The sequence below is a fragment of the Lithobates pipiens genome, unplaced genomic scaffold (genome assembly GCF_037356315.1).
Source record: "Lithobates pipiens isolate NorthernLeopardFrog02 unplaced genomic scaffold, aLitPip1_a1.2 Scaffold_109, whole genome shotgun sequence".
Taxonomy (NCBI): domain Eukaryota; kingdom Metazoa; phylum Chordata; class Amphibia; order Anura; family Ranidae; genus Lithobates; species Lithobates pipiens.
In genome coordinates, this window is record NW_027507695.1 from 1 (window position 1) to 72,089 (window position 72,089).

The 72,089-nt window shown below is 44.1% G+C and overlaps 1 long non-coding RNA gene across 1 annotated transcript; it reads right to left on the bottom strand.

Annotated features, from left to right (window-relative positions):
• Nucleotides 1-9,426: 9,426 nt before the first annotated feature.
• On the bottom strand, nucleotides 9,427-35,228 carry LOC143959076 (uncharacterized). The gene is made up of 2 exons (XR_013270169.1): nucleotides 35,153-35,228; nucleotides 9,427-9,911 (listed from the first exon to the last, which is right to left on the bottom strand). It is a non-coding gene; the product is annotated as an uncharacterized LOC143959076 (long non-coding RNA).
• Nucleotides 35,229-72,089: the final 36,861 nt, after the last annotated feature.

Here is a 72,089-nt window from a genome sequence, read left to right on the forward strand (position 1 = left end):
GTGTTTTCCATTACATAGTTGGCACACGCTAATCTTAGAAAAACCAGAGGATATCCCACCCATGCCAGATGTGACATTAAATCCAATGTTCCTGAACTATCTGCATAAATATCAGCTTAATCCCATTTAATTAAAAATCCCATAAAAGGTAAAGCTCCCTGCTAATGAAATAGCCCAAGAGGTTGGCTAGCTGACTTCCTTCACACTGTAATCCATAAAGGCTGGAAAAATATATGACATGTCAATTTCAGGATAAATTCCTTTTAACAGAACATAGTAAAAAAGTGACCATCTAGCTGTCACCCTAGGATGACAATGACAGAGTACAGCTCCTACCTCTCAATGACAAAAGAATCTAGAAGAGTGACAATCAACTACATATCACTACATTTATAACTACAAATTTGGCAGTTGACAGAAGACTAACATTCTAAAGCTACTAATATTGTAGCAACTCACTTAAACTAGGTTAGGTTGAAAAAAAAAAAAAAAAGACACAAGTCGATTTAGTTCAACCAATGGGGGGTGAAACACACCACACACAATCCCAAAGTCTCTAAAAAAATACACCATTAAGCCCCGTACACACGAGAGGACTTATGTCCGACAGACTTCCGAAGGAGTTCCGTCGGAGTTCTGCCGGAGTTCCGACGGAGTTCTGACGGACTTTTCGGCGGAGCGGACTTGGCCACACACAATCACACTAAACTCCGACGGATTCGAACGTGATGACGTACGACTGGATTCGAATACGGAAGTTCATAGCCAGTAGCCAATAGCTGCCCTAGCGTCGGTTTTAGTCCGTCGGAATAGCACACACACGAGCAGAGTTTTCGAAGGGACCCGGGGCCGGCGGAGTTCCGTCGGGAAAATTTGAAGCATGTTCCATATTCTAAAGTCCTTCGGACTTTGGCGAGTCAAAAGTCCGTTGCAGCCCACACACGATCGAATAGTCTGACGGACTCAGTCCGTCGGACTTTGGACGTTGAAAAGTCCGCTCGTGTGTACGCGGCTTTACAGAGACTTTCTTCTTATATTGAAGAGTAAACTCCTTGAAAACCCACCTGGAAGGTAGAGGAAACTCCAGCTCTTCCATCCCTCCCATCAATGTTTCTTTGCAGAGAGCGGTGATCCTCCTGAGGCCCATGCTTTTCTGCTGAGACCTGTGTTTCTCTATTAAGACCCATGTTACCCTTTTGTTACCCACATACCTATGCCAAGGCCCTTGTTCCTCTGTTGATACCTATTTTCCTCTGTTTCGAGACCCATATTCGTCTGTAGAGAGACCTGTGAATTAGTGCTGAAACCCATCTTGAGATTTGTGTTCATCTGTTGGGACATATTTTCTTCTGCTGAAACCAATGTAACATTGCTGAGACTTGCATTTGTTGAGACCAGCTGAGACCCTGATTCTCTGTTGAGACGAATGTTCCTCTTTTGAGATGAATGTTCCCTCTGTTGACCTATTATAAGGTCAATCTACCTAAAACTATGATTTTAGTTTTTCATAGATACGTGAGAGTTACATCACCCACTGGTCTTATTTCAACTCTTGTAGACTTCAGTAATGTGGTTTCTGTTCCTAAGTATGTAATTGTAACATTAGAAGGCGAAGATATTAGATTTCCTGCTGGATTACCATTTTACTTTCAGTATTTTATGCTACCTTAAAAGGTATGTGTACAACACTGTTATAAGAGTAAGCATTTTGCATACTACACAAGCACTATTAGGGTATATTGATGATAACTGCTCACGCAGGGAGGTACAATACATTGTTTTGTCTGTAGGTCAAACAAAAAAATCATCCATCCTTGTGTAGCCTTGAATACCTTGCCCAATACCACACAAGCAAACTCCAATGGTGCATGAAATCTGTGATTGTGCCCCAAGATCCTGAAAACAGAGGACTACAGAAGGCAATCCAATTCAAGAATTCTCCATACACCTAAAGTGTAAAACCACAGAAACCCCATGTAGTAGTTGGTCATGCACAGGGGCGTACTGACCATTTGGCCACTCGGGCACTGCGCGAGGGCCCCGGGCCACTAGTGGGCCCCATCAGGGTTGCCAGCCTCAGTAAAACCAGGGACAGTATGTAAAAATCTCGTGTTTTTTTTACATTTATCTCTGAAATATCCCTTATCGACATCCTTTTGGTCTAAAAATCCTGAGATTATAGCTGCCCCACCTCTCCAGTACCTTCTCAGCCAATAGAAACATGTCTGTGTATACATATATATACTCCAGAATGTTATGAAGAGTGATCAGATGAACTACAATTAATTGCAAAGTCCCTCTCTGCCAAAAAAATTAACTTAATCCCATAAAAATAGTTTTCACTGCATTTGTGAAGAAGACTTCAGGGCGCCCAAGAAAGTCCAGTAAATGCCAGGACCGTCTCCTACAGTTGATCCAGCTGCGGGATCGGGGAACAAGCAGTGCAGAGCTTGCTCAGGAATGGCAGCAGGCAGGTGTGAGTGCATCTGTACGCACAGTGAGGTGAAGACTTTTGGAAGATGGCCTGGTATCAAGAAGGGCAGCAAAGAAGCCACTTCTCTCCAGGAGAAACATTAGGGACAGACTGATAGTCTGCAAAAGGTGCAGTGATTGGACTGCTGAGGACTGGGGTAAAGTCATTTTCTCAGATAAATCCCCTTTCCGATTGTTTGAGGCATCCAGAAAAAACCTTGTCTGGAGAGGAAAAGGTGAGCGCTACCATCAGTCCTGTGTCATGCCAACAGTAAAGCATTCTGAGACCATTCATGTGTGGGGTTGCTTCTCAGCCAAGGGAATGGGCTCACTCACAATTTTGCCTAAGAGCACGGGTATGAATAAAGAATGGTACAAAAACATCTTCCCAAGAGCAACTTCTCCCAACCATCCAAGAACACTTTTCCAGCATGATGGAGCACCTTGCCATAAGGCAAAAGTAATAACGAAGTGGTTTGGGGAACAAAATATTAACATGGCCAGGAAACTCCCAGACCTTAAAGAGGAAGTAAACCCTGATGAGTTTACTTCCTCTTTCATTCCCTGCAAAGGTAAAGCATAATGGACTACTTACCTGACACAGGAGCCAGCGAAGTCACCGCTGTCCCCTGTAGTCCGGCGCATCCATCTTCTCGGTGGGTCTCGCTGCTCCGCCGCTGTCATTCAGCGAAGCCGCGATGATGTCACTCCCGCGCATGGGAGCCGCCCCTCGCGGCATATTGCCGTTGACCGTGGCGCGCTTAGTGCGCCTGCGCGCCGCTGTCTACGGCGCATGCGCCGTAGACAGCGGTGCCTGTCTTTCGGCAAATATCTCCTAAACCGTGTAGGTTTAGGAGATATTTCTTGGACCTACAGGTAAGCCTTAATCTAGGCTTACCTGTAAGTCAAAGTGTGTTGTAAGGGTTTACAACCACTTTAATCCCACTGAGAACTTGTGTTCAATCCTCAAGAGCCGGGTGAACAAAAAAAAACCCAAAACAAATTCTGACAAACTCCAAGCATTGATTATGCAAGAATGGGTTGCCATGAGTCAGGATGCGACCCAGAAGTTGACAGCAGGCCAGGGAGAATTGCAGAGGACTTGAAAAAGGGTGAAATATTGACTCTAAACTTAATGTGATTGTCAATAAAAGCCTTTGACACTTATGAAATGCTTTAAATTATACTTCATCATACCATAGTAACATCTGACAAAAAGATCTAAAAACACTGAAGCAGCAGACTTTGTGAAAATTAATATATTTTGTGTCATTCTAAAAACTTTGGGCCACGGTTGTAGATTTGGTGAGAATTCTCCAGTGTCCGTGGGCAAAATTAAAATCGGCACGCTACGAAGAATCCCACAGGTGGCTCTGAAGCGATCATTTCAGCAGCAGTGACATTCAAACCTCTCTCACAATTATAAATCACAGACACACTCGATTAAGGTAGCAGCAAGTAATAAACTACAAATGACAGCTTGGCATAGTGCCCTGCCTACATCAAGATCACATATCCATGTGGCATATGGGTAAACACAATTTAACAATAAATATGTATATAAAACTTCACCTAATTTTGTATATTGTACACCATACCAAAGTTATTGCATACCATGTGGCTGAAAAATACTGAAAGAAACAGGGGACATTGCATATATATAGTAACTCATCAAATTCCAACTGTAATTTTTATAGTACAGGTAGGAAAATGAGCTTGGAAGTAATTTCCAGCTATAAATGTGTGTACTCACACTTTAATATACTATAGGTCAGCCAGTCACAATATTAAACATAGCATTGTGAGCAAGCTTGACGTTTTACCTCTTTACGTGCTACCTATTCTAGCTCTAACTCTGTTGATATAGAAGTGGGCAAAATGTACACCCTATAAACAGGGCTCAAAATTTCAAGTCCTGAGCTACTAGCCAGGCCTCAAGGGTTGCTTGCCACCAGTTGCCCCACCCAACCCCTACCCTCAGGGACGGACTGACAACTCATGGGGCCCCCGGCCAATAGGAGATTATGGGGCCCCCAGGCAATCAGACATTATGGGGCCACACAGTATACAAAAACACAGGTTACACAGACATGTTTCTATTGGCTGAGAAGGTACTGGAGAGGTGGGGCAGCTATAATCTCAGGATTTTTAGACCAAAAGGATGTCGGTAAGGCACATTTCAGAGACAGATGTAAAAAAATAAAAAACACAGTTTTTTACATACTTTCCCTTGTTTTACTGAGGCTGGCAACCCTGATGGGGCCCCCTAGTGGCATGGGGCCCTCGCGCAGTGCCCGAGTGGCCCAATGGTCAGTCCGCACCTGCCTAACCTGCCCCTAAACACGCCCTCATAAATTATCTCAGGAAATTACACTTAAATGTTTTATGCAGAATTAAGTTACAAAAATAAATATTAACAACAACTTTATCAGTGCCCCCTCAGCACAGCCTCACCTGTGCTCATCAATGCAGCCTCACCTGTGCCCACCATTGCAGCCTCACCTGTGCCCACCATTGCAGCCTTGTCTGGGCAGAGGATGAGAGAGGGCAGTCGGATCATGACTGGAGGAAGAGGAGAGCCAGGGGATCACATGAGCGCAGATAGCATGGCGTTACAGCTTACATTACAATTGCCTCCGCTCTGCTCACCGTCACACACAGCCCCGCCTCCTCCTGACCCAGAGCCTGTGATAGACAGAATGCGGGTGCAATGCTGGGATGCATTCTATCACAGGCTCTGGGTCAGGAGGAGGCGGGGCTGTGTGCGATATCAAGCAGAGCGGAGGCAATTATAATGTAAGCTGTAACAGTGTGCTATCCACGCTCTGTGATCCTGTTGCTCTCCTCTTCCTTCATGCTCTCTTCCCCCAGGGCAATCGCTGGGAGAACGGCTCCCGATCAACCCTGCCCGCCGGCAGTGCTTGCCCTCCCACTCCCAGGCAGCCCAGCTCCTCACCAGCCCTCATTTTCCACTCGCAAAATGTGAGTGGAAAATGTGAGGGCTGCCCTATAAGGTAGCTGCTAATTTATGCTGAGAGTAGAAGACCATGATGTCATTCATAATAAATTGGACCCATAATTCAAAAAATAAAGGTTGACTATGCTACAGGGAAGATCGCAAAATGTTAACTGTGCCAAAGCAGCCCCTTGACAAATTTACCTTTTGCCTGAAATTCCTTATGAAAAATATCAGTAGCTGAATATCTGTAGTAAGCATTTCTATGCCACTATTACCTCGAACTGCTGGTCTCACGAAATTTGGAGTAAGACTTGGTGATGTCACTACTGCACTGCTCACCGTTCTCCTTGCAGGAGAGAAAAATCTGTGTTACAGGGGTCATCCTGTCTTTGCTTTATTCATTCAGTAGATCTGAATGTTCTACCTATTCCTGCAGATCAGATCAGTCATCAACTCACCATTTCCTAAATGTACATAATATACAGTGGTGTGAAAAAGTGTTTGCCCCCTTCCTCATTTCCTGTTCCTTTGCATGTTTGTCACACTTAAGTGTTTCGGAACATCAAACCAATTTAAACAATAGTCAAGGACAACACAAGTAAACACAAAATGCAATTTGTAAATGAAGGTGTTTATTATTAAAGGTGAAAAAAAATCCAAACCATCATGGCCCTGTGTGAAAAAGTGATTGCCCCCTAAACCTAATAACTGGTTGGGCCACCCTTAGCAGCAACAACTGCAACCAAGCGTTTGCGATAACGTGCAATGAGGCTTTTACAGCGTCCTGGAGAAATTTTGGCCCACTCATCTTTGCAGAATTGTCCTAATTCAGTTACATTAGAGGGTTTTCGAGCATGAACGGCCTTTTTAAGGTCATACCACAACATCTCAATAGGATTCAGGTCAGGACTTTGGCTAGGCCACTCCAAAGTCTTCATTTTGTTTTTCTTCAGCCATTCGGTGGTGGACTTGCTGGTGTGTTTAGGATCATTGTCCTGCTGCAGAACCCAAGTTCGTTTCAGCTTGAGTACACGAACAGATGGTCGGACATTCTCCTTCAGGATCTCTTGGTAGACAGCAGAATTCATAGTTCCTTTTATCACGGCAAGTCTTCCAGGTCCTGAAGCAGCAAAACAGCCCCAGACCATCACACTACCACCACCATATTTTACTGTTGGTATAATTTTCTTTTTATGAAATGCAGTGTTCCTTCTACGCCAGATATACTTGGACACACACCTTCCAAAGAGTTCCACTTTTGTCTCATCGGTCCACAGAATGTTGTCCCAAAAGTCTTGGGGATCATCAAGATGTGTTGTGGAGAAATTGAGACGAGCTTTGATGTTCTTTTTGCTCAGCAGTGGTTTTCTCCTTGGAACTCTGCCATGCAGGCCATTTTTGCCCAGTCTTTTCCTGATGGTGGAGGCATGAATGCTGACCTTAACTGAGGCAAGTGAGGCCTGCAGTTCCTTGGGCGTTGTTGTGGGGTCTTTTGTGACCTCTTGGATGAGTCGTCGCTGCGCTCTTGGGGTAATTTTGGGCAGCCGGCCACTCCTGGGAAGGTTCACCACTGTTCCATGTCTTCGCCATTTGTGGATAATGGCTCTCACTGTGGTTCGCTGGATTCCCAAAGCTTTGGAAATGGCTTTATAACCCTTTCCAGACTGATAGATCTCAATTACTTTCTTTCTCAATTGTTCCTGAATTTCTTTGGGTCTCGGCATGATGTGTAGATTTTAAGGATCTTCTGGTGGACCTTACTGTGTCAAGCAGCTCCTATTTAAGTGATGCCTTGATTGTGAACAGGTGTGGCAATAATCAGGCCTGGGTGTGGCTAGAGAAATTGAACTCAGGTGTGGACAACCACAGTTATAGTATGTTTTAACAAGGGGGGCAATCACTTTTTCACACAGGGCCATGATGGTTTGGATTTTTTTTCACCTTTTAATAATAAACACCTTCATTTACAAATTGCATTTTGTGTTTACTTGTGTTGTCCTTGACTATTGTTTAAATTGGTTTGATGTTCCGAAACACTTAAGTGTGACAAACATGCAAAGGAACAGGAAATGAGGAAGGGGGCAAACACTTTTTCACACCACTGTAACTGGATACTAACATTTATAGGTAAAGTTGATCCAGGGGGAATATCAGATTGCCTCTCGGGGGATTGGGAAGGATTTTTTTCCTCTGCTGGAGCAAATCAGATCAAGCTTTGTTGTTTGTTTTTTTGCCTTCCACTGGATCAAATGTGGGTATGGGATTGTGCATATAGGATTGTAAAAAAAATAAAATAAATAGTTTATTTTCTATTTTTATTGGTTGAACTGGATGGAATGGTGTCTTTTTTCAACCACACAAAGTATGTAACATTTACTCAAACTCTTGGCCACGGCATGGTTGGCATTAAGAAGTTAAAGTAATAGTAAAGCTTTGGATTTTTTCACATTAAAGCCATTGCACAGAGCAGGTAAGTATAACATGCTTATTTTAATGTGAAAAAATCCATCAGTGGGAGTCAATGGTTTTGCACAGAGCAGCCCTGATCCTCCTCTTCTTGGGTCCCCTTCCAGGAAGTCCAGGACCCTGTCGAGTGTCCCCAGAGAAAGCAGCTATGGGGGCACCCAGGCAGGCTTGCACCTGTACATTTACACACAAAGGTGTGGCTCGGTCCCAGCTCGGTCCCGCCCCTCTCTCTTTATTTATTGGCTCACTGGCTGTGATTGACAGCAGCGGGAGCCAATGGTGCCCACTGCTGTATCAGCCAATGAGGAAGCAGATTCCCAGACAAGGCTATCATGCATAGTGCTGTAGGAAGATCAGTTAAGTGTTAGGGTGGGCTTGTGCACAGAGAGGGGTTTTAACATTCATGCATTGAAGCCTTTAGAACCACTTTAAAGTAATTCTAAAGGAAAGAATAAATAAACGATATGTTATACTTACCTACTCTGGGCAATGGTTTTGTACAGAGCTGCTCCGATCCTCTTATTTTTGGGTCCCCCATCAGCAGTCCTGGCTCCTCCACCCCTGCCAAGTGCCCCCCCTCATTGGCTTGCTGGCTGTGATTGACAATAGAAGGACCCAATGGCTCCCACTGCTGTGTGAGCCAATAAGGAGAGAGAGAGACCCAGGAGAGCTGCTTCTCTCATGCACATCGCTGGATCAAGATGGGGTTTAGGTAAGTATAAGGGGGCTGGGTGAGAGCTGCACCCCAATAGTTTTTTACTTTAGAGCATTAAGGTAAAAAAAAAACTTTTGCTTTTAGAACCACTTTAAGCCATAGTGAGAACACCAATATGGGCCACTTTTTAAAAAGTTTTAAAGGATGAAAAATCAAACCGTTAAAACTGACAAATAATCTTTCTGCCTGTGCTTTTCTTTAAAAATGATGTACCTTGCATAGTAAAAACTGTGTGCAGGTATATCTCCAACGTTCTGTACAAAATTAGATTTTACATCCCATCCTACACAGTGTATCGTGCTTTTATCTGCAAATCTTTTCTTCCCTCTACCAGCAGATAATGACAAACTGTCCCTCCCACTCCTGGGTGAGCATCTCCATGAGTTTAACCAGGGTAATTTCAAGTAAGGTGTCAAAACAAATGCTGCATATTAGATGCCTAACCTATAATTTTACACTCCACAGCAGCAGCCCCTCCCTTCGTTTTTCCCACTATCTTCTTCGTCTAGTAAACTCAGCGGGTTTGATTTGCATCTTCGCCCACAGATAACAAGTCCTTTCTGCATATGCTTTGCGCTTCTCAACCATTTTGCTGCTGAAAGCACCTCTCAGTGGGGCTGATGTAAAGGAAACCCGAGCATGGGAAAGTGTCAGGGGCAGCTACAGTAAGGAATCCAATCTTCCCTGTAAAGTTCTAACCTGTATAAGGAATATGGCAGTTAGAAACTGACTTGTTGTTAGCGGCAACACAGACACTTTCCTTTTCTTTCTAGGTTATATAAGAGTCACAACCATTGTCCTTAAGGTCCCTCACCTTTCGAAGAATTTTCCGCTTTGAATGGATCTCCTCTTCTTCACTGAAGACCTGGTCACTCTCTGGTGAAGAGTAGTTAACAGATGAACAGGTAGAAGTGCTGGAGACGGATCTGTCTGACTGCCTCGCTGACTTTTTCACCTCTTCCACTGGCATGATATCTACCGAGTTGTCTTCATCTATGGACTTCCTGTTCTCTTTGTCGTGATTTTTTGGCTGAGGTGTTATGTTGCTCTCTCGAGTTTCCTTCTTTTTCTCTGTCTCACAAGGTAATACTGTTAACTTCTGCAAGTTTTCCTCCACAGAGATCTGATCTGGTTGCTCCATGGTTTTTATTTTCGACTAAAAAACTTCACTTGGTCTTTGAACAGTTGTACTTCACTGATTGCGCCTGACTGATCAGCCACGACCTCTGGTTATTTGCTCTTCCATTGGCATGCCCTGAAAATTCGTTCTCAGGTTCACGCTTCTTGTCCATGTGACATCTGTCAAGAGAGTGCAAATCAACAAAAATTGGAACAGTAGATCTTTACATCTTCATGGCTTTTACTTTCAATGACTGATAAGCATACTATTATGGAACACTTTGCAAGTGAATTGTGTAGTACAACGGGTGCATGATATCCTGTCACATCTTTAAATTTGTAAAGTTTTATGCATTATCTGTATGCAGAAAGATAAAACCTGTTCTTATCCAAAGTGAATCCTAAAAAGGTGTAAAAATTGAATTTCTGGCATTCATACAGTGCCTTGCAAAAGTATTCACCCCCTTAGCTTTTTACTCATTTTGTTACATTACAGCCTATAGTTGAATGTTTTTTTAATCTGAGTTATATGTGATGGATCAGAACACAATAGTCTCAGTTGGTGAAGTAAAATTAGAAAAATAGTTTTATCCATATATTTTTCAGAAATAAAAAAACTGATAATTCGCATGTGCGTATTTGTTATGAAGCCCATGAAAAGATCTGGTGCAACTAATTACCTTAAGAAATGTCACATAATTAGTCAAATGATATCCACCTGTGTGCAATCTTATGCCGCGTACACACGATCGGACATTCCGACAACAAAATCTTGGAATTATTTCCTACGGATGTTGGCTAAAATTTTTCTTGGATACACACAAATGTTTTTGGAAATTCAGAACGTCAAAAACGTGGTGATGTATAACACGTACGACGAGCCAAGAAAAAGTTCAATAGCCAGTGCGGTTCTTCTGCTCCATTCTGAGCATGCGTGGAATTTTGTGCGACGGAATTGTGTACATGCAATCAGAATTTCCGACAACGAATTTTGTTGTCAGAGAAATTTTGAGAATCAGCTCTCAAATTTTTGTTTTCGCAAATTCCAACAAAATGTCCAATGGAGCCTACACACGGTCGGATTTACCGACAAGCTGACATCGAACATTTGTTGTCGGAAATTCCAACGGTGTGTACGCGACATAAGTCTCACACGATCTGTCAATACATACACACACACACACACACCTTTTTGAAAGGCCCCAGAGGCTGCAACACCTAAGCAAGAAGCACCACTAACCAAACACTGCCATGAAGACCAAAGAACTCTCCAAACAAGTAAGGGACAATGTTGCAGAGAAGTATAAGTCAGGATTCGGTTATAAAAAAAATATACAAATCTTTGATGATCCCTAGGAGCACCATCAAAGCTATCATAACCAAATGGAAAGAACATGGCACAACAGCAAACCTGCCAAGAGACGGCCACACACCAAAACTCACAGACCGGGCAAGGAGGGCATTATTCAGAAAGCAGCATAGAGACCTAAGGTAACCCTGGAGGAGCTGCAGAGTTCCACAGCAGAGACTGGAGTAGCTGTACATAGGACGATAATGAGCTGTATACTCCACTGAGTTGGGCTTTATGGCAGAGTGGCCAGAAGAAAGCCATTGCTTTCAGCAGAAAACAAAATGGCACGTTCTGAGTTTGCGAAAAGGCACGTGGGAGACTCCAAAAATGTATGGAGGAAGGTGCTCTGGTCCGATGAACCTAGAATTTAACTTTTTGGCCAAAGAAAATGCTATGTCTGGCGCAAACCCAACACTTCACATCACCCAAAGAACACCATGCGCAGTCGGGACTGGGAGACTGGTCAGAGGGAAAGATGCATGGTGCTAAATACCGGGATATTCTTGAGCAAAACTTGTACCACTCTGTGTGTGATTTGAGGTTAGGATGGAGGTTCACCTTCCAGCAGGACAATGACCCCCCAAACACAATGCTAAAGCAACACTTGAGTGGTTTAAGGGGAAATGTGTAAATGTGTTGGAATGGCCTAGTCAAAGCCCAGACCTCAATCTAAGCCCTTGTACACACGGTCGGAGATTCCGACGGAATGTGTCCTATCGGACCGTTTTGTCGGATAATCCGACTGTGTGTGGTCTCCATCGGACTGTTTCTGTCGGAATATCCGACGGACCAAGATTTCCAACTTGTCCGTAAAATTTTCTGAAAAAATGCTCTGAACGAACATACTCCGATCATGTGTAGCCTACTCTGACGGACAAAGTGCCATGCATGCTCAGATCAAATTCCTAGACCAAAGCTATTGGCTACTAGCCTGAAGGTAGTCCTGTCGTAACGAAATAACGTAATCACGTTATGTACAATCGGACAAAATCCGTCGGACAAAATCCAACGGATTTGGTTGTCAGAATGTCTGACCGTGTGTGTACAAGGACTAATAGAAAATCAGACTTAAAGATTGCTGTTCACAAGCACAAACCATCCAACTTGAAGGAGCTGGAGCAGTTTTGCAAGGAGGAATGGGCAAAAATCCCAGTGGTAGGAAATGGCAAGCTCAGAGACTTATACAAAGCGACTTGGAGCTGCAATAGCCACAAAGTATTGACTTTGGGGGGGGGGGGGGGGGGGGGTGAATAGTTATGCACATTGACTTTTTCTGTTATTTTGTCATATTTTTTGTTTGTTTCACAATAAAAAAAAAAAAAAAAAACAACACACAACAAAAAGTTGTGGGCATGTTCTGTAAATTAAATGATGCGAATCCTCAAACAATTAATGTTAAATCCAGGTTGTGAGGCAACAAAACACGAAAAATGGCAAGGGGGTGAATACTTTTGCAAGGCACTATAAATACTAATCACCTAATAAATATATATGAAAGTTGGGTGTTTGTTTAGCTTAGTGTAGAGCCTACCAGTGAGCGGGGTCCACATCAGCTATGCTGTTTAACGGCTTGAATTCCCACGCAGGGGTTTCAACTTCACAGCAGTAATTTAGTAATAAACAAAAATACCAAGCCACCTGGCTCTCTGGTCAGCTCTGCTGCTCAGGTTTTGCTTCAGACCTTTTGGCTTTTCCTGTACAAACCCTGTACCTCAGCACTCTTTTCCAGCTTCCTTGCTGTTCCAGCCCACAGGCTTGGACCCTCTGTCTACTACTATATATACATTTTTTTTTTCATCTAATGTATTACGTTTTTGTAAACCTAAAAATGAAAATATATTGTAGGCATTGGTAGTTTGAATTTTTACAGCTTATTCTTTTGTTTATTTGGTACAGCTAAAAAATACAACATGAGAACGCTGTTCAAACTCAATCACTGGGCAACCAAGCTACAAATTGCTGTAAAATGACTCTATTAGCGATTCCATAGAAAAGAACTAAAGCCTCATACACACGGTCGGACTTTGTACAAACTTTTCCGTGGACTTTTGTACAAAGGGCGTGGTCCACAAGTTTGTATTGCATACACACGGTCGGACTTTTTGACAACAAACACGAACGTAATGACGTCACAACGTACTGACACCGCTTCAAAAGAGGACGTTCAATGACTCCAGCGCCACCTTTGGTGAACTTCTGTATTGTAGTCTGATCTTTTGCGTTGGTTCTGAGCATGCGTGTTTGTACCTTGTACAAAAGTCCGATGCTTTTGCGTACACACGGTCGGACTTTGCTCCATCGGACTTTTGTTGCCAGAAAGTTTGTCCGTTCGCACAGCCAACAAAAGTCCGATGAAAACAGAAAAAGTTTGTCCGATGGAGCGTACACACAGTCGGATGTTGCTCCAAAACAGCTAATTTGCATGTTTGTTGTCAAAAAGTCCGACCGTGTGTACGGGCCTTAAGACTATGATTGTCCAATCAAGAAACTGCCCAAAGAAAAAAAAAAAAAAAAAAAAAAGGTAGGATCGTTGAGCATAAATCGCTCATCTGGCATGGCCCTAACAGCTGTGAAAAGGTGGATTAGTCTATCACTGGAGCTAGTTCCAGACAGCTCAGTAGATCGCATCAAAAGGGAGAATGTTTTTCAAAAAGCACAAAATCGAAATGGCTATCAATATTAATAATACGAAGAAATAAAACGAAAGAAGCTGGTGATGGAATATCCGATTGCCTTTAGGGCTCAAGAAGGAATTTTTACTCTGCTAGAGCAGGGGTAATCATATTTTGTCTTTTGGTTTAACGCAATTGGCATATGTCTTTTTTAAACCTATATTGTAATAAACAAATTTAGCCTGAACAAGCCTTTGGGGTGATTTTCTATGGAAAATTAGCAAAAAATGCTTGATATTTGCTGTGGGAATTTCAAACATCCTACAAATCCAGAAAATAGAAGGCAACATGGTATAATTGCAACATCATTCAATAAACAAGAATGTCGGCCAACTAAAACACCAAAGACTGCCATTTTAAAGTGTACCTGTACTGAGTTTGGAAAATAGCCATTATAAGGTGATAGACTTTTGGGTTAAATTAATCCTCTGCACAGCACCATTGCAGCTTGCAGATGTTCCTGTCCAAAAACTTTTGGAAAGGGAGAATTTGCATAGGGTTTAGTAATTCCCCTGTCCTCACATAGCAGGGCTCGGGTTTGGCAATACAGTAGCTTGCTTTGGCACAGAGGTATGGGAGTGTTACAAATAAATATTTCACATATTTATTTGTAAAAAAAATTTGAAAACCATTTATCATTTTCCTTCCACTTCACAATTATGTGCTACTTTGTGTTGGTCTATCACATAAAATCCCAATAAAATAAATTTACGTTTCTGGTTGTAACATGGCAAAATATGGAGAATTTCAAAGGGTATGAATACTTTTTCAAGGCACTGTAGTTAGCCGTTTGCCTAGAGTTCCACTTTAAAGTGGTAGTAAACCCTTACAAACCACTTTGACCTACAGGTAAGCCTAGATTAAGGCTTACCTGTAGGTCCAAGAAATATCTCCTAAACCTATACAGTTTAGGAGATATTTACCCGAAGACAGCCACCGCTGTCTACGGCGCATGCGCCATAGACAGCGCATGCGCGGGAGTGACGTCATCGCGGCTCCGGCGAATCACAGCGCTGGAGCAGCGAGACCCACCAAGAAGATGAACGCTTGGAACTACAGGGGACAGCGGTGACTTTGCTGGCTCCTGTGTCAGGTAAGTGACACATAATGGGCTACTATGCGATGCATAGTAATCCATTATGCTTTACCTTTGCAGGGAATCAAAGAGGAAGTAAACCCATCAGGGTTTACTTCCTCTTTAAAAAGACTAAGCTTTCTTAATATAGATATTATAAGGTGCTAGGCCGTATCTTCTCAATGCAGTAATCCTCTTGATAGTGCCATGACTTCTGGGTCATGAATAGAATAGGCACTCCCATACCTCTATGCCAAAGCAAAAAGTATGAACACTTTTGAGGCACTGTAACTACATGGTTAAAATCTATATAATATATGTTTTCTGCTTTAACTACTTTGGCCAGCCATTCCTATGATACACACTTCTACAAGCCAATACGTTCACTGTACTACCTCTTGGTTTTTTGGTTTTGCTGAGATTATAGGGTGGCACAGTGGTGTAGTGGGTAGCACTCTTGCCTAGCAGTAAAAAGGGTCACTGCTTCAAGTCCCAACCATGACACTACCTGCCTGGAGTTTGCATGTTCTCCCTGTGCCTGTGTGGGTTTCCTCCGGGTACTCCAGTTTCCTCCCACACTCCAAACATATACTGGTAGGTTAATTGGCTTCTGTCCAAAATTGGCCCTAGTATATGATTGTGAGTAGGGGACCTTGGCTTGTGGGCTCCTTGAGGGCAGGGACCAATGTGAGTGTGCCATGTATGTGCTATATGGGTACCTTAAATAAATAATAATGAGATGCAATGTACAGGGATAGGGACAATTGTAGACACTCATTTAGGATGGACTGGTGTCTTTATTCAACCTAACTAACTATGTAACTATTGTACAGAGGTGATATATATTAAAAGTCCAGTAAGAAGGCAAGAAGCGGAGAGGTGACATAGGCAAATTGCTGAATCAGGTAGGAACTATATGTGACACCTGCCCAACTGCACAGTGTGGAAATCACAAGACTAGCTGTAAAGAATTGTAAATCCTTTAGGAAGTCAAGCAGTGTATTTAGCCATTTTCCTGTTTTAATCTAGTACAGGTAGGGGAGATCATGCATGTCCAGGTACCCTCCTGGGTATATAGCCAACTTATTGATGCAAAAAATAAAGACTGTTAGGCAGGGATATGCAATTAGCGGACCTACAGCTGTTGCAAAACTACAAGTCCCATCATGCTTCTGCCTCTGGGTGTCATGCTTGTGGCTGTCAGAGTCCTGCTATGCTTCATGGGACTTGTAGTTCTGCAACAGCTGGAGGTCCGCTAATTGCATATGCCTGCTGTAAGGGCTTGCAGTCGGAGGTTGGGAAAAATAGGCAGCTGATCCATGGATTTACCACCCCTCTTAAGCTGCAAAGGCAGCCAAACAGGGTTGTGCACATGTCATGGCAAAAATGATTCCCCCCTTTGCATTTGGCAGGCAGGACCATCGTCAAACATGACCCAATCGAGTGAATAGGACTGTGCAACAACAACCCTGTAACTGTGTGCGACACACAGGGTTGCTGTGTGGTGGTGGGGGCTTTATGGGATTAAAACAGGCTGTGAAGTGATGACATAATGCCTTCTCAGCGCCTGTCAAATGCCTCTGGAAAGTGATCCACCACCGAGGCGGCAAGGTCTGCTGCAAGTGTAAACGTAGCCTAATTCAAACTAACACTGATTGCAAAGCAACAGAGTGAGAAAAAAAAAAAAAAAAAAAACTCTTTCACTAGTTTTAGTAAAAAAAATAAAAAATTTCCATGGAAAGAAAAAAATACTGACAGCTAACAAGCTGTAAGTTCTTTCGTTTTTGCTTGGCGACATGTTTTCATTCTATCATTCAATCAATTTACGGTACTCAGACTACATTTAGAAGCAGATTGTAATATTATCATATAGCAGCATTATCTGCTCTTCCAATCTTCTCTCCCCCTCCTTTCCCTCTGCATCTGATCTCTGCTTCAATGAGGGTTGGCTTGGGACCAGCGGGAATAGGAAATTTTGAGGTTCCCACAGGCACAGCACTGTGTCCTCAACTGTCATGCCAGGGATGGCAGCTAGAGGGATGCTGGCAGAGACAACTGCTTTTAGGAATCTAGGTAGGCGGAAACAATGGTGCTTAAATTAGCGCAAAGATGTAAACACTGGGAACAGCACCATCACAAGAGAAAATGTATAGATAGGATGTGCAGATGTGCACAGCCTGGTGCAGTTGAAGGACTATAGCTGAGACTGTATTACAGAATCTGGGACCCTGGTTCCCAGGGCCGTCTTTAATATTGATTGGACCCTTGGCAAAACTTTTGTTGCTCCCCGCCCCATGCAGTTTTTCTCTCCACCTGCTCTGAGACATACAATAAATAGGACCTAGACTCAAAATCAGTTTACCGAATTAGATCATGCAGCTATTGCGATTGGTTGCCGGAGGTTACAGTGTATCATTACCACTCACTGACTGGTTGCTAGAGGTTACAGCACACATTACAGCTCACTGATTAGTTACTAGAGGTTACAGCACATGATTTAAGCTTGTTTATTGGTTGCTAGAGATTACTGTGAATATGACCTCAGGGGGGCACGATATATATACGAATGCCACCAGCTGCCGCTATTTACTTATGAATGCCACCGCTATTTACATGTAAATTACCGGCATTCATATGTAAACACAGAGTCTGCAGGTGATTCATCTGCATTAGTAGCAGCACTTCACACTGAGATATTGGGACGCAGCACAGAACTAAAACCTCAAGGGATGAGGAAATTTAAACCAGTATAGTTGGCAAGTATGAGGCAGCTGCTTTGGGCCCCACAACAATGAAAGGGCCCAGGGCAGCTGCCCCTTTTGCCCTACCTTAAAAATGGCTCTGCTGGTTCCTGTACAGGATCAGCACTGAAGAGAGAACTGGCAGAGCCCACCTAATACAGGAATGGTGAAGGAGAAAAAATTAGAGGGTTTAGAAAAAGGACACATATCTATCCCTCTTTACTTACCATAGAAGATTTTAAGACCTGTATTTCAACCATGTCAGTGCTTAAAGCACTTAAAGATAAGTGTCATCATTAATTTGGGAGGTATATGCCACTGGATGCCTAAGGTTGGGGCCATACAGGAGTCAGCTTCTTTTTTTATTTCTGTTCAACCAACAGGCTGAAAGAAAGAAAATGACCATGTTCCATGTGGATGGAGGAATCCTCCCACTAAGCTATTGTATTCTGACAGGGGGAAGACTTCCCCACGGTCAGAATATACTGATCAGCACTGCTGGCTATAGCCAGTTTCTCTGATCAAGAGAAATTTTTCGAACGGGCTGGCTGTACACTGGTCAATTGATATCAACCTGTGTACAACCAGCCTGCCAAAACTTTGATCAAATATTTGTCAGGTCCCTGCCAAATATTCGATCCATATTTGGCTGACTTAAGCCCCTGTACACACGGTTGGAGATTTCCACAACCAAATCCGTCGGATTTTGCCCGTCGGATTTTGTCCATCGGATCTTGTCCGAAACTGTTGCATACACACGGTCGGACAAAGTTGGCGAAAAAATCCGATCTTTCAGAACGTGATGACGTAATTTAGTTACGATGGGACTACATTCAGGCTAGTAGCCAATAGCTTTGATGTAGGAATTTGATCTGAGGATGCGTGGCACTTGGTCCGATCAAAATTCTCTGCACATGATCGGAGTATGTCGGGAAATACTTCCAACATGTTGGAAAATTGGGTCCGACGGATATTCCGACGGAATCAATCCAATGCATACCACACACAGTCGGATTATCCGATGACACGGTCCTATAGGACGCATTCCGACGGATTCTCCGACCGTGTGTACAAGGGCTAAGACTGCAGCAAAGTCTGTAAGCAAACAATAAACATAAGGATGCATGCAATTAACTTTTTGTAGGATACAGAAGATACTATAATTGTCCATGACACAGAATATACCCTGGAATTCAGAAAAGAGAGTTGTAGACAAATTTTAGAATTCTGTTAGGCCGTCACACCACAAATGTCGGAAATAGTTACGAGTCTGTTGTATGGAGGCCTGCACTAAAGTTGGGATGGTCATAGCTGCCACTCCAATCTCAGCTATTTGTATGGAAATATGCTGTGCTGAATCATATACCAAAAAAAAAAAAAAAACAACAACCTGATGATGTTTGACCAAGAAAACGCATAGGATGTGGCCTGGTAGTGCTTTGCAATAATTTTTCAATGCAGCTGGAGGTATTTGTGCATTATCAATGTTAGAGCCATTCACCCAAACAACATTTAAATGTTCTTAAAGTGATTTTGGCAATTTTATTCAATTACGCAAGTGCATTTTTTTCTCTCTTTTATTGATAAACATACCTCAGTGAGCACTATGTAAGCTTTTGTATTATTTTGATCACTGATCCATGCTTTATAACCTGAGCTGACAGGAGTGATGGATTTACCTAGTGTGAATTCTGGTGAGGATTGTTGGTGCCCTGTGAGAGTCCAGCTAGGTTCATGGAGTCTGATTCATTTGAATAAAGGCGCAATAAGACTATTCTAATAAGGGTCGATCCATAAGGTGAGAGAGTGTGCCCAAAAGGGAACTTGGAGGTGTCTGCTATCCCACAATTTGTTCTTACCAAATTGAACTGTTTGGTTCAATTTGGTAAGAACATACAATTACTATTGGTGGATTGTATCACAACCTTTCACAGACATTTGTATGAAGAACTGTTATATAGTGATTTTGGATCATAATTATACATGTTTATATGTAGCATGATTTTTATTTGGTTGTTGTTTTTTGGTATATGCATCAGTGCAGCATATTTCAACACACATATGTTAAGATTTTTCACTTTTGTGCTTTCAGCTTTAGTTTAATTTACAATTGGTGCGCAGAGTCACATTTCTCACAACGCTGATCTCTTTGCTATTGTGCTTGTAACACATAAAGGTACATAGCCGATGAGTTTTGTTGTGAGAGACTAGTTCCCCATCAGGTCCACAACAACTGAGATTGACAATGGACAGCAATGGGTGGATTCCACAACTACTGTAAAACCTACCTATTGCTATCCACTTAACCCAAAGGGTGGTGGACTTGATGGAGAACTCTCCCAGCAGCCCTATAAGGTTCCACCCACTCCACTTGGGCAGTGGGTGTAGAGTTGAGTTGTTTAATACGGGAGCCTGATTGAGGACTAGTTCCCCATCAGGTCTGCATACCCCGTGATGCCTGCCATTAACCAAATACGGGCAATGCCATAACTGGGTAATGTTGTCAGCTAGCATCGCTCGCCCACTTTTTTTATGCTGTTTGATGTGGGAATCTCCTGGCTGGCAGCTGAATGGGGTCAGGGATGCATCATTGGTTGCTAGGATGCTACCGGCCACTGGTATCCTAGCAACCCGCAGGCCCTGAGCAGAAAGCTGTTAGATTAATATCAGTTACCTAGAGCAAAAGCCATTTCCTTCACTACAACCATCCTACTCTAAGCACTGGTATCTCTCTGTACGCCAACTCAGTTGGTCTTAAAGTAGAAGTAAACCCATTAAATTAACAGTTTAAAAAAAAAAGGTACATTCCCGGCATGCCAGAAATGTAACTGTCACATTGGTTGTGCTCTCAGCCAAACTGTTAAACCATCCAATGGCTGGTGTCATAACTGATCACATGTGCAACAACATGGCAGTTGAAGATTAAACAGAGGTCAAGATGGCTGCTTCCTTGGGTGAAAATGATAGGAGGGTTTACTTCCACTTTAATTACCTCTAATATTCTTATCTAGGACTTGGTCTGTAGTTTTTGAATTTGCCTCAGCCATAGCCAGAAATTGTTTAAGTGGCTCAAATAAGAAATACCTGAATCTGACAAGTGTTAGAATCCGTACAAAACTATGGAAAAGCTTTTCCGATTTAAGCACAGGAAGTTTTAAAGTGACCATTCCACTAGAATGGAGTTGCTAATGCTTTACTGAATCCCCCCCATAAAGTGAACATTATTACAAATGTACCATTGCCTAGATGGAATGAGGTGAAGAACTTCTTCCAATTTGCTATTGCCTACTAAGCGAATACTCGTCATCACATTACCATTACAGATGCAGAAAGCACCCTGGAAATCAACAGGCATGGAGATGGTCCCAATTTTGGAACTACCTTGTATGATAATAATTACTTACAAAAGGCACCCAACTTTGAGCACACAAAAAGCTCAGTTATCACAAGTGATGCTTGGAGGTTTTTACTGCCTGTAGGGAGTTCCCCTAATAAGCAAAGAACAGGACATTCATTGGCTGCAAAGATAAATTGCCAGGATCTGATCATTCCTACACCTATTGTTAGTGAAAAACGTAGATTTATAGCATCAATGAAATTCAGCCTCCTAATGTTGTCTGCATGCGCTAACACTTCCTGTGCAGATTGTCCTCGGAATTCCCTAATCTTGAGATACTGTATTTTGCAAACAGTGACTTCCTGAGCAGCGCTGAGTGTTCTACCTTCCACATTTTTGCCTCACTATTAGGACACAGAGGAGAGGATGGGCCTGAGCTTGACTTCATTTAAAGATGCCATCTGAACAACAGTGTGTCCTGAGGTGCTGTGCAAGATAAATTAACATATATACCAGATGTCTATTCAGTATTGCAGGTAGTTGTATGGCTTAAAGTTGCACAATGGCTAAATGTAAGGGCCATTAGCATTAGATTTCTGGTCTTGTGAGGTGGGCCTTAAAAGGAAACTTGAGCTCTCTTTATTGGCTGCAAAGCAAATTATATGGTAGGCACAAATGGTATCTACATCTACGCTTACAAAACCATTTACATTCCCTTCCTGCAGCTGTATATTTGTAAAAAAAAAAAAAAAAAAAAAAGGGTATGAGGTGCACATGCAGCAAGGTATTTGCATTCGATTTATGGCTTTCGGCACAGCAGCAGACCAATTATGGTGCCTCCTGTAAAGGACTAATTTTACGTTGCTGCCTACAAAGATAGTACAGGTTTTTCCATGAAAATCCAAGATCTGCTTAGCTTGCAGCCCCCCTCACAAATAATAAACATACAGATAAAGTGTATGACCAGCCTAAAACTTTTTTTTAGCTTTGGATAGCACGGAGGAACAGTTACAGTGTTTCGAAAAAGTATTCATTCCCCTTGAAATTTTCCACATTTTATCATGTTATAACCAAAAAAGTAATTGTATTTTATTGGGATTTTGTGTTGGTGACCAACACAAAGCGGCATATAATTGTGCAGTGGAAGGAAAATGATAAATGGGTTTCCAAAATGTTTACAACTAAATATGCGAAAAGTGTGGCATGCATTTGTATTCGGCCCCCCTGAGTCAATACTTTACAGAACCACCTTTCTCTGCAATTACAGCTGCAAGTCTTTTTGGGCATGTCTCTACCAGCTTTGCACATCTAGAGTGACATTTTTGCCCATTCTTCTTTGCAAAATAACTCAAGCTCTGTCAGATTGAATGGAGAGCGTCTGTGAACAGCAATTTTCAAGTTTCTAACAGGTTTTCTTCTATGATTGCCCCGTATTTTGCTCTTCCCTTCAACTCTGACCAGCTTCCCTGTCCCTGCTAAAGAAAAGCATCCCCACAACATGATGCCGCCACCACCACCATGTTTCATGGTGGGGGTGGAGTGTTCAGGGTGATGTGCAGTGTTAGTTTTCCACCATGCATAGGGGTTTATTTACTAAAGGCAAATCCACTTTGCACTGAAAGTGCACTTGGAAGTAAAGTCGCTGTAGATCCGAGAGGGGTATGCAAGGAAAATAAAAGACAGCATTTTAGCTTGCACATGATTGGATGCTAAATCAGCAGAGCTTCCACTCATTTCAGATCTACCCCTTAGATTCATAGCGACTGCACTTCCAAGTGAACTTTCAGTGCAAAGTGGATTTACCTTTCGTAAATAACCCCCATGGTGTTTTGCTTTTGGCGAAAAAGTTACATTTTGGTCTCATCTGAACAGAGCACCTTCTTCCACATGTTTGCTGTGCCGCCCACATAGCTTCTCGCAAACTGCAAACTGGAACTTCTTATGGCTTTCTTCTTGCCATTCTTCCATAAAGGCCAGATTTGTGGAGTGAATGACTAATAGTTGTCCTGTGGACAGATTCTCCCACCTGAGCTGTGGATCTCTGCAGCTCCTCCAGAGTTTCCATGGGCCTCTTGGCTGCTTCTCTGATTAATGTTCTCCTTGCCCGGTCTGTCAGTTTAGGTGGACGGCCATGTCTTGGTAGATTGGCAGTTGTGCCATGATCTTTCCATTTTAGGATGATGGACTGAACAGTGTTCCGTGAGATGTTAAAATCTTGGGATATTTTCTCCACAACTTTATCCCTGACCCGTCTGGTGTGTTCCTTGGCCTTCATGATGCCATTTGTTCACTAAGGCCCTATAACAAATTTCTGAGTGCCTCATAGAACAGCTGTATTCATACTGAGATGAAATCACACACAGGTGGACTCTATTTACTAATTAGGTGACTTCTGAAGGCAATTGGTTCCACTAGATTCTAATTAGGGATATCAGAGTAAAGGGGGCTGAATGCAAATGCAGGCCACACTTTTCACATATTTATTCATAAAAAATTTGGAAAATCATTTATCATTTTCCTTCCACTTCACAAATATGTGCCACTTTGTGTTGGTCCATCACATAAAATCCATTTATGTTTTTGGTTGTTACATGGCAAAATGTGGAACATTTCAAGAGATATGAATCTTCAAGCCACTGTAGATCCCCTGCTGGGTTTTAACCTCTACCCAAGCACCATGTTAGAAAGGTTTCTCCTCATTTCATATACTGGTAGTGGGGGTCATTTTGGAGAAATGTTGAGGAACCTGACTCTCATGAGATGATGCTCCAGAGTACTGTGCAGGAGTGTCTTCCTGCAAGATTTGGGATCCAGCACTGCACAAAAGTATCCTCTCACTAGGTTTGGATTCCTGAGCTTTCTTTATATCATGCAGTGAGGGTGTGGACATTACATTCAGCTAGGCAAAGCAGCTGGAATTTGATGTGTAAGGTAAACAATGTACACTTTTTTCTTCTGCCCCCCCCCCTTCATTTTAGGAGCAGGGGGATCCTTTACTTCAGTGGTCATCAACCCTGCCCTCAGGGCCCCACTAACAGGCCAGATTTTATGTGTTACCTTGGGGAGATGCAGACTAGAATACTGCAATCCTAAGCAGTAAATTATATCAACTTTGATGTATTTAGGTTATTTTGCAAACCTGGCCTGTTAGTGGGCCCTGAGGACAGGGTTGATGACCACTGATTTACTTGACCTATGCATTGCACATTCTTGTAAAGGTACGATAGAATACACAGCTGAAGGAAAGTACAGTTGTTAGACATGTATACATACCAACAAAAGGTCAGGATATGCACTAGAGCTGCACGATTCTGGCCAAAATAAGAATCATATCTTTTTGCTTAGAATAAAAAGATCAGGATTCTCGCAATGTAAAATCTTTCACATTATACAAAAAAAAAAAAAAAAAATGTGCTAACTTTACTGCTTCGTTTTTTTTTTTTTAATTCAATAGAGTAATTAAAAAAAATGCATTTGAAAGGCCACTGCGCAAATACACCATGACATAAAATGACAAAAATATTGCAACAACCACCATTTTATTCTCTAGGATGTCTACTAAAAAAATATATATATTATATATATATATACACACACACACATATATACATATATATATATATATATATATATATATATATATAAAATGTTTGGTGGTTCCAAGTAATTTCTAGAAAAAAATAAATTATTTTAACTTGAAACCAACAAATGTCAGAAAAAGGTTTAGTGTTTAAGTGGTTAAACTTTTTTCACTTACACAAAAAGTCTATTCCATTGACAAATTGTTACAATGTTTATACTTAAGTTTAACTGATAAAGAATGTATTGATTCTTGGCAGACTGGCCAGTTTTTCTCTTCCTTTCTTTTGAAGGCTGTGGCTTCAGAAGAGCAGAGAGAATTCTTTGCAAAGAAAGAATAATGAAACACTTTAGTCAAGATCCCAATAACGATTCTTGACAATTATTTGTGCAGCTCTAATATGCACATATAACGAATTACTGACTTTTGACTACAGTTATTTGACAAAGCAGGGTAACCTAAGCAAAGCTTTATCATAAACAATTTCCTGCCTTTACGGCCTGTTTAACATGGACTTCAGCTTGTATAACAGTGTAAAACTGCAAGTTTTTATGAAAGTTTCGGCAAGCTTCAAGCGACTTTCTCTAAGCTTTTAAAGTGCCCCTTAGCTCCTGTTTGTAAATGCAGGCTTCAGCAGGCTTTCAACAAACTTCAAGTAGTGCTGAAGCCTGCTAGCAGCCTGTTTAAGGTGACAACCAGCACTCTCATTAGGATCTGTGTTCAACGTTTACAAACTGGAGTTGAAGGGTGCTTTAAAAGATTCAAAGCTTGCTCTGCAAATGCTGTGTGAAAGCTTGCTGTTCACACTGCTTTCTATATAAGCTGAAGCCCGTGAAAAACAAGCCTACCACTGTCAAATACTGCGAGAGACAAACTGTCTAAAGCTGGCCATAGACAGAGTGTTTTTGTTTCCTGCAACCACAAGTTGACAACACTGACACTGACAACACTTTCTGCTGGGAAAACACAGTGGTTACTGCTAGCAGCTATACTAGCCACTAGCAAAAATCGCATGTAAAATCCAACAGGCTGGTTGTACCCAAGATGATTGATCAATCAATTTGGGTACATTCCGGCTGCCCATACATGGTTTTAATCTTGGCTGGTCCCTGCTGAACCGACCGAGATTCAAACTGTGTATGGCCAGATTTATGCACTATGTTGCATCTGAGAAAAAAAAAAAGTAAACTTTCCTGAAGCCTTCAGAATCACCCCAGCCACAAAGATGTCTATCATGAAGAGGTTAATATTTTGTTGGTTACATGCGAAGGGTGGAGGATTAGAGCCCGGTTGAACAAATTCCTACAGGCAGCTAGCCAACGGGCCTAAAAAAATAAACAGCACAGAACATTTTTTAGCAGGTTGTATAGTTGATTATGGAAGTACATCTTCGGTGACTTCTAGAGTAGACTGACTGGCTCCTGAATTCTACATACGAAGTACAAAGGAACTTCTACATGAAGTTCATTAGTTGCACAATATATGGTAATGTATAGAAAGAGGAGCTGGGGGAAAACACGTCAGTTGCCACCAATTAGGTGTTACCTTTCATTCCCAAACAAGTATTAATGGTCTTTTCACACAGGTGTTATAAGGTGTATTCAGCAAGGTATCAGTGAACAGATCCCCTGCTGAGTTGGAGCAGAACAATTCACATGTCACTTTTGTGACATTCCTGCCTGTTCAGTTTTTCGTCTGCATTTTGACATGTTAGCAAACCTATGTTGCCTCTATGGTCAGTGGGATGTAAATAGACATGTGTCCATTTACAGCAGGTAACCTCCAACTCATCACCTTTAGGTCTGGAAAAATGGAAAAGGACACAGTCTTTTTCCAATGCTTTTTCTGGACCTGGATGGACTCAGGAGGTAGGAGGTAGGTGGATGTAAACAGACACATGACCTTCCTTTTACATGCATTAATCTTCCCATCATGTCCGCCTGAAAAACATAAAGTAGAACTCCACCCAAAAAGTACAGTTCCGCTTTAAGGCCTCCTCTCCCGATCTTCTTTGTCATTTGTAATTTTTTTTGGGGGGGGGGGAGGTGGGTACCTGGTTTAGATAGGTACATGCTTCCACTTCTGCTCGGATCACCTAGGCAATCTGAGGGGAAGTTCCCCTTCCCCCTCCCCACAGTCTTTTGGGACACAGCACAGGTCCTAAAAGACTGCAGGACAATTCATAAAGCATAGTGTGGTTTATGCGTGCGCAGTGGGCACCCGGTTGTAACCTGCAAGCTGTCACAGCCGTCTGCCCGCAGTTAAGATGCTGGTGCCAAGGACCAAAGACAGTCCCCGGTGCCCCCTCAGGTGAGCAGAGCGCTGGATCCTGGTACAAGAAGTGTCTTTTTATTAAAAGTCTGTAGCTACAGTTTTTGTACCTGATGGCTTTTAATTTTCAGAAAACTGACTCTTTAAAATGCAAATGCATTCTAGTTACTACAGACAAGAACTCTTACTCTTTTGCCAATTTCATAAAATGGACCCACTTATGACTATTTATTAACAATCACTTATTAGCATAGTAGCATAATAAGTATTCCTGCAAACAATATGCTCATATCTAATTAGTGTGAAGGTGTTCATAAAGGTGACTTCAATCCATCTATTTCCGAACATTAAGTGATGGTCTAAAGCCCAATACACACTATCAGATTTTCTGCTGATTTTTTCCTTCAGATTTACCAAAACCATGTAATATGAGGTCAAACCTTAGGAGATTCAATTTGTATGCAATCAGGAAGGCCCTTGCACTACATGGTTTTGGTAAATCTGAAGGAAAAAAATCAGCAGAAAATCTGATAGTGTGTATGGGGCTTTAGGCTGTGTAAATTTGCTCTCCTGCCGGACTATTGTCTTCTCCCAGTGGAGGGGGGTTTAGCTACCCGAGGACAATGAGTTTGTTAGGACTACATAACACCTCCCTCCTTTCTTCACAACAGGGGAGATGTTTGTAGTCTATAGAGTTTGCAAGAAACAATACTGACTGATGCAGAGGCAGAGAGTACAGGATTTCTGGCTGGATGAACAGCTATGTGTTCGTGTTTTTTTTTTTTTTTTGCACTTGTCAAACAGATATACAGACAGAACAAATAAATCAGTTTCAATTGTAAATTTTACAGACCCAAAAGGAGAGAAAGTTTTTGTTAGAGTTTATATACACTTCATACGGGAGCTGGTGCACAGATTCCAACACACACTGCCTGCATTCAGATCCTTGCATACACTTCTACATGCATGTCAAATTTTCACACATTGCTGTGTCCATGCAGCTGCTGCATTTGCACCCACCTCTAAAGGCTACCTGCACTTAGGTCAAGGCTGGATGAAGCCTAAGGCTGGATTCACATCTATGCATTTTTGGCGCTTTTTGCATTTTGCAGATTTGCACTACAGTCCATTTAAAATGGTTTCCTATGAAACATGTTCTGTAGTGAAAATCAGCAAAATGCAAAAAGCACTAAAAATGCATATGTGTGAATCCAGCCTTAGGGAGCATTTACATCTGTGCTTGCACATTGCCAGCGATTACATACAAGAACCCCAGGAGTGGTTCTCGTGATTAGCTGCGAGTAGGCAGCCCCATTGAAACAATGGGAGGCTGCGTTTCTTACAGCTAAATCGTGCCCACTCACATGTAATCGCGAGTGCTGAGATCACATGTGTGTGATCGTTCAGAGCAGGGAAATCTCTTTAAAATAATGAAGGTGTCCTGTATATCCATCCATAGTAAAAGATACGTTAGATACTACAACTGTAAAAACAAGCTGAATTGCTTTACTCGTAAAGCTGAATTGACAGTCACCGCTCTCCACCCTGAGGAGACGGAGAACTGAGGGATCAGAAGTCATGTGATCACTCAGTTTTTGGGCTTAGAGCTGAAGTGGGACATCTGCAGCATACAGATAAGTATGTATGTTTGTTTTGTGTCAACCCAAACTTCTCCTTTAAATAAGATTTCCCCGCACTACATCTTTAAATAGATGTATTGTCCAATTGAGCTCTTCTCTCCCAAGGATCCATGGACCCCGAGGGTTCCTCCAGAATTTACTGGCTATTCCCTAAAAATGAACAGTTGCTGCCTCTGTCCCCACTTATTAGCTATCTCTAGGGGAGCAGCCTTCTTACCTACCACCAATGTAAGGGACACTATTCCCACTGACCACCAGTGTAGTGGGGACCCTCCCCTAATGGTCACCAATGTAAGATGGTTCTGCTCCCAAAATCATCCATTTTATAATCATATCTTAACCTCCCTGGCGGTTTTCCCCGAGTGTGGCTAGGGGTTAAATTTCAGTACCATTAGCGGTAACCCCGAGCCACATTCTGGATTGCATTGCAGTATCCTGTGATGTCCCCCGCTGTGTCTGCGGGCTCTGTCCTCTGCCTGAAGCCTCTCTGTGTTGGGTTCTGTTCCCTGCGAGTATCGCAATGCATAGGGACGGAGCCCAGTGGAAAATTGAAAATTCATAATACATACAGTACACTGTAATCTTACAATTACATTACTGTATGAAATTATTTCACAAACCTTTTGTCCTTCGTTCTTTGTCCAGTGCCCTGCATGCAGTTTTATATTATATATACTGTTCTTTCTGCCTGGAAGCTTGAGACTGTCCATAGCAACCAAAAATTGTCCCTACATCAAAAGTGGTTTTAGACTAGAAAACAGCGATAGTAAATTAGAATACTTGCAGAATTGAGCGACAGTGAATCGTGGGGGAATTCATTTTATTATTATTATATTATTTTATTTTTTTATTATTTATAGTTTATTTATTATAATTTATGATTTTGTGTTTCAAACGTTATCATACCCGGGATGTCTACTAGACTCTTGTTTGGACAGATTTAAGTGAGTTATTACTAAAGCCGCGTACACACGATCAAACAATCCGGTGGAAAAGTCCGGCGGAACAATCCGCCCGTGCGTGGGCTCCGGCGGACTTTTTTTACCCAAAAGTCCGGCGGACTAAGAAAGTAGTTTTGCATCTAAATATGTCTGCCGGACTCGCATTTCGGCGGACAATATGGCTGTGTGTGTGCTAGTCCGGCGGACAATACAGCCGTGTGTGTGCTACCGTACTTTTGAAATTAACTGACTTTTCCTGCCTGGAGAAGAGAAGAACAGAAGGTGGCGACGACGGCCACCGCTTGTAAAAGAGCTAGAAGAAGGCACGGTGGCCCTGCAAGAAGAACCGAAGAGGGGGACAAGACCCCCGAAGTCGGAAGAAGAGGAGTCCGGCGAGAAGACCCCCGAAGACGGAAGAAAACCCCCGGAGCTGTGCAATAAACTATTTTAACCCTTGTGTGTTGTGCTTTTTTTACATTTTTTTCACAGGTGAATGGGTAGGGGTACATTGTACTCATTCACATAGGGTGGGGGGCCAGTATCCAGGGCCCCCTTATTAAAGGGGGCTCCCGGATTCTGATAAGCCCCCTGCCCGCAGACCCCGACAACCAATGGCCAGGGTTGTCGGGAAGAGGCTCTTGTCCTCATCAACATGGGGACAAGGTGCTTTGGGGTGGGTGGGCGCGGCCCCCCCTTCCCCAAAGCACCCCCCATGTTGAGGGTACGCGGCCTGGTACGGCTCAGGAGGGGGGGCTCGCTTGTCCCCACCCCCTTTCCTGACGGACCGGGTAGCGTGCTCGGATAAGGGTCTGATATGGACCTAGAGGGGGACCCCCGCGCCGTTTTTTCGCCATAGGGATTCCCCTTTAACGCCATACCAGGTGACAGTGTCAGCGATGCTTCCTTCGCTGGTCCCGGCTACCTGGAGCCGCACTCAAAATGAACGGACTTTCCTCCATGTGTGTGGGCGAGTCCATTCATTTCAAAAGTACGGCGGATAGTCCAGCGGACTAAGTCCACTGCAAAAGTACCGTGTGTGGGCAGGTAGCTCGTTCGGAAAGTCCGGCGGACAGTCCGGCGGTTTGTCCGCCAGATAGTCTGATACGTGTGTACGCGGCATAAGAATTACATGCCTACAATATAAAACGCAAAATTTCTATGCAAACCAATTTTACTGCATTGAGACGCAAAAATCTAACATAATCATACCACCAGGGAGGCTACAGCCCAACTCCGGGAAACCCTGGAAAATGATCCACTGCAGTGGGGCTGAGCATGCACTACAAGGGTTTACTGCTTGTTTTGTTAATGGAAGAGAAGAAGTGCTTTTACTTACCCAATCCTCCTCTCCCCAGCACATGGTGCCCCCCCACATTCCAGAGGTGGACTGTCACTTAGTGTCACCACGTCCAATGCAGGGCTATTGTACCTACATTGGTCTTGAGGATGTCAGGACCTTAGGAAAAATGGAGCGTGGTGGAGAAGCTGTTGCGGGGGACCGGTTTAGCATGGGTAAGTAAATTTACTTAAGCAGATCATACATGGATTGAAATTTGGCTGAATTTTGAGCCTTGTATGGGTACTGAGATTGTACAGAAGCTAATCAACTGATCAACTTTTTTTCCCCAATGCCCTGATGGATTCACCCCCTTGATCAGTGGAGCTTGCAATGTTAATCAGTGTATTCTAACAACGGGGAAGTCTCCCCCCACTGGCAGATTACAATAGCTTAGCGGGAGTAATCTCCCCCATCCACCGCAAACTTATCTATGGGCTGCCTTAGACCTAAACAAGCAACTTACCCCTGCAGTGTGGGTGCATCCCCTATGCAAGGGATCATTTAAAGTTTTCCAGAGTTGGGTTTTAAAGTGATTGTAAAGGATGATTTTTTTTTTACCTTTATGCATTCTTTGCATGAAGATAAAAAAATACCTTCTGTATGCAGCAGCCCCCCCCCCCCCCTGATACTCACCTGAGCCCCCTCTCGGTCCAGCGATGTGAACAAGAGCCTCAGCTGTCCCGGGACTCCCTCTCTTCATTGACTGAGACACAGTAGCTGGAGCCACTGGTTTCTACTGCTGTCCATCACAGCCAGTGAGCCAATGAGGAGAGAGTGGGAGCCTTATGAATGCACAGAGCACGGGGGAGGAGCCAGGAGCACCAGCAGGGGACCCAAGAAGAAAAGGATTTGGGCTGCTCTGTGCAAAACCATTACACAGAACAGGTAAGTTATATGTTTGTTATACTTGTTTAAAGTGGTAGTAAAGGTGTTTTTTTGTATTTATACCTACAGGTAAGCCTATAATAATGATGTGCGCTGAGCTTTCAATGAATGGTGTACTGTCCATTGAGAGAGCCGTACTGCGGCTAATGGAAGCTGACAGGGCTTCCATCTTCATCCGCTCTTCCTTACGATTCATGAGCTGCAGCCATCTGATTGGCTGAGCCGTGATGTTGTCACTCCCATGAGTGTGGTATTGATGACATCACAGCTCAGCCAATACGATGGCCACAGCTCGCGAACCCAGAAGGAAGACTTTTGATGATGGAAGCCCTGTCCGTGGTGACAGCACGCCCCTGGAGGGCTTCGTTTTCAGGTAAGTCTTTCATAATGTAATAACAAACATTAACTCGCAGGGAGAAGATTTTATTTGGGGTTATTTGTCGTGGTTTATTACCGCTTTAAATATTGATCAAAATCCAATAACACAACAGGTTGCTGACTATAGATTATTCATATTGTGAGTGATTGATCATAAATAAATGGATTTAATTCTAGTTTATGATCAGGATTTTGTGTTGTTTTCATAGTATGTTGGTATTGTGCTGGTTATTATTTGGAGTGAGGTTAGAGAAAGTGGTGTATTATTTGCATTTGGTAGTTTGTCTGTTATTTTAATCTTTGTTATTTATTCTATGTTGTATTTTAATTGTATGGATGTTTTATTTGTAGTGTAGCTTTAATTTGTTTGCTAATGGCTGTTATTGGTAAGTTGGCTGCTTCCCACTGCCCCTTCTCCATTCCTCCATGTTCCTTGGAGAGCTATGGCTTAGGCCGCGTACACACGGGCGGACTGTCCGTCCAACTAAGTCCGTCAGACAATCCGACAGACAGTCCGTCCTACTTTCGAATGAACGGACTTGACCACACACGATGAACAGACAGTCCGCTGAAAGCTTGCGCGATGACGTGTACAGCACGTACGACGGGACTAGAAATACGACGTCCAATACACTGCAATGCAACCTTCGGCCGTGTAAATCCTTTCTGAGCATGCGCCATACTTAGTCCGTCCAACTTGCCTACTCACGAGCGGACTGTCCGCTGAAACCAAGTTTGGACGGACAATATTACGGAAATTCCGAAAGACTTAGTCCGCCAGACTGTCCGCTGAAAAAGTCAGCTGAAGCCCACACACGAGCGGACTGTCCGCTGAAACGTGTTTCAGCGGACCAAGTCCGTCAGACAGTCCGCCCGTGTGTACGCGGCCTTAGGGTGAAGGGGATGTGTCCCCGCCTCAACCTCGGGGGAGACGGCTCATTCAGTGCCACCATCCTATTCCCTTTTTGGGTCTGTTGGGTTATTCATCTGAACGTGGCCAAAGGTAATGCATCCACATTTAACACCTGCTCTCTTTTTGAAACCAATGATTTTTCATTTGAGACTGTGACCCACCTATTTACTTATTTATTTCATCTCTTTATTTTGCGATTTTTGATGCATCACACTCCTGATGATTGGCTGAAATCGCAATGAAACGCGTAGAGTCCATACTCAGGGATGCCAAGTCAAGTTTGCTACAATCATGAATTTATTTTATTCATTTATAGTTATATTTATTAGGATAACCATGTTCACCTGCTCTGTATATCCATCGATTTTTTTATTGTGATTGCTTGTACCAATTATGTCTATGCATTATATACATTAAATAGGTCAACATGATTATCACTACAATTAATTATGCTTCTTGTTGCATGACCCATGTATTATATATTATGATACATTATATATATACCTACTATTTAGTATTTGTATTTAATTTATTGGATCGATTAGCAACTTTCTATGGGTATACAGATTTTCCCTGCAGGGACAGTGACAATTAATTACATTTTAGGTATCCTAGACCATTTCAAACACATATCCATGCCTCATTTAAAGTCCCACAATCCACTTTTTTCATTTCCTTTTATTAATACAGGGATGGAGGCATGCTTATGTTACATTGGGGTCCAAACAGGTCACGTGCTTTTTATTATATTGGTAAGTTTAGTTTATTGTTGTGATCTTGTGTTATCTTTGTTAAAGGAATTGTAAAGGCAGAAGGTTTTTTATCTTAAAGCGGAGGTTCTCCCGTCCCTTTAAAAATTAAAAATCAATATCTACACTACTGTAGCTGCTGACTTTTAATATTAGGACACTTACCTGTCCTGGAGTCCAGCAATGTCGGCACTGCAGCTGATGTTTCCAGTAAGGGAACTCGGCAGTGTAGCAGGGGAGAAGCAAGGGGAAGACCAATGATCCACCTGCCGCCACTCCAGGGATGGCTCAGTACCCAGCATCTGGCTCAGCCACCCAGCACTCCATGGCTCATGGAGGGGAGATCAGAGTCTGGGCAGGACAGAAGTAAGGAGCCACCCCTCTCTGGATGGCGGCGGCGGGATGTTGGTTTGTCCCTCCCCCAAATTATCAAGCACCAGCCACCACTGCTCCCCAGCACCCCCTAATTACTTACCTGACCCCCGCCTCTCTCCAGCGATGTCCATGAGTGTCTTAAGCTGTCCAGGACTTTCCTCCTGATTGGGCCATTGGCTCCTGCCAAAGTCAGCTAGCCAATCAGGGGAGAGAGGGGCGGGGCCAGACAGGGGCTCAGTGTCTGAACAGACACACAGAGCTGCGGCTCGTGTGCCCACAAAGCAAGCTGCTTGCTGTGGGGGCACTCAACACGAGGGAGGGGCCAGGAGCACCTAAGAAACTGGGCTGCTCTGTGCAAAACCATTACACAGAGCAGGCAAGTATAAAAAAAATGTTTGTTTTTTTAAAGAGACTTTAATATCACTTTAAGTGTGTCTGTGTCGTAACAATTTCCCTTTGGGATTAATAAAGTATTCTGTATGTTATGGAAGCATCTATGTCCACATGGGTTCCAATCCCTCGCCACTCTGTCCAGAACTAACAAAAAGTTTGTGCCTTTGGTTCTACATTCTTTTATCCGTTCTTGCCAATGTACCCGGAGCTTTAGCTGCAACAATTATTCAGAGACCTGAAACTTATTTAAAGGGTTTGTCCATGTTAGAAGTGTCAGGAAAGGTTGCTCTATTCTCTTTACTATAAGCAAGACAATGACACAATTCAGTATAAGAAGAGTGGCAGACGGGACCCTGCAGAGGACAGCTCCCCCCTGTGGTGAGGGACAACATAGGGGGGGGGGGGGAGATCCTACAACATATGAAGGGGGCTCACCACATCCCTCCATCTCCTCACTACCTGCAGGTACCACACAGCTGGAGCCCCCACTTTACTGACACCATCACTTCTACTCACTCCTCACTGCTCTGCTAAACTATGAATGCACATGGAGCCCCTTCCCACAGCACACCCCATGCAGACCCCATGCAGACCCCATACACACAGCACATCCCATGCAGACCCCATACACACAGCACATCCCATGCAGACCCCATACACAGAGCACACCCTATGCAGACCCCATGCACACAGCACACCCCATGCAGACCCCATGCACACAGCACACCCCATGCACACAGCACACCCCATGCAAACCCCATACACACAGCACAGCTCTTACCACTCTGCACGCTCTTCTCCTTTTTCTTTTCTCAAGTGTCCCAATACTTTTTATGAGAGCACAGGTAGGCGGGGATAGACAGGAGAGGAGCGGCCAGGGGCGGCGCTGCGAGACTTCACATGTTGAATGGAAAAGTTACGGTAGGGTGCCATCTGCTGGTGAATTTTCGTCATTACATCATCTTTGGCATTGACAGCTTTTAAAGCTAACCTTTGTGAAAAAAATAAAATAAATGAATATTCTTTTGCAGGGAAAAAAAATATAATTAAATTTTTTTTCACAGTAGCTTGCAGAGCATTGTTCCAGCAGTCAGTGCATTACAGGTGCAATGTCAGTCTCCTGCAGACAAGCCTTACAGTTTTCTGACTGTAATGGCCCATACACACGATCGGAAATTCCGCCAGCAAAAGTCCGATGAGAGCTTTTGATCAGAAAATGCGATCGTGTGTAAGCTCCATCGGACTTTTGCTGGGGGAATTTCGGCCAGCAAAAGATTGAGAGCAGGTTCTCAATTTTTGGGTCGGAAAAAGTTCCGATCGTAAATTCCGATCGTCTGTACAAATTCCGACACGCAAAATTCCTACGCATGCTCGGAAACAATTTGATGCATGCTTGGAAGCACTGAACTTAATTTTCAGCAAACTTTTGTGTGACCGTGTGTATGCAAGACAAACCTGAGCCCGAGCCTGAATTGCGCTTGTGTGTAAGGGGCTTAACTCTGTACAGGCAGTCAGTTTAATAGCTGTAGGGCTTGTGAATGGACCATGAGGGCGCTCACCAGTGCACTTGACTTCCTGAAGATTCCCCCCCCCCCCCCCAGGGCTGGACTGGGACAAAAATTTGGCCCTGGACTTCATCCAGACCGGCCCACTCCAATTTTGCAAACGCGCACAAAAACAGTATGCTGCGCACTTGCACGAGAGTGACGTCATCACGGCCCGGCTAGACACATAGCAGGAGTATGCAAACTCAGAAGCCGACAGCACACTGCTGGTGATCTTTTATTTTCCAGCCCCCCCCCCCACCCCCTGGTGTCCCCCTGTCACCTGCCCGAAGTCTGGCTCTGCATTATATATTTTAAAATAAACAACTAATGCGCACACCTATTTTTGATCAACCGCAGTAATGAGAAGCTGCCAACATCAAACAGGTTTAAGCCCCTTTCACACGGGACGGATCAGTAATGATCCGCCCCGTGATGATCCGCTCGCTCAGCGGGGATCGCTCCGTTGTCCCCGCTGAGCCGGCTGCGGACAGGGCGGTCTCCGCACACTGTGCGGGGACCGCCCTGTCAGATCTCTGCTCTCCTCTATGGGGATCGGATGAGCACGGACCGTCTATCCGTGTTCATCCGATCCGCTCTGCAGACGGATAGAAAAATAGGATTTTCCTCCGTCTGCAGAATCGGACTGTTGCGGAGGAGGATGAAATCGGTGTCTGCGGATGTTCATCCGCAGACACCCGCTATCCCATAGGGATGAATGTATGCCCGTATTTCATCTGCAAACGGATGGATGAAATACGGACATATCATCTGCATGTGTGAAAGGGGCCTAACACAAACCCACAGATAAATTGAATATATAGCAAAGGATGTGATGCTAACCAAAATAACATAAAAAAAATCCATTTGGTGCAAATAATGATTCAAATAATACAAAAAATCCAACATAGCTAAAAGTACATCAAACGTGTCAATTAATATTGAAATGTGCATAAAAAAAAATTTCAGCAAAAAATTTGTATATAAACGATGCTTATAATTAAAACCATTTTATCCAAACTATGTCCTTGGTATTAAAGTGCAAAAAGAGTACAAAAAAAAGGGGGGTTTTTAATTATAAGCATTTTTATATATGATTTTTTTGCTGAAAATATTTTTATGCACATTTTAATATTAATTGACAGTTTTGGTGAACTTTTAGCTATGTTGGATTTTGCATATTATTTTAACCATTATTTTCACCAAATGGATGTTTTATGTTATTTTATTTAGCACCACATCCTTTGCTATATATATATATATATATATATATATACACATACACACAGCTATATATATATATATATATATATATATATATATATATATATATATACACATGCACAGCATATATATATATATATATATATCCAGCCATGTGCTATATACAGTATTCAATGGGCCGGCCGGTTACCTGGATGGGTTCCTGCAGCACCGCCATCCTCCAGGCTCCCTCGTCTGCTCCAGGGACTTTTCTGCCTGTCGGCTGCTCTCATGGCGGCCCCCGGCTCATTTAAACTCACAGCGTCCGTTACCGCGGGGGCCGCCGGAGATAGCCGAGTTTTGTTCGCTGTCGGAGAGGAGCAGGGCGGGGGAAGCCGAGCGGTGGCGGAGGTGGCCGAAGATGTGTTATGAGAGCGCCGAGTGGGGGCGGAAAGAGCCGAAGTGCACCGCGCTGTGCTCAGAAGTACAGCGGTGCTCAAATGAATGGCTGTGCGAGTAGCGCAGCCATTCATTTGGCTAGGCTGTCACTGAAACCGGCCCACTGAGCCATCGGCCCACCGGGAATCTCCCGGTAGTCCCGATGGCCAGTACATGCCTGCCCCCCCCCCATGACCAGGCCATTCTTTGCGATACAGCACTGAGTTACTTTACCTGACAATTGCACGACCCAAATAAACATTCTGTCCTTTTTTTTCCTTTTTTTGTTTGGTTGTATTTGAACACATCTGCGGTTTTTATTTTTTACGCTATAAACCAAAAAAAATAAATACATTCTGCTATAAAACACAGCCAATACAAAAATTTTGAAAATCGAATTTCTTCATCAGTTTAGGCCAATATGTACTCTGCAACATATTTTTGGTAAAAAAAAATCCCAATAAGCTTACAGTATATCAAAAAAGTGTGTACACCCCACACATTTTTGTAAATATTTTATTATATCTTATTATATCTTTTCATGTGACAACACTGAAGAAATGACACTTTGCTCCAATGTAAAGTAGTGCATGTACAGATTGTATAACAGTGTAAATTTATTGCCCCTCAAAGTAACTCAACACACAGCCATTAATGTCTAAACCATTGGCAACAAAAGTGAGTACACAGCTAATTAAAAATTTCCAAATTGGGCCCAAAGTGTCAATATTTTGTGTTGCCACCATTATTTTCCACCACTGCCTTAACCCTCTTGGGCATGGAGTTCACCAGAGCTTCACAGGTTGCCACTGGAGTCCTCTTCCAGTCCTCTGTGATGACATAATGGAGCTGGTGGATGTTAGAGACCTTACGCTCCTCCACCTTACGTTTGAGGATGCCCCACAGATGCTCAATAAGGTTTAGGTCTGGAGACATGCTTGGTCACTCCATCAACTTTACCTTCAGCTTCTTTAGCAAGGCAGTGGTTGTCTTGGAGGTGTGTTTGGGGTCGTTATGATGTTGGAATACTGCCCTGCTGCCTAGTCTCTGAAGGGTGGGGATCATACTCGGCTTCAGTATGTCACAGTACATGTTGGCATTCATGGTCCCCTCAATGAACTGTAGCTCCCCAGTGCCGGCAGCACTTATGCAGCCCCAGACCATAACACTCCCACCACCATGCTTGACTGTAGGCAAGACACACTTGTCTTTGTACTCCTCACCTGGCTGCCGCCACACACACTTGACACCATTTGAACCAAATAAGTTTATCTTGGTCTCATCAGACCACAGGACATGGTTCCAGTAATCAATGTCCTTAGTCTTCTTATCTTCAGCAAACTGTTTTTCAGCAGGCTTTCTTGTGCATCATCTTTAGAAGACGCTTCCTTGTGGGACGCCATGCAGACCAATTTGATGCAGTGTGTGGCGTATGGTCTGAGCACTGACAGGCTGACCCTCCCCACCCCTTCAACCACTGCAGCAATGCTGGAAGCACTCATATGTCTATTTCCCAAAGACAACCTCTGGATATGACACTGAGCATGTGCACTCAACTTCTTTGGTTGACCTTGGCAAGGTCTGTTCTAAGTGGAACCTGTCCTGTTAAACCGTTGTATGGTTTTGGCCACTGTGCTGCAGCTCAGTTTCAGGGTCTTGGCAATCTTCTTATAGCCTAGGCCATCATTATGTAGAGCAACAATTCTTTATTTCAGATCCTCAGAGAGTTCTTTGCCATGAGGTGCCATGTTGAACTTCCAGTGACCAGTATGAGAAGGAAAGCGATAACACCAAATTTAACACACCAGCTCCCCATTCACACCTGAAACCTTTTAACATATTTATAGTTATACCTCATTTATCTATTTATTTATTGTTTCTCAGCTGCCATGGATGCCCTACAGTACCTAAGCAGCAGAAATATTGATGTTAAGAGTGTATTTGCAGTCAATGAGCAGACGACAGCACAAGCAAATTTTAATGGAGCTATCAATTCTCTGGGCAATGTCCTAGATAAACAAGTAAGGACATGGTGGGACATATGCACTTTGGAACAATATATGAGAGAAAAAATAATTTTTAGGAGTCTAAGATGGGAAGTAGTTCCCCAGGACGGGCTAGATGACCCTGAATCCACTAAGGAATGGCTAGAATTTTTTAATGGGATAGGTTTAAAATTGCAGGATCTTATCTTAAAAAGAAAACTTGCTAAACTTACTCGGTTGGAGACTAGAATTAAAGAGTTACAAACACAGCTGGAACCTATTAAGGACTCCCAACAAGTAGCAGATTTCAATACAAGGATACAAAAGAAACTAGAAAAAGTAGATAAAGATACGCAAAGAAAAAAGACCAAAAAATGTCATCGAGATATGGGAGATTTCCGCTCAAATTCGATCTATTTGTGGCAACAACAGAAAGGACCAGTGTCTAATAATGCGACTAATGCGAATAATGAAGTCACAGATTCTGAAAACCCTACAGGGAGATCACATGCTGTAAATAATGATCCCCCAATAAGGGACCAACAGGGAGCAGAAGGACCCCTACTTCCACCAATTGGAACAATCGACCCCAATTAGGAGGCAACAAAATTCAGGAAGGGGGCAAACAAAAGGAGGTTATATAAATCCTCAATATCAGTCTACATATAATAATCAATACCATGTCCCAGTATATAACAGGTTTGATGCCTTATGGCAACACGAAGATAGAGAAAGATACCAATCCCCCTTTCCTTTTTTAGGGAGGGGACGGGGATGGCAGAGACGAGGCCGAAATGGCCCACCCAGGAGAGGAAGACCACCAATGAACATTCACCCAACACAAGAATACAGGGGACAGCAATGGAGAAAACCAAAACAAGTGGACATTTTCAAAGGACTAGTTCTAAGAGATCTAAGGGCCTGATACCAAGAAAAATCGTAAATCCGAGACATATCCAAGAAGGTATTAAATCATTAGAGGAGAGAAAAGACCTCATCATCAGACCAGCGGACAAAGGAGGTGGAATCGTATTGCTCACAAAGGAATTTTATCATAACCAGCTAAGTGAGATGTTGGATGACACAGAAACATATTTAAAATTGGATAGAGATGCCACCAGACAGTACGAAAATGACCTAAAGATTCTGGTAGAGTCTGGCTATTCATCGGGAGTCCTATCCAATAAAGAAAAGAAATACTTGGTTCCAAGTAGTAGTAGAATTCCGATGATATACACTCTCCCAAAGATCCATAAAGATGCACTCTGTCCACCAGGAGGACCTATAGTGAAAGGGATAGATTCGGTGGCATCCCGGATGGGACAATATTTGGATTTGTTTCTACAAAAGAGTGTGATACAAACCAATGTGGTATATGTGATACAAAAAATTTGCTACAGCTACTGCAAGAAATTGATTTACAAGGGAAAGAAGAGGTGTACCTGGTAACCGCAGCCGTATCTTCGCTATATACCATTATCCAACACGACGATGCCTTGCTAGCGTTGAATTGGGCCTTAAGTCAAAGAGATGTGTCTGACATACCATCAAAAAATATTTTTACAAAATTCCCTGGATTTTTGTTTAAGCCACAATTACTTTTGGTACGACGGCAACTTTTATTCTCAGAAATGTGGTGTGGAAATGGGCGCGAAGTTTGCCCCAAGCATTGCAAACTTATTCATGGGGGAATGAGAAGACAAGACCATCTTTTCCATGAAAAGAGACCAGCTAATACTCTATAGAAGGTATATTGATGAGTTGTTTTTTTATATGGTCTGGAACATCAGCATCTTTACAATTGTTTTTGGCTGAACTGAATAACAACACTAATAATATAACATGAACCAGTGAATTCAGTGACACAAATATACACTTCTTGGATTTGAAGATTTTTAGACATGGCACTAAATTGTGCACGTCTGTCTATTTCAAACCAACTGATGCCAATAGCTACTTAACAATCCAGAGCGACCACCATCCGATGTGGCTCAGAAATATCCCTAAGGGTCAATTGACAAGAATTTGACGAAATTGTTCTGAGGTAGAAGATTTTAAATCACAGGCCAAGGTTAATAAAAAGACATTTTTGGAAAAGGGATATTTGGACAAGGACCTGGAACAAGTGATTGACCAAGTTGCAGAGGTACCAAGAGCAGACTTACTGAAAGACAGACCACATCCTCAAAAGAACAACAATCAGGAATGGAGTTTCCTTTTGGGGTTCCACTCCCAATATAAGGAAGTAGAAGCAATTTTTCGCCACTCATTGGCATATTTTACCTATGGATAAAGTATTGAATCCAGTTTTGCCTTCCAAACCTGGATTCATATATAGCAAAGCACGCAGCCATGCAGATAAAATTGTAAAAAAGGTGACTGATCCTCCAAGAAGACCCCTTCATTGTGGGATAAAAATAGCTTTTACGCATGTAGAAAATGTCGAGCATGCAAAGATGTCAAAACACCCCTGAGAGCGTTTGATCAATTTATGTCTACATCTAATATGAAAGAATTTGAAATGAAAGAATTCATCACGTGCAATACGGCATTCGTTATATACGCATTACAATGCCCTTGTGGACTGATCTACATAGGCTGCACAAAAAGGCTGCTACGAATAAGAATCGCAGAACATATCCCCAATATCAATATAGGTTTCAAAGACCATAACGTGTCACTGCACTTTAAAATTTTCCAGAACCAAGATCCCTCCAGATTAAAACTCTGGGGGGTGGACCATTTAAAACCCTGTTGGAGAGGTGCCAATTTAATCAGAGAACTATCCAAACGTGAAACACAATGGATTTATCTAGTGGACACGTTGGTGCCTATAGGGTTAAATGTTGATTTGGATATTAACTGCTTCATTAGTGACTATTAACTTGTTAGGTGCTATGTATATAATATAATTCTAATTCAGTTATTATTTTTTCCGTGCTGTTTTCAACCACATGACATTGTCCCAAAACTTTTGAAAGTTTGAGTACCGGATTTTCTGGGTACTACAGTAGTAACCATTGAGGCACCCTTTTATATTTAGGCAGTCAGTCTGGCCTTGTTCAGCGTGTTGCATTGTCCCAAAACTTTTTAACATTGGGGTACTTACCCTTGTTTTAATTATCTTATCATAGAGTCAGTTAGTTTGAATCATCTCAATATAGAGGCAGTTAGTCTTTTATGAGTTGTTTTTAATACATGACAACGTCCCAAAACTTTTAAACTTCTGAGTACCGGATATCCTCTGTAGTACGTATATTAGCCTACATTAGTAATTAATAACCGTCAGGGGTCTCTTTTATATCCAGGTGATCAGTCCGGATTATTTTCCGAGTATGGGAGTGTCTCAATACTTTTGAACACTGGGGTATTTACCCTTGTTTGAATTATCTCATCATGGAGTCAGTTTGTCTGAATTATCTCAATATAGAGGCAGTTAGTCTTTCACGAGTTGTTTTTAATACATGACAACGTCCCAAAACTTTTGAACATTTGAGTACCGGATCTCCTCAGTAGTGCGTATATTAGCCTACATTAGTAATTAATAATCGTTAAGGGTCTCTTTTATATCCAGGTGATCAGTCTGGATTATTTTCCGAGTACGGCGTGTCCCAATACTTTTGAACATCGGGGCATTTACCTTACTACTTTACTAGTTAAAAGTCCTCCTTACATGTGCCTCTACATGCATATGGTTTTACATATATAAGGACATGTTTAATACATGCGGGGTGATATATGCCTGCCACCTGGGTCATTGGTCTAGCTATATATATTTAAACTATGCCTGTGAGAATAAATAATAATATTGACATTTCTATGTATATTTGATGCAAATGATTACAATGGGCTCTAGTGGGAGAACGAATCCCAATGCTTTTAATCTGTGATTTAGCAGATCCATGATAAATAATATAGAACTTTTTACCAGTAACAATGTTTATACTTATTGATTACCCATCCGTCTCTCTTATATGGTCCCATAAGTGCCGGCTCCACCTTAATGATGCATTTTTATAAGTGTTTGTACCTGACAGTGATCTATCAATTTTAAGTTGTATCCATTGTGCCTTAATTATTTTCCCCCATGGATTCCTACATGCTGATGTTGTCTAATTGGCTGATGAGGCTAGTTATATGTCACCTGTGACTGGGAAATTCTCATTGGCTAATAAGGAGTGGGTGGATATATATATATATATATATATATATATATATATCAGCTATCACACCGTGCTGTCATGCCCTCTGTTGAAGTCGAACGACGAAACCGGTCAGGGCCTGACCAGCACGGAAACCGGATGTGACGTTGTGCGCTCCACCGCGCTCAAACATTACAGGCTTTTATTAGAATAATTCACATGGTACTCATATTTGAAACAGTACAAGTAAGCAAACACAGACGAGCGGCGATCTCCTAAGACGTCACTTCCGGTGTCTCGTATTCGTCATGATCATGTGACTTCTTCAGGGATCATCAGACCTTTGAAGGACTTTATAATTAATTTATGCTGCTTGCACGGACCCTTATAATTCCTTTACTTTGTGAATTTGCACATACTTGCAGAATTTGCACATTGTTTTGCAGTGTTTGCACGTTTATTATTATCACTTTTTGCACTTTACCACAATGTGACACTATATATGTATCAGTGCACATGAACTTTGCTGAAGTTTTACATAAATGATATGAGATTTATTGTATAGATCATTTATTCATATCATTTATTTTTTGGGGTTTTTGCATTTGTTGATATTTAGATGTAGTTTATGGCATACTACCTATACCCCTGCATTATTGATTTTGAATTAGCCTCTGATTTAACACATATTCCCCCCCCCCCCATATCCTTTTTTTCCTCGCTCACTCTGTCACTCTTTAGTTCTTTTTGCGCAGCACTATTCTACACATTAGTACACAATGAACATTGTCCTCAATATGCTGAAAGGCAGAACTCAATTATTCAAATTCAAACTATCAGCGGTAGGTCATAAATATCTTCCCGGTGCTATTATGACTTTTTCCAGAGAGGGAGATAAACCACCTAGCTGGTATTGTTGTCACCTAGTATTTGGTGGGGTCCAGGTACTCAATTCCGAAGGAGTGCCCACACCTGCATGCCCTCAGTGGAGAGGGGGGCTTAAATAGCCTCCCCTTTGACCCTCTCCAGCTGGAATCCAGCCCATGGACATACAAGAGGGGGGCTTTGCTCCCCTATGTGCCCCGTCTCCACTGTAGTAAGGAGAGGGGGCATCTGCCATTTACAGAAAGTGGACCCGGTTGTGGGAAGGTGGCGGATGGCCTGATCTAGGTAAACATGTGTGAACCCATAACATAACCGAGAAAGCAAGAGAGTAAGAAAGACAGAGAAAGTGAGAGAGAGGAGGAAGGGAGTAGAAGAAGGGGCCTCCTCCACCTGGCACATATCCACATCCCTGCTGGGAACTTTTACGTACTTACTCACAGCCAGTGATCAGCTTTCCAAGGGAGGATAAAGTGTAAAGTGGTGGTCCTCACAGTTCTGGGGACTCTATCTTAGGGGTTTGCACTGTGTTTCATAAACCCCATGTCAGAGGTATGGTTCAGCCAGGGGGCCCAGGTAACATTAAAGTGCTCCTTAGTGCTGTTACAAGTTGCTACCCATTCTTCCACCTCCTTATTCTCCTTTACCTTCCTGGTCCACTCCTCTCAACTAGGTACATGTGTCTTCCAATAAATGGGAAGCAGGCATTTAGCCGCATTCAGGAGGTGTGGCAATGCACTCTTCCTATACTGGCCAACTGGCATAGGAGGGATATGCAGGAGGGAGTGCAGCGCTGAAAGAAGGACATCGATACTGAGTATGTCTTGTATCTGAGTGTTAATTTCCTCCCAGAAAGGTTTGGGCATACCCACCATATATGAAGTAATGTACCACGCAGACCGCAGCCTCTCCAGCAAAGATCATATACGGAGGGGTAGATTCAGGAGAGCGCATTCGGCACCCTATACCACCTTGTCAGTATCTTATAATAGGTTTCTTGCATTCTGGACTCAATAGAGCTAGAATGAGTTAGATGGTATTGGGGAGCCAGCTGCGCCTCAGAGAGCTTCCTCCCCAGATCCCATTCCCACTCCCTGATATAGGCCAGCAGAGTCTCTGGCCCAGTAGCTGGTATAGCTCGGAGATCATGTGAGGGGTGGGTTCCTCCACGGCAAAGAGAAGCTCAAAGGGTGTAAGTTGAGAGGTAGCTCTAAGCCCTTGTACACACGGTCGGATATTCAGACGGAAAATGTCCGATCGTACCGTATTGTCTCATAATCAGACTGTGTGTGGGCTCCATCGGACTGTATCCGTCGGAATATCCGACGGACAAAGTTTTAAAGCTATAAAACTTTCCGACAATATGATCTGATCGGACTTTGTCCGATTGTGTGTAGAGAATTCCGATCGGACAAAGTGCCACGCATGCTCAGATCAAATTCCTAGACCAAAGCTACTAGCCTGAACGTAGTCCTGTCTTAACTAAATAACATCGTCACGTTACGTACGATTGGATTTTCCAACAACTTTGTCCGACCGTGTGTATGCAACACAAGTTTCGGACAAAATCCATCAGATTTTGTTGTCGGAAATGTCCGACCGCGTGTACAAGGGCTAATGGGTTGGCCCTGCATAGCAAAAAAATTACTAAGTTGCTTATGGAGTCTTATGCTTATGAAGCCAGAAGTCCATTGGGAAGCTACCATGGCAAGCCCTAAGGGTCTCTAGAGTGCGAAGTCTACCATTCTCCAGAAGTTTGCCACAGGGGGCATTAGAATCATCTGCCCACTTCTTAAAGAATGCAATTTGCTCTCCTGGGGGAAACCAGCAGAAGTCCCCGAGTGAGGTCAACGGGGACACAAGGGGGGCCAGAAAGTATATACCATTAATCCTATCCCAGACCTTAAAGGCTTTAGGGGAGATGGGGCATCTGACAGCCCCCTGTGTTCGTAACCAGCCACGGAGCATAGGCAAGGTCCCTACCGGCCATGCACTTTTCCAGGGGTACCCAAAGCCTGGTGCGAGTATGGAAAAGCCAGTTCAGAATGTGCTGGGGAATAATTGCCCTGTAGTACCTTCAGATATCTGGTATACCCAAGCAGCCAGCCCTCTTGGAGTGTTTCAGCACTCTCATAGCTATTTGGGTTCTCTTTGCAATCCACACACATTCCGAGAGCATGCTGGTGATTGAGGAGAAGAAGGTGCTGAGCAGAGGTAATGGTAGCATCTGCAAATAAAATAGCACTCGGGAGAGGATATTAATTTTATTGATATTCACCCATCCGAGCCAGGTGAAGGCGATTTTAGTCCAGTGTTTGAGGTCGTTTTTGACCGTTGCTAGTAAGGCAGAGTAGTTGCTATAGTATAGAGTCCCAAAGTGATCAGGTAATTGAATACCCAGGTACTTTATATAGGATTTAGCCAAGGTGAAGGGGAAACGCCACCCATAAGTTGTCCATGAGTGAAGGAGGGAGTACCATGGGTAGAATTTCAGACTTTTATTAATTGATTTTAAAATTGGAGAGGGCTCCAAACTGACGAAGTTCTTTCATTAGGTTTGGCAACGAGATCAGGGGCTCTGTTAGATGAAACAGAACATCATCCGCATAGGCTGACAATTTGTGTTCCATGTTTCCTACCATCAGCCGTTTGATATCCTGTTAGCCTGTATTTTGTGCAGCAGTGGTTGCAAAGTGAGGGCAAACAGGAGGGGCGAGAGGGGCCAGCCCTGTCTCGTGTCATTCCTAATCCTAGAGAAGAGGAGGCCATTCACCTTGACCTGGGCACTTGGGGTGGAGTAGAAGGCCATGATCCATGTCAGCATATAGGAGCCTAGTCCCATAGTCCCACGGTGTCCAAGACCGCTCTCAATAAGGACCAATCTACCCGATCAAATGCCTTCTCTGCGTCTGTTGAGAGGATGAGGTTTGAGCCCTGTTTTGAACTGGTGCGTGCCCAATGAAGGAAGTGGATAGCCCTGAGTGAATTGTCGCGTGCCTCTTGGCCTGCATCAAAGCCCATTTGATTGGGGTGCACAATGTGGGGAATGAATCAGATGGTTGGCTAATATTTTTGCTAGGATTTTAACATCCACGTTCAATAATGATATTGGATGGTAATTCTGAGGGATCCTTGCCTTCTTTGGGGAGCACTGTAATGTGGGCTAACAAGGCTTCAGGGGGATCTGGTTTCCCTTGGCTATTGATTTAAAGTAGCTAAAGATAGGGCCGGCCAATAGGGGGAGGAATGTGCTATAGTACACCTTTGTGTATCCATCAGGACCCAGCTTTTCCCATTGGGCATTGATTTTATTATCGCTTCAATGTCAGAGGGCATGACAAGGGACTCCAACACCACTTTTTGTTTCACTTTTTTTCCTCTGACAGGGAGGGGAGCCCAGAGGCTACCAAGTATTCCTTAATGTCAGGGCGTTTAGAGGCCATGATCTCGGGTGACACATCTGAATCTAATGAATAGAGTTCAACATAATAGTAACGGAACAGGGAGATGATTTTCGAGGAATGGGAGACCATCCCACCAGAAGTGGATTGGAGTTTGTGAATGTGAGTGTGAGGCTGACGTTTCCAAAATCATCCATTTGGGATATCAGGGCCTCCATCCTGTGTCTCTGTGCAGTGCATTTCTCTTGCAGCATTGCTATGTGGGGGGAGCATCCTCAAAACGCTGTTCTAGGAATTCCAGCCTGTCCCCCAGGTGTGTGGTATCTGCTTTTACCTGGGCAATGTACTGTGTAAAGGCCTTTTCTATTCCGGCAGTAAAGCGCTTCAGATCCCTTCTAATAGGGAGGGAGCAAATATGGCGCTTGAGGTCGCCACCTCCCATCAGATCTGCGAGATTAGGGCCTTGTTCCCGTGAAGATAGTGAGCCTGGGGATGCAGGGTGTCGTGGTAATTTGGCTGCTATGCTATGCACACAGCTCCATCTACCGCTGTGCTTCCAATAAGCACCCATTTCCGTCTTAATGATATAATGCTTTAGGCTTACCTTCTCCAACACATTCATCCCAATGACCAGACATCCCCAATGCAACCTACATCCTCATCTCAGCCTGGCTGCTCCTCAGCCAGGCCGCCCTTACATCCCATTAAAGACACATCAACAGTCGTGTTTCCTTCTGCTTCATCCTCAGCCAGCCCCCAAGCGAGCCCTTGACCAAGCTTTTTATTTACTTTTCCCACTGGAAGCCACGCCCTGGAGGGTTTTCCTCCAACAGCTGAACACCTCCCACAAAGGATGTGACCTCACAGCAGTAACAGGATGTTAATGCCCATATAAGGACAATACAATACAATACAATACAAGGTACCTTTACAGACATGTATACATTCAAAAAGTCTGTTACACAGACTGACCAAATGCTTTCAATGATGGAAACCATACAAAACCAATGAACGATGATTATAATTCCGTTGATAGAAATCCTTAATATATACATTGTTCCAGAGAACAATGTATACTTGGATAATTCTTCATCTCTTGTGAATGGAAAGCTATCTACAGATGTGCACCGCCTATCTCCATGTGCTGATCAGACACAGCAGAGACGATGTGCACACATCCGCACACAGCCAATGCCCGCAGAGCCAGCATATGTCCCCAGACGATCGTCTGTACAATGTACAGGGGCCCTTTTGCTGGCGGACATACCCCCACTCCGCAAACACCTTTCTTTCCAACCCCAAGATATTATCCACTACCTAACGGATCTCAACCAGCGTCAGTCTGCCCCAGTAAGCTCTTTTAGAGCGGGCTGGGGAAGAATGAACACAGGAGGACTCTTATGACAATACATATAATAAATACATCTAAAATTTCCACAACAAGGGGGAGCATAATCATGCACAGATTGTGGCGATGGAAGCCGGGATGCCACCGACTCTGGTGCTGGAGCCTCGTGGTGCCGGTAGGCCTTCTTCTCCTTTGCCATCTTGGGGTCTGCCTTCCTGGACCAACGGGTCTCCCAAAAAAATGAGTCTAGCGGGCCCTGCTTCGCCCGGTCTGTCCTTGGGAGCTGGGATAGTGCCTGCAATCATTGGGACATGTTTGCAGTGTCAGGGATGGCTTAGCCCTTCCTCCTCTGGGCTGGCTGCTCAGCTATCGGCTAATTGCCAGCTCTCTTCTCTCTCCACAGTTACCAGCTGTTCCCGATGATGCTTGTCTGTCCTGCCTATTTAAAGTCTTCCAGCTCATTTCTCCATTGCCTTGATGTTTGGTCACATCACAAGGAACCATCTCCTGCTGTTTGTTTCAAGACTGGCTTGCTGATATCCCACCTGGCTTCTTATCCTGCTTGCGGTTGCTCTCCTTGGATCCCTGACTTACATCCTGGCTGATTACCCGATCTGGTTAATGAACTTTGGACTGGCTGACTACCCGATCTGGCTACTGGACTCTGGCTATGCTTGACTACGCTTTTTTCTATTTACCTTTTATTTTTATTAATAAACAAGTGTGATTTGATTGTACTTCTGTCTCAGTCTGTTTCATGGCTTCTGACAGTACGTGAAGGTCATGAATTCAGAAGATACAGTCAATCCACTTGTTGGTAATATTTTTTCCAGATTGGATGAGCAAGATCACCGCATGGATCAGTTTGCCTTGGCGTTACAAACGCTCCTGAATTGCATTGCTCACCTGGAATCCCCCACGGTGTCTGCTCTGGTACAACCTGAGTCGCAGACCGTCCCTGCTGCTGCGCCAGTCTCTGTGCAGGCACCCGCCTCGAGTATTACCTCTATAAGAGGTATGTCTGGTTCCCCAGCGATTTGGGGGTGATCCAGTTCAATGCAGAGGGTTTCTCAATCAGGTTGAGATATACTTCGAAATGCTGCCCCAGGCGTTTCCCACGGACAGAAGCAAAGTAGGTTTCATGATATCTTTGCTTTCTGAGAGAGCCTTGGCCTGGGCTAACCCTCTATGGGAGACGCAAAAACCTGTTGTCTTGAGTTACCCTCAGTTTGTGGCCTCCTTTAAAAGGGTTTTTGACGTTCCCGCACGCTCCGCTTCTGCTGCCAAGTGCCTCGTGTCTATCAAACAGAGTACGAGAACTGTTGCTGACTACGCCATTGAATTCCGTACTCTGGCAGCAGAGTTTGCTTGGAACAATGAGGCCCTCGTTGGTTTTTCTCATGGTCTCTCGGATTCCATCAAGGATGAGATAGCAGCCCGAGATATACCCCCTGATCTCGTTTGCCATCCTCATTGACTCCAGACTCAGAGAAAGACTTTCTCTTAAAGAGCACTTGCAGAAGCCTCCTGTACGTTTGCCTCCGAGCTTTGTAGTCCCACCCATGCCTCCCTCACCTCCCATGCCTCCTGGTACCGAGTTGGTCAGTGAAGATGAACCCATGCACCTGGGCTTCACGCATCTCTCTGCAGATGAGAGAGCCTTTAGGAGGAGGGAGAGATTGTGCCTTTATTGTGGTCAGGCAGGTCACTTTTTGAAGTCTTGTCCTACTCGTCCAGGGAACGCCGAACCTTGAGGCCCTGTCATGGACAGACCTTAGGTGGCGTTGTTTTGTCACCAGTTATCCAGAAGGATACGCCCCTGGTTTTGGTCACCCTTTCTTGGGCTGAGCCGTCCATCGAGATACAGGCTCTAATCGACTCTGGGGCTGCAGGTCTGTTTATTGATGCTGCATTTGTTTCGCAGCACTCGATTACACTGCAGCTGCGTGACACTCCACTTGCCATTGAGGCTCTTGAGACGGTTCCATTGTCCATGGCCGTAGGGGCTCTTCACCGTGAGATAATCCAATTCCAAGTTATTTCCTCACCCAAATTTCCACTGGTTATTGGTTATCCTTGGTTACAGAGGCACAACCCCTCTTTTGATTGGCTCTGTGCTGAGGTTCTCTCCTGGTCACCACAATGCAGTGAGACATGCTTCCTGAAGGTATCCAAGGTCCTGTGCACTGCTTCACTCCCCTCCCTGCCGGAGGAGTACCGTGATTTTGGCGATGTCTTTGATAAAGGTCAAGGTAGTTTGCCTCCACACTGGCCTTATGATTGCGCAATTGACCTTCAACCTGGTGCCATACTTCCTCGTGGCCGTGTTTACTCTTTATCGGTCTTGGAGGATAAGGACATGGAGGAGTATGTTGCTGACACACTTTCTCGAGGTTTCATCCGCAAATCCTCGTCTCCTGCTGGTGCTGGTTTCTTTGTGAAAAAGAAGAGCGATGAACTGAGACCTTGTATAGATTATAGGGGTCTCAATAGTGTCACGATTAAGAATGCCTACCCGATTCCATTGATTACTGAGTTATTTGACCGCCTCAAGGTAGCAATGGTTTTCACAAAGCTTGACCTGAGAGGGGCATACAATCTCATGCGCATTAAGGATGGTGACGAGTGTAAGACTGCGTTTAATACCAGAACAGGCCATTATGAATACTTGGTAATGCCTTTTGGCCTTTGTAACGTCCCGGCAGTTTTCCAGGAATTTATTAACGATGTCCTCCGAGATTTGTTGCAGTTGTGTGTGGTGGTTTATCTCGATGATATCCTCATATTTTCCAAGTTCCTGGAAAGCCACCACACAGATGCCTGTCGTATACTTCAAAAACTAAGAGAGAACAATCTCTATTGTAAACTGGAGAAGTGCGAGTTCCATCGTGAACAGGTTACATTCCTAGGCTATGTCATTTCCACTGCTGGTTTTTCAATGGACCCAGAGAAACTTTCGGCAGTCCTACAGTGGCCTCGACCCGTGGGTTTACGTCCTCTGCAGCGTTTCCTGGGCTTTGCCAACTACTATCGGAAGTTTATTCGTAACTTCTCGTCTCTGGTCAAGCCTCTGACTGATATGACCAGAAAGGATGGTAACCCACAGAGTTGGTCCCCTGATAAACCTTGTGAGCGCTGCTTTGTCCCAGAGTTCTGGCCTGCAGTGCTCCAGACTTATCATTCTCCCAAGGCAGCTGGCCATCCTGGGAAGAATCAACTCATTTGGGCCATCTTCCAACAATTCTGGTGGCCTAGTCTACGGGCTGATGTTATTGCTTTCGTAGTTGCCTGTCCCGTGTGTGCTCAGAGTAAGACTCCACAACACCTTCCAGTGGGCCTCCTACAACCCATACCCAATGGAGAGAGGCCATGGACTCACCTGTCTATGGATTTCATTGTGGAATTGCCCAACTCTCAAGGCAACACTGTTATCCTTATGGTGGTTGACCGGTTCTCAAAGATGTTATTGTATTCCACTTAAGAAGTTGCCCACTTCTAAGGAACTGGCTTCCATTTTTGCTCGGGAGATCTTTCGCTTACATGGGCTACCCAAGGTGATTGTCTCGGATAGGGGCAGTCAGTTTGTCTCCCGGTTCTGGTGAGCCTTTTGTGCACAGTCCGGAATCCAGCTTGCGTTCTCTACTGCGTATCACCCGCAGTCTAATGGGGCCGCAGAATGAGCCAATCAGTCCTTGGAGCAATTCCTACATTGCTATATTTCTGACCATCATAACAACTGGTCTGACCTATTACCTTGGGCAGAGTTTGCTCACAACAGTGCCTTGAATTCTGCCTCCCGATTGTCTCCATTTATGGCGAATTATGGTTTCCAACCTTCCATGTTACCTGACTCGTTTGTTCCACAGAGTATTCCTGTGTTAGAGGAGCATCTCCGTGGTCTTTGTTCCACTTAGGTACAAGTCCAGGAGGCTTTGCGTCATGCTAATGATAGGTACAGACTCCATGCTGACCGCAGACGCCTGCCAGCGCCTTCCTACCAGGTTGGGGACAGGGTCTGGCTGTCATCTCGCAACCTCTGGCTTCGTGTTCCCTCACTGAAGTTTACACCTCGGTTTATTGGGCCTTTCCGTATCCTTCGCAGGATTAACCCAGTAGCTTACGCGTTGGAACTTCCTCCTAGTATGCGCATCTCAAATGTGTTTCATGTCTCCTTATTGAAACCGTTGGTCTGTAACCGATTTACCACCTCGGTGCCACGTCCTCACCTTATTCAGGTTGAGAACCATGAGGAGTATGAGGTACAATCCATTGTTGACTCCCGTAGGTTCCGTGGGCGCATACAGTACCTGGTGCATTGGAAGGGGTACGGTCCGGAGGAACGCTCCTTGGTTTCATCCTCTGACATACATGCCCCTGTCCTCCTCCGTGAGTTCCATAGACGGTTTCCCCTCAAGCGCGGTGGCCCTCCGGGGGAGTGGGGTCATTGAGGGGGGGTACTGTCAGGGCTGGCTTAGCCCTTTTTCCTCTGGGCTGGCGGCTCAGCTGTCGGGTAATTGCCAGCTCTCTTCTCTCTCCACAGTTACCAACTGTTCCAGATGATGCTTGTCTGACCTGCCTATTTAAAGTCTTCCAGCTCATTTCTCCATTGCCTTCATGTTTGGTCACATCACAAGGAACCATCTCCTGTTGTTTGTTTCAAGACTGGCTTGCTGACATCCCACATGGCTTCTTATCCTGCTTGCAGTTGCTCTCCTTGGATCCCTGACTTCCGGCCTGGCTGATTACCCGATCTGGTTAATGAACTTTGGACTGGCTGACTACCCAATCTGGCTACTGGACTCTGGCTATGCTTGACTATGCTTTTTTCTATTTACCTTTTATTTTTATTAATAAACAAGTGTGATTTGATTGTACATCTGTCTCAGTCTGTTTCATGGTTTCTGACATGCAGCCTGTCTCGGTTGGGTATGCCCCTGTTGTAGCTGAAAATGGTTGCGGTGAAAGTAGAGCTGAGGAAGAACACGTCCTCATTCCTCCATCGCTTGGCCATGCCCCTTCAACAGGATACTTTTTAACAAAAGCACATGGTACAGATACAACAGATACATATCAGGAATATAAAAAAGTTGCGGTAACATATACTTAAAAATGTATACAAATAAAAAAAACAGTCAATAGCTAATGAGTTAACCTGACTGAAGGAATAACATGTACTGCACCCTGCATCAATAACAATAATACACACAGTACTCTCTACTAAGCCTGCTTTTCCTGTAGACTCTGCCAAATTTTTATTTTTTGGGGAAATTGTGGATATAACTTAATAATCCATCAGAAAAATACAGTTTCCTTCAGCAAGCTGATTCTTATTAAATTATCTGAACTATTTTAAGGATTGGCAACCATATTAGGTATTGGTTGAAGAAAAACTACGTGAGAATAATGATACACAAATTGTATCATGTTTATTTAAACTGTTCATAGTATATTGTAAAGGAAATCTGTTTTCTGGTTCTGAATATGCCAGTTATTTGTCTGACATACCAATCCTCTGGCTTTGTTGGGGTGATTTACTAATGGCAAATAGACTGTATATTTTGCAAGTGTAGGTGCACTCTGCAAGGGCATTTGCACTAAAGCTTACAATATGAGGGGAAGCTCTGCTGACTTCTATCATCCCATCATCTGTAAGCAAAATACTGATTTTTTCTTCCATTTGATTGGTTATTCTTTGCAACGTGAAACTCCGCCTCATTTATTAAGCTCTGGTGCAACTGTACTTGCAAATGCACAGTCTATTTGTCTTTAGGAAATAAACTCCCATGTAATGCAGTAATGTAGCATTTTTCTGAAATCATCATCCTTCTGTAAAATCTGTTCCTTTTACTGGCCTTAAAGGCTAAGTTCACTTTTTTTCTTTTTCTAAATTCCAGCTCCCCTATGTACCAATATAACATGTACCGGTACTTCTTTCTCAAAAATAAAACAGCTTTCCATTTATTCAACCCACGCTTACCTCACTCTCTTCATGGATCTTTAAAAACGCAGCTCAATTACTTTTGCCTTACTTCCTGAACATACATTAGGTGATGATACAGGAAGGAGTTGACCAACTGATCTCATTAGAACGCAACCTGCATCATCTACCCTCAGCTGGTCAACTCCTTCCTGTGTCACGACCTAAAGTCTGTTCAGGAAGTAAGGCAGAACTATTTGAGAGCATTGTAGCCTCAGTTTCCTGTTCTTAGCTGACAGAAGTGGTACCTGGTGTGGTGTTCTGCTGCTTCAAGGTTCGAGGTCCTGTGCGTTCAGAGATGGTATTCTGCATACCTTGGTTGTAACGAGTGGTTATTTGATTTACTGTTGCCTTTCTGACCTCTGACATCAGCAAGGCATTTTTGTCCACACAATTGCCGCTTACTGGATCTCTTCTCACTTTAGGATCAGTCTCTGTAAACCCCAGAGATGGGTGCGCATGAAAATCTCAGTAGATCAGCAGTTTTTGAAATACTCAGACCAGCCCATCTAGCACCAACAACCATTCCACGTTCAAAGGCACCTAAATACCTTTTTTTACCCATTCTGATGCTCAGTTTGGACTTCAGAAAGTCATTTTCACCATGTCTAGATGCCTAAATGCATTGAGTTGCTGCCATGCAGTTGGCTGATTAGCAATTTGTGTTACCAAGCAATTGAACTGGTGTACCTAATAAAGTGGCCGGTGAGTATATATTTATGCTTTAAGAAACTTTCCCCAGCATGCCCATAAAGTTTTATACTCAACAGTCTATGTTTCTGCCAGAGACACAAAGCCACTGTTGCAAACTCTCACGGTCAATCCCCCAGTTCTTCTAAACACACACACACACACACACACACACACACACACACATGGTGTCTACGTTAGTGTAATTATCCTTAAAAATACAAATTCCTGGAAATAAGGTAATAAATACAACTCTCAGCATATTTAGGCATCATAAATATACCTTTTTTTTTAACAACACGGTTGGTTTTATTGAGAAGACAAAATATAACAAGCAATATACAGACATCTCAGCAGACTGGTACAGCACAGAAGTTATCCATTATTAATATATCGTATCAAGCGAGCCGAAGAAGCAAAGCTACACGAAAAGAAAGTGTTCCTAAACAAACGGGCTCACAGTCGGACCCGTTACATACCCTTACCAGAAATACAAGTACGGAGGAAGGAGGGGGGGGGGGGGTGGGGAGGGAGGGAAGGGGAAAAAACCCCACCCCCCAAGAATTCAAAACTGTTCCACCCAAGGTAACCATACCCGGTCAAACTTCTGCGGGCACCCTCTAACTAGATAAGTCAGCTTATATAGGGGGAGGACAGCATTAACCGCAGCATCCCACAATTCCACCGTAGGGGGCGAGGACAATATCCAGTGCCGGAGAATTTCCCTCCGGGCGTAAAACACCAGGAGGGAAAGCAACAGCTTACTGTACCGCGGTCGCTGTTCATCCTCCTGAATCCCCAGGAGGGCGAACTCAGGCGTCATAGGAACTGCCAGTTGCAGGCGAATATTTATACAATCGAAAACATCCCTCCAGAACTGTGCAATACGGGGGCAATCCCAAAACATGTGTAGAAAAGTGCCTTCAGGGTAATGACACCTGGGGCATTCCGGGGACCGATGAGGATAAATTCTGTGCAGCCTCTGCGGCGTAAAGTACACGCGGTGTAAAAATTTCGTATGTATCAGCCGGTCCCTAGAGGAGATCAGCAGCCGGGACCCATCCTCAAAACACTCCTCCCAATCCTGCCTATCCAAACCAGGGATGTCCGCCCGCCACTTGTCCCAGAGGGTGTTCATCCTAGGAGAATCGGAGCGCAATAGAACCTGATACAGCGTGGTAAGGGTCTTTTTGAGAGATTCCTGCGCCAGGGTATCCTCTACCGGGTCCGCACACAGCACAATAGGCCTGGGAAACTGTGCCCTGGCCGCATGTCGCAGTTGATAATAACGAAACAGCATAAACCCAGGAAGCCCCGACCCCTCCACTAGACTTCTAAAGGGCAGTAAGGACCCCTCGGCATAAATATCCCTGAGGGTCCGAATATTGTACCGGGCCCACAGCTGCGGGTCCGGAACCGACTGGAAGTGGGGGAGACCCGGGTTACCCCATAGCGGAACAAAGGGCGAATATCGATCCTCCCGAAGGAATCCCCTTCTGGCCACCGCCCAAGCCCGTAAGGTTGTCGCGGTAGCAGACGGAAGAGATCGATACGCCCTAGGACCCCTGTACACCAGGTTCCCGAGCTCTCGCATGGAACCCAAGGCCGCCGCCTCCAGTCCCACCGCCGCATTGGCCCCCGACTGTTCAAACCACCATCTCACCGATACTAGAATCGCCGCCCAATAATACACCTGCAAGTTCGGTAAAGCCAAGCCCCCACTCCGGACCGGCAACTGCAAGGTAGCTCTAGCCAGCCTAGGGGCCCCGCCACTCCACAGAAAAGTGCTCATGTATCCCTCCAGCTTCCTAAAAAAGGAACTAGGGAGCCACACCGGGCAGTTGCGGAACATATACAAAAAGCGCGGGAGGAACATCATCTTGAAAATGTTAATCCGACCCAATAGGGACAGGGGTAAATCATTCCACTTAACACAATGGTCCTTAAATTTCGCTACCAGGGGTTGAAGATTAAGCCGACGAAATGCCCGAGTCTCCCTCGTGACCAACACTCCCAGATATTTGAACTCCTCTACCCAAACCAGCGGGGACGGTGTCTGCAACGCCCTCGCCTGAGGATCTAGAGGGAATAGGATAGACTTAGACCAGTTAATCTGGATGCCCGAATATTTGCCGAATTCAGTGAAAATATCCAGGGCAGCCTGCAGTGAGGCCCCCGCATCTTGTAAGTACAACAGGGCATCATCTGCATATAGCGAGATTTTCTCCTCCAGAGGGCCCACTCTAAGACCCTTGACCTCCGCTGATTCCCTAATTAAAATCGCCAAGGGCTCAAGGGCTAATGCAAAAAGGCTGGGTGACAACGGGCACCCTTGCCTGGTGCCCCTCTGGAGGAGAAAAAAATCGGAAAGGGTGTCGTTCGTGCTAATTCTGGCCCTCGGACTCCCATATAGCATCCGTAGCCAACCTAAAAATTTAGGACCCAGCCCAAACCTTCGGAGCACTTCCCAGAGGTAGGCCCACTCCACCGAATCAAAAGCCTTCTCTGCATCCAGAGAGGCTATGACTCTAGTGCCCGTGTTGTCATGAGACATGTCCAAATTAAGAAAGAGCCTGCGAATGTTGATATCAGTGCCCTTCCCCGGCATGAACCCCGTCTGGTCCCGGTGGATTAGGTCCTCCAGCACCTGCATCAATCGGCATGCTAAGATTTTCGCCAGCAGCTTAGCATCTGCGTTAAGCAGCGAAATGGGCCGATAAGCTGCACAATCTTCAGGATCCTTACCGGGTTTGGGCACCAACACCACCACCGCCTCAGACATAGAATCTGGGAGAGAGCCCAACTCCACAAACTGAGAAAAAAGGGAGACCAACCGTGGGGCTAATAATTCCTGATGTGTAGAATAAAATTCGAGTGGGAGACCATCCGGTCCCGGGGCCTTACCCGCCTGCATACACCCCATCGCTACTTGCACCTCCTCAAGAGAAATATCCCGCTCCAGGTCCTCCCGCCGAGCCGGGCTCAGGCATGGGAAGTCCACCCCATCCAAGAACCCAGCCAATTCCGCCTCCGAATAACCGACCCTAGAGGAGTAGAGTCCCCGATAATATTGCAGAAATCGGTCGTTAATCGCCTCAGGGGTGGTCAGGGGGGCACCCCCGGCATCCCTCAAGCGCCCTATGTGGGTCACCGGACACTGTCCCTTGGCCAACCAGGCCAAAAGCCTCCCGTTTTTATCCCCATATTCGAACACCCTCTGGGCACTGGATAACATGGACTTCTTGGTCAGGTCAATCCTGAGCAGCGATAACTCCTGAAGGGCACCCTGCCAAAGGGAGTAATTATTAGGCTGCGGGCTGGTAACAAACCTCCCCTCTAGATCTCGCGCTCGTTCCTCCAATTGCTGCAGAGACTGCACGTATTCCCTCTTCCTTTTACCAATCCTTCGCATGTATTCACCCCTAATCCAGGCCTTGAATGCATCCCAGACACACAAAGGGTCGACAGAACCCTCATTGTGTAACCAAAAGTCACACAACGCCTCTGGGATCTCATCCCGGATGCCCACCTCCTCAATCCAGTACTTCGACAGCCTCCACAATCTCGGTCCCGACGCCCCCCCCCTCCAACCGACACCAGCAAGGGAGCATGGTCCGATATGCCCCGGGAGAGGATCTCCGCAGAGACTGTCTCCCGAAGCACAGCGGAGGACGCAAAAGCCATGTCCAACCGGGACAATGTCCCATAGGTAGCGGACAGGCAGGTGAACTGTGCATCAGAGGGGTGGAAGTGCCTCCACAGATCCGTTAACCCAAATGCAGAGGCCCAGTTGGACAACCCACAACTGGACACAGGGGAGGGATGAAGTCTATCCAAGATGTTAGACATAACTAAGTTGAAGTCCCCAACCAGTAACACTCGCTCCACCCCCAACTGAGCCACCACCCTCATCACATTGTAAAGCAGGGCACTATCTGCCGGGGGGGGCAAATACAGGCCCACAATAACAAAGGGGATGCCGGCAATCAGCGCATGAATCAAAACAAAGCGACCCTCCGGATCCGTTTTGATCAGCATGGGCTGAAAATCCAGTGATTTGTGCAGTAACACACTAACACCTCTGGCATAGCTAGAGTAGGAGGCATGATAATGCGCTCCCACCCATGCCCTCTTCAAACCTAAGATCTTGGAACCGATAAGATGCGTTTCTTGGAAAATGCAAATTTTGGGAGCGTATCTGTGCACAAATTTAAAAACCAGGGACCGTTTCACGGCGAAATTGAGGCCACGGACGTTCCAAGAAAGAACTGTCAAATCAGCCATGATCTCCGCTCTGCCATCCTATCAGGATCCCAACCAGGGTGCGCCATCTCCAAGCATCCTCCCCTCCACAGGACCAAAACCTCTCCAGCCACCCGCGGCCCTCTCTCCACGTCTTAGCAGATAAACAGCCCACATATAAAACCCACACATGTCTTCCCAAACCAACCAAACTAATAAAATAGAACTTATATAATCCCAAACCCAGTAACCCATGGGTCGCAACAGGCGTCCCCCCCCCGCCCCCCTCCCCGTGCACCTCCCAACAGTGGAGGGCACATACACCCCCTAATAACAAACATGAACAAGTTCAGATGGGGTAAATGGCAGCGGATTCGCACCCGCTCAGGGTTACACCAACAGTCCCAACCACAGAACAGTGGAAGAATACGAAGAGTAAAAACTACAGTCAATATCTCCGTCCCGAGATGCTGGAGTACGGACAAAAATAAGAAAAGATAAAAATATATATTTACCAATAAAAACGATAGAGAAACAAAAGAAAATGTCTCAGTATGCCAGAAAAAGTCCAGGGAGACCCCCAGGAGTAAAACAAAAGCTCCGGGGCGATAAGTTCCAGACAAAAGTGCGTAATTAGTGCCATCTCAGGGAGCCCAGCACCTCCAAAATAGAGATCAAAACAGGAAGGAAGAACTCAAAAATAGAAGGGATAGCCAGAGGTGGCTGCTAGGCCCCACAACTAAAACAAGAAGGGGAAAAAAGTAGGGCACCCTCCAAAACTGAACGGGGAAAATAAACAGAGGCAAAGCGTCCCTCCTAGGCAGTCCATGTCCAGCTCACCCCTAATTTACATGGAAATCAGATCAATTCCCGATACTCGATCTACAGCTCACCCACGGGGAAGGGTGTCCAGCCAGGCGCTAGCATCCTTAGGGCTAGTAAAGATCCGCACAGTCTCACCGTCAACCACACGTAGCTTGGCTGGAAACAGGATGCTGTACCGAATGTTCTTGCTCCTCAGAGCGGCCTTGACCGCATCGAACGACCTGCGTTGCCGCTGTGTCTCAAGAGTGTAGTCGGGGAACAGCATAAGCTTGACGTTTCGATATGGAATGTCACCCGCCGCTCTGGCCGCGCGAAGAAGTTCATCCCTGTCGCGGAAGTTCAGCAGCCTCAGGATCAGCGTGTGCGGAGGAGCGCCCTCCGGGCCGGGCCTCGGTGGGACCCGGTGTGCTCTCTCCACGGTAAAGTACGGAGACAGCTGTGCGGCCAGGGGAGAACCGAACGCAACAGGTCCTCCGTAAAGACGGTCGGATTTCTACCTTCGACTCCCTCCGGGAGCCCTACAATACGAAGGTTGTTACGACGGCTCCTGTTCTCTGCGTCTTCCGCTCGGTATTCCAATGCCCTGACCTTCGTTTGAAGCGCCCGTATGGAGGCCTCATGGCTGGTCACCACGTCCTCAGTATCTCCAATCCGCTGTTCCGCCGCCGAAATCCGGGAGCGGATCTTATCAATATCCTGTCGCAGCAGCCCAACGTCCAGCTGTACGGCCTCGATTTTGTTCGTTAGAGCAACCTGACACGCCGTAATAGCAGCCATCACCTCCGGGATCCCAGGCGGAGCGTCCTCCACGCGGTCTGTCTGCGACGCCATATTGCTGAGGCACACTGAAGCAGGCCGCTGTGTCGGGTCTTCCAAATGCTCAGCGGGCGAGAGGAACTTCAACTTCTTGGCCCCTCTGGGACCCCCCGAGCTTCTTGAAGGCATACACGGGTTTCTGGTAAAATTTAGCACCGCAAACGGATAGTTAAACGGATGATTCACCAGCAGAGCTCAGGCAGCACGTCTGCTCAGTCCACCATCCTGGCCACGCCCCCGAAAACCATCATAAATATACCTTAATTGGATGGCTACAGCTCAGGTTAAGGGCTCTTGCGCACTGGCCAGTTAAGCCCATTCAGCATAATTGTTGGCATATTTTCTGCCCAAGCAGCCCAGGAGCAACGTACAGCCTGTCATTGACATAAATGACTGTGCACTACTGTCCTTGGCTGTCCTAGTCTTGGCATCATCCTCTGCTGCCTTTACGAAAAGGAGAGATTGCGCTGCTCCAGGGTAGAATAATCCTCCCTCTAATGACCGGGTGCAGGTCCAGTCCACGGTCTGAGCAAATGTCCAAACAATAGAGAAATGTTGACCGCACTCCAGGATGTAGAGGATAAAAAATATTTTTTTATTCCAAATATAAATGTGCCATGACAAAACCGATACAGACAATCAACAACAAGGGTTGACGCGTTTCACAAATTAACTTTGCTTAGTCATAACCTCAACATCCTCTGCTGCCCCCCACCAACTTCATTTTAGAGATTATCTCCATCTCTGTGGCTGCAGGGAAGGAGCCTGAAACCTGCAGGTTTGACATGTCTGATCTAGATCCGTTGTAAAAAAATATGCGATTCCATGGGATTCCTGTGCTTCTTTTGTGACCACAGGTGACCACAGGTGCAGCACATACTTAGAAACACACAATGGAACTGCTGTAAATCACTGGTGTAATTGAAAAGTAGAGGTGTTGTCTATGTGATCAGACATGGGCCAGACTATTAAATGAACAGCCCATTACATAAACAAGTCACAGATTTCTGACATGCCATTAAAATTGTATAGTATCTTACAGCAACAGTGAACGGGGTATTTTACTCAAATCAATATTTCAGTTTAGGGTAGGTAGCTGGGGTAGCCTCATAGAGACCCCTGCAGAAAAATATCTCTACTTTATTGCCCAGTTTCATACACATGGCACAGTCATTACAAGAGGAATTGGTTCTTATGCTGATGACACATGGGTCACTTTTTTTCACAGAGATAAATCGCTGCTACAACTCGCTAATGTCAGCAAAAGCAATTTAATCACTAAAACGGCTGGCAAATAACTATAGCATTGGGTTGTGCTCTGTTACAAATTGCTCTCTTTCATCGCCTTGTAGACAGGCATAGTGATTGCAGAAACATTTCATAGAAAATAATTAGGAACGATTGTTGCTAGCGATAATGCCACAATACTGATTAATCTCGATCTCTGGGTGACAGAGGGACAAACTAGTTTAAAACTATCACTGTTAATCCCATAAAAAAATCTTTATGTATTGTATTCTCAAATTTCTGTAACAGATGGGAAGGAGGTGAAAACAATTGCTGTAAAGTAATTTTTTTTTTTCTGAAAATAACAAACTTTTTTATACTTACCTCCACTGTGCAGCTCGTTTTGCACAGAGTGGCCCCGAACCTGCTCTTCTAGGGTCCCTCGGCGGCTGTCTCTGCTTCTTCCCGCAGGTACTTCTCACGTTCATGCGAGCTCCCTATCATAGGTGTCCTATCATATATGGTCCCCCATCGGATAGTGTACACTGTGTACTGCGCATGTGCAGTACACAGCACACACAGATTCCGAAAATAGCCGAGGATGAACGGCGCCTGCGCCGTGAGTCCAGGTTCTATCCTCACCATCCAAGTGGACACAGAGTTAGAATAAAAAGAGCCAAGCGCAGCGAGGCTGAGCCCGAAGCGTGGCGAGCAAAGCTCGCCCGCGAGGGGCCCTCTAATTTTCACAACCCTGTGTCCACTTGGATGGGGGGGCTACCACCTCCACTCACGGTGCAGGCGCCGTTCATCTTCGGAGGTTTTCCGAAGCTTCTTCTGCCTCATACTGCACATGCGCAGTACGGGGCGGATACTATATGATGGCAGGACACTATCTGCCAGAACACCGGCGGCTATAGCCGCTCGCTATATCACACGGCCCCGCCCCCAGCTCGCCGCGTCATTGGATGTGATTGACAGCAGCGTGAGCCAATGGCTGCGCTGCCTTCAATCCATCCACTCCAGCCAATCAGCGGACAGGCTGAGTGGCGAAGAGGAAGTCGGGGGCGAGCGTGGGACTTTCGAGGGGTGAGGTAAGTAAAACTGGGGGCTGGGGGCACCGGCACTGTCAGATGTTTTTTCATCTTAATGCATAGAATGCATTAAGGTGAAAAAACATTTACCTTTACAACCCCTTTAATGTTCAATGTGTTTTCCTTTAACTTACATTACTTGGCAGACAGTGCAAATTTAGAGTGATGCTTCCCAAATAAATTCTTACCTCTGGACTGCTGAAAATGTGTAAAAAAAATTACTGGGCGATTTGCGCCAGTAGCAGCTTGTAGGCAGGTGTAGTTCTCACTCCATTCAGCAGGTGGCGTCTTGCCACTATGCAGGAATAAAAATTTTCTGCAGCCTTCATAAACTGAAATTCTGTAGCCATCTTGGAATCATGGATGGAGCAGCCCTTTTACTTAAGGGACCCATATCTGCACCCACACACCGTTGAGCCTGGCACACATGGGCCGAATATCAGCCAGTATTAGCCAGTTCGACGGAAGTAGGCCAACATGTGTACATCAGCCCAGGGCCACTGATAAGGCAGTACATCCAGCCCTCCTGTACTGGGCCTGAGCCCCATTAGTTCAAAAGGGGGGCCCGGGCACTTGCTGAGCAGGAGGGCCAGCTGTACTGTCTTACTGCAGACACGGATCTTCTTCTGCCTCCCCCTGCAGCGTTGATGGCTTCAGTTCTAGCATCCGCTCCCCATCCCCCTGTTTTTCAGGCCCCCATGTGCTCCCCTTTTCCCTACAGCTTTTCCGGCTTCCCTTCTCTCCCTCTGGAAGCTGGTGCCGGGGATGTTTCAGGATGGAGAGCAAGCGAAGGAGCCGGTAAATATGTAATATACAGTGCCTTGAAAAAGTTATCATGCCCCTTGAAATTTTCCCCATTTTGTCATGTTACAACCAAAAACGTAAATGTATTTTATTGTGATTTTATGTGATAGACCAACACAGAGTGGCACATAATTGTGAAGTGGAAGGAAAACGATAAATGGCTGTCACATTTTTTTACAAATAAATATGCGAAAAGTATGGCGTGCATTTGTATTCAGCCCCTTTACCCTGATACCTCTAACTAAAATTTAGTGGAACCAATTTCCTTCAGAAGTCACCTAAATAGTAAATACAGTCCACCTGTGTGTAATTTAATCTCAGTATAAATGCAGCTGTTCTGAAGCCCTCAGAGATTTGTTAGAGAGACTTAGTGAACAAACAGCATCATGAAGGCCAAGGAACACAACAGACAGGTCAGGGATGAAGTCATGGAGAAGTTTAAAGCAGGATTATGTTATAAAAAAAATATCCCGAGCTTTGAACATCTCACAGGGCACTGTTCAGTCCATCATCCAAAAATGGAAAGCGTATGGCACAACTGCATACCTACCAAGACATGGTCGTCCACCTAAACTGACAGGTCAGGCAACAGAACATTAATCAGAAGAATCAGCCAAGAGCCCCATGGTAACTCTAGAGGAGCTGCAGAGATCCACAACTCAGGTGGGAGAATCTGTCTACAGGACAACTATTAGTCGTGCACTCCACAAATCTGGCCTTTACAAAAGAGTGGCAAGAAGAAAGCCATTGTTGAAAGAAAGCCGTAAGAAGTCCTGTTTGCAATTTGTGAGGAGCCATATGGGGGACACAGCAAATATGTGGAAGAAGGTGCTCTGGCCATATGAGACCAACATTGAACTTTTGACCTAAAAGCAAAACATTATGTGTGGCAGAAAACTAACACTGCATATCACCCTGAACACACCATGCCCACTGTGAAACATGGTGGTGGCAGCATCATGTTGTGGGGATGATTTTCTTCAGCAGGGACAGGGAAGCTGGTAAGAGTTGATGGGAAGATGGATGGAGCCAAATACAGGGAAATCTTAGAAGAAAACCTGTTAGAGTCTGCAAAAGACTTGAGACTGGGGCGGAGGTTCACCTTCCAGCAGGACAACGACCCTAAAAATACAGCCTGAGCTACAATGAAATGGTTTAAATCAAAGCATTTTCACTTGTTAGAATGGCCCAGTCAAAGTGCAGATCTAAATCCAATTGAGAATCTGCAGCAAGGCTTGAAAATTGCTGTTCACAGACGCTCTCCATCCAATCTGACAGAGCTGGAGCTATTTTGCAAAGCTGGCAGAGACATACCCAAGAAGATTTGCAGCTATAATTGCAGTGAAAGGTGGTTCTACAAAGTATTGACTCAGGGGTGCTGAATACAAATGCACACCACACTTTTCAGATATTTAATTGTTAAACATTTTAAAAACTGTGCCACTTTGTGTTGGTCTTTCACATAAAATCCCAATAAAATGCATTTACATTTTTGGTTGTAACATGACAAAATGTGGAAAATTTCAAGGGGTGTGAATACTTTTTCAAGGCACTGTAATAATGATTTTATTGTATTTTTGGCAAAAATATAATTTGATATTTTCTGGAAGGTGGGAGCAGGGCCCTGCCAGGTAGGCAATATGGAGCCCCCCCCCCCCCCCCCCGTGGTTTCCAACAGCAGCCCTTCATTAGCTTGTCCGACAGAAGTCAGCCAAACATCCAGCTTCTGTCGATCGACATCTGATCAGCGCTGGCATCCAAAAAAAACATAGTGTGTACCAGGCTTTGGGGACTGTTCTGTGACAGAGTGAAACGTTAATCATGCCAGTTGCTGTGACTGTTTCATCAAGTGTTACCGTCCTTGTTACTGAGAGTGTTACTGCGCCTGTTACTGAGAGTGTTACCGCCCCTGTTACCTCAAATGCTAATACCAGTGATACCAAGTGTATTGCTGCAAGTACTCTTGTAATTCTTCATCTATACTACGTTTCCATATACAAGACCTGACAACTCCACATGGTCTCTGTGTGTGCCGTTCTCTGTACACTGGGTACTTTAGCTCCACAAGCTACTCATAACTGAAATATTATACATGTGCATACAGCTGACGTAGGAATGGCTGTATAAGTACATCTTGCAGATGCTTTCCAGAAAGTAAATGGATCTGACAAATGTTTTACTTTAGAGTAAATAAAGCATACACTCCAATGGGACTGTCACTTATTGGAAGTCATTAAGAAATGTATATAAGATAGGCAAGAAAGATAAAATATATCTTCAGCACAAAAATCAATATTTAGCATAACCCTATCAAACATTACTCTTTCATGGCTTGGGGGTTTAATTGGCGGCTTTGTGATCCTTTTTGTTCCCGTCAGACATTTTTTGCATTCCCCTTAACAGTTTTTTTTTAATTCAGCTACAAGGGTATGATTACAGATGTGAATACTTTTTAAGGTACTGTGTAATATTTCAGTGCTATAAGTACAGGAAATAAATGCATAAGTAGGTAGAAACTTTCCTGGCCTCTATGGATTTTATAAGAAGCATTCTGCGTTGAGATTGGAATGATGTTCTAGAACCAGAATGTTTATAGCTTTACTCCAGGAATCTGTATCTGTATTGAATTCTTACAGTATATTGGTTCAGCTTGGCTCAATGTAAGTATGCATAGCTCATATACCTAAGGGGCCACTGGGGAAGCTGATAATCGTTACAGTAGTTCTAGCTACCACAGTGACAGTGCAATCTTCTGGGCCCTCTGCGAGCGGCTTCCCCTCTGCACAATGAACTCAGGGGGTTGGTCATTCGACACTTGTATTTTTTTTTATCAATGAATACAAGGTGTTCTCTGATTGAATGAGGTGAAGATCTGTTGTCACCATCCCTCGTCTCCATCTCCAATCAGAGAATGTCTTGTATTTATTGAAAAAATAAAAGATGTTCTACGTTGTATGAATAGAGGCAGTGCTGTGCAAGAGACACCCTGTGGTCAGTACATAGTTGCCAACAGTCCTAATTTGCCCAGGACAGTCCTGAAAATCAGACTGATTTCCTGGTCTGAGCCTGTCCCAGGCAAAATCCTGAAAATCAGGCTCCGTCACTGACGTCGGGTCTTTTGACACTGACACAGTTAAGCTTTCAGATGATCCTCCCTCTACCTCCTCCGATTGGTCAATACTAGCAAGCAGGGGCATGGCTAGCTTAGGGCTACCATGCCAGCCTGTCTAGAGCGGAACACACGTGGAGAGGCAGTCGATGACAGAGTGGGAGCCGGAAGCACTGGTGAGCGAAACTTGGCTGGCCAGGACAAGGCAGGTCCTTCTCTTCACTAGGTCAGGATAGTAGAGAAACCCTGACCCGGGCACTGATAGACTGCACTGATGGGGCTGCACTGATGAGGCTGCTCCGATGAGACTGCATTGATAAGACTGCACTGATGGGCACTAATGAGACTGCACTAATAGGCACTAATGAGACTGCACTGATAAGAGTGCACTGATAAGAGTGCACTGATAGACTGAACTGATGAACACTGATGATGTTGCACTGATGAGACTGCACTGATGTGCACTGATGAAACTGAACTAATGAAACTGCACTGATGGCCACTGATGAGACTGCACTGATGTTAAAAGAGAGCTCTGATAGTAAATGGGACTTTAAAGGTAAAGGTTTTTTTTTTCACTGGACTGTGATAATCTGGGTTTAAACATGCACTGGGCACTTTCTCACAGTCAGGACAGTGCTACATGTCAACTAACCGCACTCTTTTACTTCTTTCTTTTAGATAGAAGTAAAAAAATGTTGTTAGCTGACAAAGATGGTCTCTCCTTTTTTCATATAGCACTGTCCTGACTGTTCGTTATTTTATCAAAAGAAGCACATAAGAAGGAAATAGAAAAACAACTTGAAGATATGCTTACTTATCAGAAACTGTAGAGTAACCCAGCTTCGAATTACAAAAAGGATCTCTGCAAACTGATAGAGAAAGGAAAGGAAAATAAATTCCTAAATGAAAAGAAAGAAAGTTTCTTTTAGAGTGTTTGGAGTATAGTTTAAGTCAGAATTACTTCTGGCACGACAATAATTATTTTAAACAAGTACAAGGAGGGGCAATGGAGGCCAAATTTGCCCCAATTTGCATATGGCTCAATGGGAAGATGATGCAATATATTGGAATAGATCGGACCAGTTATTCATCTACAAGCTATATTGACAATATATTTATCATTTTACCCCACCCAGTCACTTAGTATACATACCCTTGACAAAGTCACGTGTGGTGTGATGTAACGCGTAGGGAGGCGTTCCCTGATGAAGTCATGTGACACATGACGATACGCGTCGGAATAGGAGGAATCAGGATACCGGAAGTAGCGTCCGAGACACGAACGGAACGCTCGGCTGTGCTTTTGTGAATTATCTGTTTGTCGTTTGTGAGTACCTCTCCACTGTTCTGGTTTTAGTAATAATAAAAAGTGTTTATGTACTTCACCATTGGAGCCCTCCCTCTTTCTTGTCTTTATGAGATCCTGTCATTTCAATAACTGATGTGTGATTCACATATATGCCATTATCGATACAGTTTGCCGTGTTAACTGTCTGTTTAAGAAACAAGTTTGCTTGTACTACATATCCTGAGGCCGCGTACACACGCGGGGACTGTTCGGCCAACTTTGTCCGCTGAACAGTGTTTCGGCGGACAGTCCGCCCGTGTGTGGGCTTTCAGCGGACAGTTTCAGCGAACAGTCCGCTGAACAAGGTTTTTCGGAAATTCCGAAAAACTGTCCGCTGAAACTTTGTTTCAGCGAACAGTCCCCTCGTGTGTAGGCTTGTTCGTCAAACTAAGTTCCGCGCATGCTCAGAAAGGATTTACACGCCGAAAGTTATAATGCAGTGTATAGGACGTCGTATTTTTCGTCCCGTCGTACGTGCCGTTCACGTCATCGCGCACGGTTTCAGCAAACTGTTCGTTCGTCGTGTGTGGCCATGTCCGTCCATGCTAATTTTGAGCGGACTGTTTGCTGAAACTGTTTGACGGACAAAGTTGGGCGAACAGTCCCCGCGTGTGTACGCGGCCTTACTGGTTTATGTGATTTTTGAATTTATGAAGCATTGGACACTTTTATATTGTACAAATATTATATGGTTTACTGTAACTTTTAGCACTTGACACTTTATTCACGGATTACGGTTGGTCACGGTAGATGGGCTCACTTTATTGTGCAGTTATATGCAACTTTGTTTGCAATTAATAGTAACTTTAGATTTATGTGATTTTTGAATTTATGAAGCACCGGACACTCTTATATTGTGCAAATATTATATGTTTTATTGTAACTTTCAGCACCTGACACTCTATCCACGGACTACGTTTGGTCACGGTAGTTGGGTTCACATTATTGGTATATGCAATTTTGTATGCAATTAATAGTAAGCACTAGGCACTTTAATGTTATTTATTTATTTTAAGGGAGCGCAACACCACTTATTTGATTTTTGTTACACGTTTTTCAGTGGTAGGGTTTATACCTCTGTCTGTGTTTTGCTGCAACCCACCCCTAGTATTCAGTGAGATTTGTACATGATAGCGCGGGGATACTCCAATTCTACCTATCATATTGACAATATATTTATCATTTTACACCACCCAGTCACTTAGTATACATACCCTTGACAAAGTCACGTGTGGTGTGATGTAACGCGTAGGGAGGAGTTTAGTGACGTCACGGCCATTACCGGAAATCTCTGTTTGGCACGTGTTTTTTGTTGATGGCATTTTGGCCACTTTTAAACTGTTATTTACTACAATATGGAGGCTCTTCTCTTCTATCCTTTATCCCTGGAGACAACTTTTTAAAAAGGAGCTGGTTGTGGAACTCAGTGTCTGTGGAGAAATAGCCTGGAGATTGCTGTGACCATCCGTTTAAGATCTACCCAAGGACTAGGAAAAGAACATCCCTTAATCTGTTGATGCACAACTAGACTCATTTGGGGTCTTCCCTTGAGGTGAGAGGCTAGCACTTACAGGGTGTGGATTGGAGAAAGGACTCTTATAAGTTATAATCTGCATTAGAACTTTTCTTTGATGTATTTACCCGTATAGAGACTACTTGCTTAGCATCTGAACATCCACCTTGTCAATTTTGTGAAAGTATTTTGATGTCATTATCATTGCATCATTTTGCACATTTAGCCTTTTGGAGTTACATCAGTCATCTTTGTGATTTTTTTTTTATTTGATGTTACTATTATTGCACCAGTTTGCACATTATTATATATTGCTATTAGCACTTTATTATTAGCACTTTACATTGCTACGATTGAGGCAGAGGTACTCAGGAAAAGTATTAGCAATTTATTATTATAATTTTTGAAGTGATATTTAGCGCTGCTTCACCATTTATCACTTTAAAATTTTTGGGGAAATGTTGGCAACTATGTCAGTGTACAGAGGGGAAGTCACTTGCACAGAATCCCAACCAGACATGGAAGATCACAGCTAAAACTGTAGTAGCACCAATTGATACAGTTATTTCCAGTCTATTTTGCAGAGAATACAGTAATATACCAAATAACACCAAAACTACTGCAAACACATTTGACATACAATATTTATAAAACATTATAGTTATAGTGAATACTTTGAATCCTGTTGTGGCCAAAGGGTTAAAGCTTTTTTTAGGTGGTAAAAGTCCTGTATAAAACATGATTAGTACTCTGTTGTCCAACTTAATTTATTTCAGGGATCAGAGGTCTCATTTACAACATAGGAAATGCAGTGAAGGGTTATAATATACAACATAGAGACTACAGTGCAGGTTTCAGGAGTATAATGTACAACATAGTGAATATAGTGCAGTGGTCAAGAGCATAACGTACAACATGCTGTAGAGTATACAGTACAGGTGTCAGCAGTATATTGTACAAAATAGTGAATTTAGTACAGGGGTCAGGAGTACAATATACAACATAGTGAACGCAGTGCAGCAGCCAGGATAATAATGTACAACATAATGTATACAGTGCCAGAGTCAGGAGTATAACATCCAACATAGTAAGTTCAGTGCAGCGGTCAGGAGTAGAATGTACAACATAGT